Genomic DNA, 72,089 nt, shown 5'->3' on the forward strand with positions numbered 1-72,089 from the left:
AGGGAACTCTCTGGATTCTCATATAAGGGCACTAATCCCATTCGTTAGGGCTCCATCCTGATGACCTAATCACCCCCCCCCCAAAGGCCTCAACTCCTAATACCATCACCTAATACCTAATAATAAAGAGTTAGGATTTAACATATGGATTTGGTCTATAGTCTGGACAGCTCTTTTAAAACAGTGATCCCAAAACCTTTTGGCACCAGGGACTGGTTTCATGGAAGACAGTTTTTTTGTTTTTTGTTTTTTTTACAGATGGGGAAAGGGGATGATTTCAGGATGATTCAAGCACATTACATTTATTATGCATTTTATTTCTAAGCAAATGCCATCACTGATCAGACAGGAAGTACAAGTTCATGGCCCAGAAGTTGGGGACCCCTGTTTGAAAAGTTAGTCTTGCTCAAAATAATCATTTTTTGCTTTGAGTTACAAAGGCAAGTAAAAGTGTAATTTTGTTAGAAAGCAGAGATAGTTAAATAATTTCAGTGTTAATGAAATAGTCACTAGAGTAGGGGTTAGAGGGCTGCCTTAAACTAAGACAAACATTCCTGGCTGGAGAGACTATTGGGGATAAAATCATTAATAGTGTCTTCAGATGGAGTAGTTATAGACAAGGAAAATAACAAATAGAAAAAAAGTCCAGAAAACGTCTGCTCTTCTCCTTGAGATTCCTGGGGAAACATGCTTTAGGGCTTGAAAGGAGTGCAGACATTACCAATGATAGTCATTGACAACATATTTATGGCACTTTGCAGTTTCAAGGAATATTTGCTACTAAACCCTTACAAAAAATGAAAATAGGACTTAGTGTCAAACAAAAAATTGCCTGAAGTTAGCACTCAACCCAGATCTTCTGATTCCAGGTGCATAGCCATTTCCTCTATAACTCAGACCCTATCATGGCTTGTGTGATGAAATAACAATTTTAAAAAAGAAAACCAAATCCTACACTCATTCATTCAGTTGATCTTTCAAAACATATTTAGGGAGTGACTGTTATACATTCAGTTAAGGTTGAGCAGCTTATTAAAAATCTGTTCTAGAGGATCTCTTCATGAAAGCAAGTTGCATTATTGATCAGTATTGATCACTCACTGGCAAAGTCATTGACTTGAAAAGATCCGGAATAAATTAAAAATGCAGAATTCTGTAGAAAGTGATTGATAACAGGCAAAATTAAAATAGAAAAAAAGTATTATTATTTTTTGTTTCTTTAAATGCTGATAAATCTTTGTATTTGTTTATATCTAATGGTAAATGGTTCAACCATTCACAGATATATTTGTATATATACTTTGTTGTTGCTTAGTCATTAAGTCAGGTCTGACTCTTTGCAACCCCATGGGCTGTAGCCCACCAAGCTTCTCTGTCCGTGGAATTTCCCAGACAAGAATACTGGAGTGGGTTACCATTTCCTTCTTCAGGGGATCTTCTGACCCAGGGATCGAACCTGTACTTCCTGCATTAGCCAGCAGATTCTTTACTGGGAAGCCTATATCTATATATATTAACATATGATATATATATATCTATATATAGCTATACATATCTATATATAGTATATATATACTATATATATATAAAATTTATAATATACACATATACATATGTCCATTATATATGTGTGTATATATATATATGTTTCTGTGTGTGTATAAGAAAGCCTTCCTCAGTGATCACTGCAAAGAAATAGAGGAGAACAATAGAATGGGAAAGACTAGAGATCTCATCAAGAAAATTAGAGATACCAAAGGAACATTTCATGAAAAGATGGGTGCAATAAAGGACAGAAATGTTATGGACCTAACAGAAGCAGAAGATACTAAGAAGAGATGGCAAGAATACACAGAAAAACTGTCAAAAAAGATCTTCATGACTCAAATAACCACGATGGTGTGATCACTCACCTACAGCCAGACATCCTGGAATGTGAAGTCAAGTGGGCCTTAGGAAGCATCACTACAAACAAAGCTAGTGGAGGTGATGGAATTCCAGTTGAGTTATTTCAAATCCTAAAAGATGATGCTGTGAAAGTGCTGCATTCAATATGCCAGCAAATTTGGAAAACTCAGCAGTGGCCACAGGACTGGGAAAGGTCTGTTTTCATTGCAGTCCCTAAGAAAGCCAATGCCAAAGAATGCTCAAACTACCACACAATTGCAGTCATCTCACATGCTAGTAAAGTAATGCTCAAAATTCTCCAAGCCAGGCTTCAGCAGTACGTGAACCATGAACTTCCAGATATTCAAGCTGGTTTTATAAAAGGCAGAGGAACCAGAGATCAAATTGCCAACATCTGCTGGATCATCAAAAAAGCAAGAGAGTTCCAGAAAACAACAACAACAACAAAAAAAAGACACATCTATTTCTACTTTATTGACTATGCCAAAACCTTTGACTGTGTGGATTACAACAAACTGTGGAAAATTCTGAAAGAAATGGGAATACCAGACCACCTGACCTGCCTCCTGAGAAACACAACAGTTAGAACTGGACATGGAAAAATAGATTGGTTCTAAATCAGGAAAGGAGTATGTCAAGGCTGCATATTGTCACCCTGCTTATTTAACTTATATGCAGAGTACATCATACAAAATACCAGGCTGGATGAAGCACAAGCTGGAAACAAGATTGCTGGGAGAAATATCAATAACCTCAGATATGCGAATGACACCACCCTTATGGCAGAAAGTGAAGAAGAACTAAAAAGCCTCTTGATGAAAGTGAAAGAGGAGTGTGCAAAAGTTGGCTTAAAGCTCAACATTCTGAAAACTAAGATCATGGCATCCAGTCCCATCACTTCATGGCAAATAGATGGGGAAACCATGGAAAACAGTGGTTGACTGTATTCTTTTGGGCTCCAAAATCACTGCAGATGGTGACTGCAGCCATGAAATTAAAAGACATTTGTTTCTTGAAAGAAAAGCTATGACCAACCTAGACAGCGTATTAAAAAGCAGAGACATTACTTTGTCAACAAAGGTCTGTCTGGTCAAAGCTATGTTTTTACCAGTAGTCATGTATGGATGTGAGAGTTGGATTATAAAGAAAGCTGAACACCAAAGAATTGATGCTTTTGAACTGTGGTGTTGGAGAAGACTCTTGAGAGTCCCTTGGACTGCAAGGAGACCCAACCAGTCCATCTTAAAGGAGATCAGTCCTGGGTGTTCATTGGAAGGACCAATGCTGAAGCTGAAACTCCAATAATTTGGCCACCTAATGCAAAGAACTGACTTACTCGAAAAGACCCTGATTCTGGGGAAGATTGAAGGCGAGAGGAGAAGGGGATGACAGAGGATGAGATGGTTGTATGGCATCACTGACTTGATGGACATGAGTTTGAGTAAGCTCCGGGAGTTGGTGATCTACAGGGAAGCCTGGCATACTGCAGTCCTTGGGGTCACATGGAGTCAGACACTACTGAACGACTGAACTGATATATATGAAGTATCATTTGAAGTCAAAACTGAATTTAAACTTTCACCATATCATTGGGAAAGACAGTCTATGTGGTCTGAGCAAATGTCAGTCAATAAATATTTGGGGAGGGAGACCAATAGAGAAAATAAATTGGACTGTGGATGTTTATTCCAAAGCCTTGATGCTCTGTCAGAAACCTAAGATGGGATGCTGGGAGGGGGTGGGAGGTTGGACTCATTGTTCATTTCCACAGGCTTCTTTTCAACCTGATTATTCTTTCCCATCCAAGGAGTAATATTTTATTTGACAAAAGGGTCACTGCTTATTAGAAGATTTGAAAACAACAATTTCAGGGGATATCCTGAGAAATCAAATCCAAGTGTCAGAAGCGTCACCACTGAAAACTAACAAAAGTCTCCCTGACTTGTGTATATGAATAATCACCCTGCATGCACCAGGCCCAAGGCAAGTTTTATTTTAGGAGCCCTTTGCATCCTCTTTTCTCTTCCTGCCTATTCTTTTCTGGATATAGAATATTTCACAAATATGTCCTTCATTGTCACATGGGTCTCACAAGATGTTATTTTTGTTCTGTAAAGTATTACAAACCTGTTCTCACATCTTAAAGTATTTAAGCAATTAAATGCCTCCTAAATCCATACTCTCAGCAGTGTCAGGCTTCCCAGTGTAGCTATCCTATGATTCTGCAAGGATTTGGAGAAGATATTTTATTCCACTTTCCACTCTACTTTCTGTCTACCCCCAGTGCAGGTTTTCTTTCTGCCCAAGATACTCTATTCTGTTATCTAAATAACCCCAGGAAAACCACAGTCTATATATTTTGTCTTCTATACTTTTCTTCCCTTCCCTTTGAAACTTTCTTGTTTCTGCCTTCCCTTCCCAATTCCAATTGGCCAATATGGGTACTTCATGATCTTGGTCCTCCTCTTCTAGAAAAATGCATTCTGGCAGCCCACACCTCATTACGTTACCCCAACCAATATTTTCAGCTCTCTCTGGACAATGCCCTACATCATCCTTCTCCCACACTCCCATGCAGGATTGAAACTGTTACCCATTCTTTTATTTATTCAGTAGTTCCTGGTTGCCTAAAGATGGGCAAGCCAAGAAAAGAGAACAAATAATGGGCAAAAAGAGACATGGTCTCTGTCCCCAAGGAGAATTGAGTACAGTGGGGAACATGTTCAGATAAACTGACCATGACAATATGATAGGTTTTGATAGAGTAAAACCAAGGAGTCATACAGTTCTAGAGCAGAGGTTCTTTAATTTACATGATACATTGAGGAAGACTCCCTCTGAGGGACAAAAAGAGATACAGTGTGAAGAGAAGAAATAGAATGATAAGGGAAGAGAAAGTGTTTCAGGAAGAAGGAACAGTACTATGAAGACATACAGGGGAGAGAAAACATGTTATTGAAAGACTAACAGATGTTTGGTGTGTTTAGAGAGTAATAAGTGATGAGACTTGAGGAAGTAACCAGATGCAGGGGAATGATGTCAACTATTTTAAGAGTTTGCACATTATCTGTACAAAGGGGGCTACTGAACAATTTTTTAAAGGAGAGTGACAGAGTGATTTAAATATTTTATAATAAGATTACATTGATTGCAATGTGGTAGATGGTAAGGACAGGGCACATATACAGAGTCACATGTGTATACATAATTTTTTTTTTTAGCACTGAAACATGTTGCCTTTGAGTTACAAGTCCTTAAAGTCTCTTCACTTTGATCTATAGTAATTATTATTTGTATTTCTAGTGAAGAATAGGTCAACCATACAGACTTAATTTCCCTGAGTAGTAGAGCTCTCTTGTTCCTCACTTTTCTTCTCACTCCTCTCAACCTTTCCTGATCAAAATGTGGTCCAAGGACCAAGAGTTAATATCTCCTGGGAAGTGTTTAGAAATGTGAATAGCAGTTCCCAGCCCACACCTACTGCATCCCAGTCTGCATATGCACATTCCCAAGTTCACTCATATGTGTATTCAAGTCTTAAAAGCCTGTTCTAGAAATCTACCAAAGACTCTCAACCCTTAATTCTATCTCTGTCTTAGGGACTAATGTAAATTTATTAGTGAGATTAAACATAGGCATATGAATAAACATTAAACAATATTCTCCACCGTATCTTCAAATGCAAGTAATGCCCCCAAATTTATTTCCACAGCAGTCTTGTTTTCAAGGTGGATTGGCTACAGGTTTGTAAGTTGTTGAGGTGGGATTTTTCCCTAAAATTACATCTAGCATCTTTTCCACTTGTGTCTTCCAGTATTTCAACTGAGTGTCAGATTAACCTGCACTTCAGTAGCCTTGCAAAACCAAAATTTAAGCCTGTGGGCTGTTGCTTCTAATATACTTAATGAGCCTTCTTTTAATCATCCTATTTTGAAATATTTTTCTATGCACCTATTTCATTTGTAAATTTCCATTAAAAAGTACAGTTTCTGAAACACCCACAAAGCCTAATCACTTTCATTTGCATATTTTATAAAACAGTTTGTGAGAGAGAAGCAAATGATGAATGAACAAATGACTATCACTAGTTTGTTTAAAATAGGAAGTTTGGGGCTACTGTATTGAGTGGGAAGAGAGTCAACCCAATGTACTATATGTCTAACTTCTATCCTTTAGTCTGGCTCAGAGCAAACAGGTACCAGTGATGGTGACCTCTAAGGTACTTGAAATTCTCAATCACTGAAAATTCTTCAAGAGTGTTAAGAGTTCTGTAACCACTGGCATAGTGGAAATAAACATTGACCTAAAAACGAGAAGATCTGGGTTCGGATCTTGGCTACATTAGTAATTAGCTGTGACTTTACACAAATTATGCCTAATGGGGCCTAAATGTCCTCATCTATAAAATGGAAGCCATAGACCAGACAAACTCAGAATATTTTAAGATTCCACATGCATTCCATTTATCTGAAAATTGTGATCCATATGTGCTGCATAGTGATGGAAACATTCGGGAAAGCATAATGTTCAATTAACCAGCGCACCGCCTCTTCCCAGACATCCTGAATTAGTGGAAATGTACACTCCTGCACGCAAGCTGCCTCTCTGAATCACTCCTCTAAGTGGCAATTTTTGCCAAGTCTAACCAGCAGTCCTTTTGACTTGTTGCTGTTTATTTTTTCCTCTAAGCTAACTAAAATATTATAACTTTCCTGAAGCTTCTGCCAAATGCTTTCCTCCCAGTCATAAAAATCAGGAAGAAAACATCTCTTAAAATCAGTCATTGACCCTATCAGCAACGTTTCCACAATACCATCCTCATGTGAGCACTCGCTAATTCTTTCTCCTTTCATAGTAGTCCTGAAAATAAAGGAAACTCAATAGTCTAGCTGCCTTGTCCTCCTCTCCTCAGAGATGCTTCTTTCTTCTCTTTAAAGGCTTATTCTCATGGCTCTCCACCCCTCAACCACATCAGAAAGACCCAAGTGGTACTGTTGTATCAGAGCCTCCTTCAGTCTTTTCCTTCCTGTCAATTGTATTTCTTAAATATTTTTCTTCTCATTTAAAATAACTCCACATTAATTTTTGTGTATGGTGTTAGCAAGTGTTCTAGTTTCATTCTTTTACAAGTGGTTGACCAGTTTTCCCAGCACCACTTGTTAAAGAGGTTGTCTTTTTTCCATTGTATATTCTTGCCTCCTTTGTCGAAGATAAGCTGTCCATAGGTATGTGGATTTATCTCTGGGCTTTCTATTTTGTTCCATTGATCTATATTTCTGTCTTTGTGCCAATACCATACTGTCTTGATGACTGTGGCTTTGTAGTAGAGCCTGAAGTCAGGCAGGTTGATTCCCCAGTTCCATTCTTCTTTCTCAAGATTGCTTTGGCTATTCGAGGTTTTTTGTATTTCCATACAAATTGTGAAATTATTTGTTCTAGTTCTGTGAAGAATACATTTGGTAGCTTGATAGGGATTGCATTGAATCTATAGATTGCTTTGGGTAGTATACTCATTTTCACAATATTGATTCTTCCAATCCATGAACACAGTATATTTCTCCATCTATTTGTGTCCTCTTTGATTTCTTTCATCAGTGTTTTATAGTTTTCTATGTATAGGTCTTTTGTTTCTTTAGGTAGATATACTCCTAAGTATTTTATTCTTTTTGTTGCAATGGTGAATGGTATTGTTTCCTTAATTTCTCTTTCTGTTTTCTCATTGTTAGTGTATAGGAATGCAAGGGATTTCTGTGTGTTAATTTTATATCCTGCAACTTTACTATATTCATTGATTAGCTCTAGTAATTTTCTGGTAGAGTCTTTAAGGTTTTCTATGTAGAGGATCATGTCATCTGCAAACAGTGAGAGTTTCACTTCTTCTTTTCCTATCTGGATTCCTTTTCTTTCTTTTTCTGCTCTGATTGCTGTGGCCAAAACTTGTGGAAGTGGTGAGAGTGGGCACCCTTGTCTTGTTCCTGACTTTAGAGGAAATGCTTTCAATTTTCACCATTGAGGATAATGCTTGCTCTGGGTTTGTCATATATAGCTTTTATTATGTTGAGGTATGTTCCTTCTATTCCTGCTTTCTGGTGAGTTTTTATCATAAATGGATGTTGAATATCTAGATGTAAGACCAGATACTATAAAACTCCTAGAGGAGAACATAGGCAAAACACACTCCAACATAAATCACAGCAAGATCCTCTATGACCCACCTCCCAGAATATTGGAAATAAAAGCAAAAATAAACAAATGGGGCCTAATGAAACTTAAAATCTTTTGCACAACAAAGGAAACTATAAGCAAGGTGAGAAGACAGCCTTCAGATTGGGAGAAAATAATAGCAAATGAAGAAACAGGCAAAGGGTTTATCTCAAAAATATACAAGCAACTCCTGCAGCTCAATTCCAGAAAAATAAATGACCCAATCAAAAAATGGCCAAAGATCTAAACAGACATTTCTCCAAAGAAGACGTACAGATGGCTAACAAACACATGAAAAGATGCTCAACATCACTCATTATCAGAGAAATGCAAATCAAAACCTCAATGAGGTACCATTACACACCAGTCAGAATGACTGCTACCCAAAAGTCTATAAGCAATAAATGCTGGAGAGGGTGTGGAGAAAAGGGAACCCTCTTACACACTGTTGGTGGGAATGCAAACTAGTACAGCCACTATGGAGACCAGTGTGGAGATTCCTTAAAAAACTGAAACTAGAACTGCCATATGACCCAGCAATCCCACTCCTGGGCATATACACCGAGGAAACCAGATCTGAAAGAGACACACATACCCCAGTGTTCATCACAGCACTGTTTATAATAGCCAGGACATGGAAGCAACCTAGATGCCCATCAGCAGACAAATGGATGAGGAAGCTGTAGTACATATACACAGTGGAACATTACTCAGCCATTAAAAAGAATTCATTTGAATCAGTTCTAATGAGATGGATGAAACTGGAGCCCGTTATACAGAGTGAATTAAGCCAGAAAGAAAAATACCAATACAGTATACTAACGCATATATATGGAATTTAGAAAGATTGGAACGATAACCCTATATGCAAGACAGAAAAAGAGACACAGATGTATAGAATAGACTTTTGGATTCCATGGGAGAAGGCGAGGGTGGGATGATCTGAGAGAATAGTATTGAAGCATGTATATTATCAAGTGTGAAACAGATTGCCTGTCCAGGTTGGATGCATGAGACAAATGCTTGGGGCTGATGCACTGGGATGACCCAGAGGGTTGGGATGGGGAGGGAGGTGGGAGGGGAGTTCAGGATGGGGAACACATGTAAATCCATGGCTGATTCATGTCAATGTATGGCAAAAACAACTACAATATTGTAAAGTAATTAGCCTCCAACTAATAAAAATAAAGGGAAAAAAATGAAAATAAAAAATAAAATAACTCCACTTTAAGTAGTATAATGAAGACACTTCCAAAGCCAAATTTGTTTTCAGACTTGAAGTTGAGTAATTTAACACTACGTTTAAGTAGTAAGAGCCCAATGTGACTGATTCCTTTGCCCAATCTGTAAACAACTGTGACTTTTCTTTCTACAGCCAGTGGTTGTCCAACCCCAAGAACTACAACTAAACTTATCATCAGTGCACACTTACACCAGGTGCTTTACATAAATCATCTCATTTTGTCCTCATAATACTATAAGAGTTTATTTTTATTCTAATTGTGTAAGTAAGGAAATCGAGGTTGGAGAAAGTACACCATCTGCCCAGAGGTATCTAAAGAAACTACACTATTTGCCCTCTCAACTGATGAGAGGCTGAGCGGGGGTTTGGATCTGAGTAATTCTGACTCCCAGGGCTTCCCAGGTGGCTCCTTGGTAAAGTATGCTGGAGACCCAAGAGACACAGGTTAGATCCCTGGGTCTGGGAGATCCCCTGGAGAAGGTAATGGCAACCCACTCCAGCATTCCTAGCTGGGAAAACCCATGGGTGGAGAAGCCGGGCAGGTTACAGTCCAGGGGAATCATAAAGTATCGGACACAACTGAAGGCACCCACATGATGCCTATGCATACCTATTCTGACTCCCAGCCCCTAGTCTTTCATCATATCAGGTGTTGCAGCTTTGATCCTAACATGGATTGAAGCATGTGATGAAGCACTAAATGATGATCCAACTGCATATCCATCTCTAAGGGGAGGGCCCAAGAAGGAGACTTGGTGTTTTCGGTTGAATCTGATGTCCCTAATTGCCCTTTGAAGGTTTCTCTTTTCATCTGTTCCCAAGTCCTCTGCCCATCTATGTGCTTTAGGAATTGAGTACATTTATCACCTCACCCATCTTCTAGATCAGTGTTTCCAAATTTTGATGTGCTTAAGTATCATCTGGTCACCTGGAGATTGAATAGCTCAAGGTAGAACTCGATAATCTGCATTTTACAAGCATTCCACTCCACCAGTGGAGAAACATAATGAAAAACACAAGGATATCCATCTTATCTTCTCTATCTTGAGTAAAGGGTGGTTTTCTCTATTTTCCAGGTCTGGATAATGAACCACAGGTGAGTGTTTATACCTTTTCCTTGCTAATAAAGTGTGCCCTAAACAAGGACATGCTATGATAAAGATATAAATTAGGATTACTGGTGAGATCCACTACTTTCTCTGCCTGTATCTAGCTCTGGAATCTGTAGGTCATCCCCTATGACCCAGAACTATTCATTTTTCCTGTGGGCTTTTCTGAAAGTAATAGAGTCACATCCCTTTCTGGTCTCAGAGGACTTCTCCTAGATTTCAATACATTATCCTGCCAATATTAAATAGGTATTTTACTTTCCCCATTCTGAAGATTTCTTTAACTGAAGTGGAATACCTTTGAATCCTATCACCAACATTTGTTATCTGTATGACTTGGGCAAATTATTTATTCTCTAATAGTTTCCTTTTCCCTCATGTGTAAGGGGACAGTGATGGATTGTAGAGCTTATGTTATGAAGATGCTGTGAAGACTAAAGAGTCAATGCTCTTATGTGGTCCTTTCACATCATAGTAGAAGTGAAAGGGTCCCTTTAAAGTTGTGCAGTATACAAGCTGTGCAGCTGTATGAAGGGACCCTAAAGCTAACTAACACTTGTAAAGAACTTAGCACAGTTTCTGGCCTTGCCGTCTCCATATGGCACCTATTGTTTAATATTGATTCTTACCTTTGAGTATCTTTATCTGATTTGTTCTTATATTCTTGAGATATTTTCAGTTGCCATTTGTTAAAGTTAATTTTCTTGACTCCTTAATTTGGGGTCCAGGATAACTGGGCTGGTTATGAGAATGGCCCTAGGCTTTCCCTTTCTCTCATCACAGTCTGCTTGCAAGCAATGATACATCTTTGTAAGATGGCTAGTTAAGATTAAGGGTGCAGTCCATAACTATGAAACTCTTTTTTTCCTGTGTGAAATACTAACTAGCCTGCCCAGAGATTGAACCAACCACCTTGACCTCATTAGAACTGAACTCCAAGCAGCAGAACATTTTGCTTTCATTATTCTAATAATGTGATGATGACTATAAAGATACAGCAAGAATAGCACTGAATCTAGAAATTTCATTATCCCCATTAGTGATGCAAATTAGAAGTATGCATAAGAGAGGGTGAATTGGAGTGCTTACATGGAAATCACAGATCTGACAAATATGTTTAAGGATGAAGATGTAGTAAGTGGATGTGGTGTAGAAAAGAAGGAGAGAAAAGGAGGGGAAAGAGAAAGAGAACAAATTCTGCTTTGTTTAGGCAGAAGAGTCAGCTATACTAAGAGATAATTAATATCAGGGGTGGAAAGACAAAGAGATACACCACATAATTTAAGTCCTTACTCTTACACTTTAATATCCTTTAAATAAAACCAAAGCAAGCTATTTGGGAATGCTTTGGCAAGGAAAGAAGAAATATTTCATCTATTTAGTATTGTGCCAACTTTATTTTGATCCTTTTGCACTAAAATATTATCAGAAAAATTTGCACAGGTAATTAGAAAGAGTATATACATATATATGTATATATTATATATATATGTAAAATATGTATGTGTATGTGAATTCAACTTATGTAAGAAAGGCACAGATTAGGGTAGAAAACTGGAAGCATAAAATAGAACAAAGAGCCATACCCCCGTGAAGCTTACATTCTGAAGAGAGAAAAGTGTAGTCACTCAGTTGTGTCCAACTTGTGTGATGCCATGGCTTAGTCTCCTCTGTCCATGGGATTCACCAGGCAAGAATACTGGAGTGGATTGCCATTCACTCCTCCAGGGGATCTTCCCGACCTAAGGTTCAAACCTGCATCTCTTAGGCCAGTTCTTTACCACTAGCAGCACCTGAGAAGCCCTCTGAAGAGAGAGGTTAGACATAAAAGAACTACATGAGGAAGCAAATGCATAAATTAATGAAACTTAGGACAGAGATCAAGAATGTAAATGTTAAACAGGGGTAAACTTTTCTTAGGAAGTCACTATTGGAGATATTTTCCCCAGTTTTGGGGCACCTAGCAAGGGCTGGTTTTAGGACTATGGGGTAGAAGATATCTCTACTGCCAGTTATTTTAAGGAATTATAGGCTCAAAACACAAAACAACGTACCTATACAGCCACCCACTCTGTCCACAGCCTCTCAGTGCACCAGGCAAGGTCTGATCACCCTTTCCATACCTCCTGTCTAAGAACCTGTTGACCTGTCTCTCGCCAGGGCTGACCCAGATGGTACTGTTAGCACTGTTTACACATGGTGATGGACAGAACACACAGCCCCAGAGGTCACTCACACCCACGGATGCCCCCCCCCCACCTCACTACCAGTCTCCCCACTACTCACCCCGAGGGTTGGATCTGCCTGTGTGGTTTCATATTTTACAGTTGCAAATTCAAGACTCACCCACAACCTTGACCTCTTATGCCTCAGTCCTCTCAACTCCTGTGACTCCATTCCTTCTCCACTTCAGTTGCCTAGCAACATTGCATCAGACTCATTTTCCATCAAGTCTCACAATTACTTTAACATCTCTTACTTTCTCACTCCTTTTCAGTCTGCTCCGAATCTCCCCATAGCCTCTACTCCCTTGACCATTTTCCCGTGGTCACAGTATGACATCTTTGTCTACAGTGATTTGTCCAAAGAGTCCAAATTCAAAGAAATTGAAGTACTGGGGAAGGGAGGAGGATGAGAATAAGAGCAACTTTATATCAAATGAGTCCCTGAATTCAGCTGTGCCTAAAGGGCTAGTCAAAAACTTTTAGTTACCTGAACCAATAAATTCCATTTTTGTGTAAGTGACTTTGTTTTTGGATTTTGTCATTTGCAACTGAAAGAGTTCTAAATAAAACAATACAGTTATTTGCATATATATATTATCATCCTCTATACAATCATAAACTCTTTGAGAGAAAAGACTGTATTATTCATTTTTTATCCTCCAGAAAGCTTAGCACATTGTATGCATCCAAAAATATTTATTGAATGAATAAATCAATTTATAAGAAAGCTTAAATTTAGATTGATGCAGTCTCAAGACTTCTCTAAAGTGAACTGGATCATGAACAGCATCACATGGCTGAAATTTTTTAAAAATTCCCTACCTCCCAATGGGAATATGTAGCTTTCCTCCAGTCTTCCACCCTTCCACCATTGTTCTTTTATCTGCATCCCCATTCGGCTTTTACCCACAGGAGAGACTAAAGGCACTTGGATGACTGTGTCCCTGTTGTGAGCAATGATAATCCCAGGCACTGGATATGATACAACTGAAAGGAAAAAAAAAAAACAACTTGCCTCTTTGGTTTTTATTTTTTCTTGATCCAGATTCAAGCTTTTCTTTGTAGAGAAAGTGCTGAGACCATTTAAAACCACATCCAGATAAACTGTAGCAAGAGCAAGATATTGGGTAGGGGTTATGTTTTTCAATTTCTCTGTCTGTCCCTCTCTGTCTCACTCACACACACACACACACACTCCACAGATTCTCAGGGCATATCCACAAAAAAAGCTCACTCTAGCTCACTCTGACTCACATAGTTACAGTTCTCTCTCTCTATACCTACGACGGCAGGTACACACAGAGACAAATCTTTCCATTTAGGAAAAGGTCCCCTTGTGCACATCTGGAGTCAGAAAAGTCGGAAGGACCAAGAACTCTTCCCTGAAGCAGATGGAATGTGGGTGGAGGCAAACAGAATGATATATTTAAACATTCAGCAGGAAGGAAATCTTAGACAGTTAAAGCAGCATTCTTATTAATTACCAATTTTAGAGGCACTCTAGCATACAACCCCTTTCTCCTGTCTTATTACTTATCAAAAATACAAGAGGTTTCGGATGGGGGCTGGGAGGGGTGGCACAGAAGTCATCTATTTTTCTCTGGGTGTACATGTGTGTTTTAATTATCCCCCTTGAGATACTTCTTTGCATGGTTGTGCCTTCAATCTGTTGCTTGCAGTGGTGTTTTTGTCAGCGGAGTTTATATTATCAGTAGTTGCCAGTTTTGTTTTTTGAGGGAGTAGGGACAATTAGGGTGGCCCCACCCTGTCCATACCATTTACCATTTGGAAAAGGCTAAACTGCTTACCATTTAAAGGAGCCTAAAGTACATGAGCCTGTTCTAAACCCTGCTTCCTGGGGTGAGGGAATCATGCTGCTGAGGCTAGAGCAGGAATAGATTGCTGGGCTTCTCTGTGAAGTTTGTGTGCCCTTTGGATATTCATAGATTTCATTTTTGAAAAGATAACCAGGTTACTGCCAAGACAGCTCCAACAATAACAATAACTAAGTCAGTTGAATGGCAGCATGCACTTTAGCAAGCAGTCAACTACTTACATCAGTAATATAAGTAGCAATCCTTTCTGTAGTAACAAATGCTAAATATTCAACATTCCACATCTGCCTGTGGAGATGGAGATCTTTTAAAGATGTTGATACATAGAAATTCCCCCAAACTCCTGCTGTGTTAAAAATGCAAATCATTCTTGATTCAAAACAAGGTGTGTTCTTAGAAAAGCAGTGCTTTCACTGGAACAGATTTCCTCAGTAATGTGATGGAAGCAGGAAAGAGTAAAATAATGTGCATTATTAAATGAAAATAATGTAAAAGCTTATTCAAACTTTGCTTCACTGATAATCACAGTGAAGCATGATTTGTGACTTGAGCTTTACAGTGTCACAAAGCTGCAAAGATGCAGCCAAGAACATAAACTCAAGTAATGGGAAGAGTCAGGATGTGGAGATAGTAGTCTATAATATTTAAATTTGAAATATGTACAGCACGTCATCTTTTCATTTTGCTTTTGATCCAGTAATACAAGAACCCTCTGGAAGAAAAAAGCTAGAAAATGACCATTCAACTGACTATCTATAGATTATCCTTCTTAAACTGTTGGAAGATTTCCTTCCAGTCTTTTCTCTGTACACTTTTATTTTCATAAGTGCATCAAAAACTTTAGACATGAAGTAAGTCCTTATTCTCTAATGATGTGACTCATACTCTTCCCACCATCTTGTTAAAGTTTTGGCTTTCAGTCCTGTTCAGCTAGATGTGTGTGTGTGTGTGTGTGTGTGTGTGAGTGTGTGCGCATGCGCATGCGTGTGTTTGTGTGTGCTAGTTCACTCAGTCGTGTCCGACTCTTTGTGACCCTATGGACTGTAACCTTTGAGCCTCCTCTCTCTGTCCATGGAATTTTCCAGGCAAGAATACTGGAGGGGGTTGACATTGCTTTCTCTAGTTCAACTAGATAGAGTCTGACAATAGGTCCTCTTATTCTCTACCCTGTTCCTCATCTTCATCACTAAACTGAAATGTAAAGGATAACTTGTGAATAATAACAGAGCCTAACCCTATCAAGACCAGGGAGACAAAAACTTTAAGGGAAGTGAAAAGAGCTCTCTCAGATCCCTGCTGGCGCATTCACTTAGTCATGTGAGTCCAAGCAGACATGACTAAAGACCACCTGGTACCCAGGCTGATCTAGATGGTAGCAAAGAATAAATGGAAAGCCCTGAACTGTCTTGGTGTTTATGCCATATGGTACCACTTTCCATCAAGCTGAAGTCTTCAAACCTTCCCTTTCATTTTCTTCTAGTCATGATCTGGTTTAGAGACACCCTCCTTAGTCCACTCAGGCTGCCATAACAAAATATTATATACTGGATGCTTAGAAAACATAAATTAGTCTTCTCACAGTTTTGGAGGCTAGAAGTCTACGTTAAAGTGGCAGTGATTTTGGTTCCTGATGAGGGCTTCCCAGATGGTGCTAGCAGTAAAGAACCTGCCTGCCAAAGTAGGAGACAAAAGAGATGCAGGCTCCATCCCTGGGTTGGAAGATCCCCTGGAGGAGGGCATGGCAATCCACTCCAGTATTCCTGCCTGGAAAATCTGATGGACAGAGGATCCTGGCGGGCTACAGACTCCTTTGGGGTCACAAAAGAGTTGGACATGACTGAGCAATGAAACAACAGTGACATATGTATGTTCAGTCCATAAAAATACCTCTCTCCCAATATTCTTCTACTTTCTTTTCAGAAGATGGATTTGGTAGAAGAATGTGACTGCACTGGGGAGGTGGGTAGGGAGATTTTAGTAAGAAAACAAGAATGCAACTAATTCCATAATTGATGGAGTAGGAATTACCAAAGAGTAAAGGTAAATGTAAGGATGTGAGAATTGGACTGTGAAGAAAGCTGAGCACCGAAGAATTGATGCTTTTGAACTGTGGTGTTGGATAAGACTCTTGAGAGTCCCTTGAACTGCAAGGAGATCCAACCAGTCCATCTTAAAGGAGATCAGTCCTGGGTGTTCATTGGAAGGACTGATGCTGAAACTGAAACTCCAATACTTTGGCCACCTCATGCGAAGAGTTGACTCATTGGAAAAGACCCTGATGCTGGGAGGGATTGGAGGCAGGAGGAGAAGGGGACAACAGAGGATGAGATGGTTGGACGGCATCACCAACTCAATGGACATGAGTTTGAGTAAACTCTGGGAGTTGGTGATGGACAGGGAGGGCTGGTGTGCTGCAATTCATGGGGTCGCAAAGAGTTGGACACGACTGAGCGACTGAACTGAACTGAACTGAACTGAAAGATAAATACTAAAGGATAATAACAAGGATAAATAATAAATTGAAGAAAGTCTACTTGGCCACTATATGGTGTGAACTGTGGAGTCAGTGAGATGAATGAATAGCACAGTCAGGTAACGACAAAGACAGAATTGACATGAAAAAAAATCAATTTCTAGTGATCTGGGCTTATCCAGCAATGGTCTGTGGCTTGGGTGTAAAATAGATGATGATAATATTAGGTGGGGCATATTTAATGATTAGACATTAGAGGCCAGCTATTGAAAAAAAAATCATTCTTGAGGTATTAACAATGGAAATTTTGTTTCAATGAACTTGAGGGTATGTATGAGATAATAATGGGATTAATTAGATAAATGGCCACATGAACAAAGAAAAGTTTATAATGACTAAAACTTCTCTTTTTGAGAAGGCAGTTTGGTATATAAAATTACATGACTTGAGTTTGATGGGGACTGTCAGGTGGAATTATGTGTATAGAGATGAGAAAAGATTAGTAGCAAGGGACCATTTCCAGCACCCCACAACTACATCTCACCTGTAATCTCTTCTTCCACTTACAGTTTCCTACAGCTGTGTCTGACTAGGCCACTTGAAATGCCAATGAGCATGAGGCATGCATATATTACTGGTGTGAAGAATTGTTCCAGACACAATAAAAATGCTCTCAGAAGGAAAGGGGAAAAAATATTTCTCTTAAGGGTACACAAGTGTTTTTCTCATGGGTAAATGAAGATCTTAGTGCCAAAACCAGATGTGACATTGGAAACTTTCCCAATTAAAATATGTAGATATAGCTGTGGAGTTGTATGAATGCATCTTATCATTAGGTTGTTAAAAGATAAAATTTTTGACATATTGAAGGATTAACAAAGCTTCTCTTTTGGTTTAAAATGGGGTCTGGTATGACAGTATGCCCTAAAAAATGAGAAGTCATGACTCTGGCAAGTCTGCTAGCTGTCCTCAATTTTTCTTCTCCCTTTCATCAGTATTAGCCCCCTTTACTTTCAGGTGGGCACGTGATTGTTCACAAGAGTCTGTTTCCCTGTAACGCTCACCCTTCTGACCCTGTTGCTAAGATCTAGTCAGTAAAAGATAAGCAGCAAAATTATAACAGTTTCTTGGAATGTCTCTTAAAAGAAAGCTTGTGCATGTCTTTTTTGTCCTTTCTTCTTAGTCTCTTCTTCTTTCCTCTGGACTAGAATGTGAGTGTGTTGAGTGACAGTGGTTATATTGGTCTATGATGTGACCTTGGGAATCCAGACCATTCACAACAGAGCAATAAAATAGAGCCTGGACACAGGAAGTTGGGGATCAAAGCTACCCTCACCCTAGTCTAGTGAAGTGAAAGTCACTCAGTCATGTCTGACTCTTTGCAACCCCATGGACCATACAGTCCATGGAATTCTCCAGGCCAGAATACCAGAGTGGGTAGCTGTTCCCTTCTCCAGGGAATCTTCCCAACCCAGGGATTGAACCCAGGTCTCCCGCACTGCAGGTGGATTCTTTACCATCTGAGCCACCAGCAAAGCCCAGGAACACTGGAGTGGGTAGTCTATCCCTTCTCCAGCAGATCTTCCTGACCTAGGAATCATACTGGGGTCTCCTGCATTGCAGGTGGATCCTTGACTAGCTGAGCTAACAGGAAAGCCCACCCTCCTAGCCTAACATACCTCCAAACTCCTGACATGGAAATAATTTCTACTCTGTTTACATCTTCTAGACTCTGAGTTGAGACTAATGTTAGTTGAAATACCAGGCTGCTGTCAAAAAGTCAAGCTATCACTCTTAACATCTGAAACTATAGAATAGAGAGAGTTGGGTTGAAAGATGTGCATCAGCAATGAACCAGAAACAGAAGACAATTGCTCACCTGAATCTGAATAGGAGAAACATCTTGCTCTTCTTGTTATATGTTTCCTGGATCAAAAATAAGATAGTTTGTATCAGATAATTAAGTGGAGCCTATAACGAAACAGGTGCTTGGTTTCAGGCAGCCAAATGCTCTTCATTTCTCCTACTACCTTATATTTGTCCACCTTTCTGCATCCAACTTGAGATTCTATCTTCCAAAAAAGAGTTGAGATGCAATGGAAGATAAGCTTGTTTTGTATTTGGGGAGGTGTAGTTGCAATAAGAAAAGAGCTAGGTTTTGAGATGATACAGAGGCAAAAAAAAAAAAGAGAGAGAGATCATGTCAACAGACACTGGGGATTCTCATTTTGCCATCTGTTCTTTGTGTTGATTAATCAGATACTTGAGATAAAACACGATGCTACTTTAGTCCAGCAGAGCTACATAGAACAAAAGATTAATGACATCAGGAATTAGACTATGCATTATAACACAGAGTTGTGCATTATAACTTTCTATCTATCAGTGAATCTAAAAAATATTTGGCCAGCCCCAAGTAAATGGAGAGTAAGGAGAGAGGCAATCTACACACCATATCTATTAATAACACTATATCTAAATCTATTTGGTCTCTCTCTGAGGTTGACTAGATAGAACTGCAAAGAGATTAGAGAAAAAAAAAAGACACAGCCTAGGAAATAACAGAAATTTGGGTGGCAGAGCAGACCTCTAATAACCATCATAGGTCACAGAGTCAACCTTAGAAAAGTCTTTGTTCTCTCCATAGTAGGAATGCTGAAGGCTATCCATAGCTGTCCACAGCAACCACAGGCCAATGAACAATGAACAGTGTCTGCAAAGTACCTAGTGGGGAGTAACATTTGGGGATGTGTTTATTGCCTCACAGGTATTTTTTCCTTGTGAAGAGAGTTCTAAATTTATTCTCAAAAATTCAATGACGTAACATGTAATGTCTAGATATCACCCTTAAATTACTTTAAAATATAAAGCAAGCTTATCAAGAGATGAAAGAGAATTAAAATGTCCATTACAGGTAAATACATGTAAAAGGATTGGTAGGAATCATTAAGACCTTTTAAAAACAGAACTATAAGTTGTGGTAAATAATTATAAAACTGAAGTCAAATATCTGAAATAATTATTGAATTAAAAGTTATGTTACATAAAATCATAATTTAATAAAGCATACTATTCTACATCTAAAACTTGAAGTTAGAGCAAGAGCAAGAAATATAGTGTAGTGAAAAAATGCTAAACTCCTAATTTTACATCCATGTCACTCAAGAACACTATTTAATTATTAACTTTTACAATTAGAGGAATGTAGAGTCCTGTAATGAAAGTATAAAACATCATGGAACTGATACTTACTTACTTCAGTATAGATATTATCTTTGGGGAATGTGGAACAGGGCTTTGGTGCCATTCCTAATGGTTTCTTTCTTTAACAGAGAGAAAAACCTGAAACAAGTAGAGCAAAATATTAACCCCTGCAAAATATGACTGCAACATTGGTGTCTGTTGTGGGTTACTTTCTGTTACTTCTGTTACTTTCTGCAGTTTCCAAATGTTTGTAATATTTTACATTTTTAAAATACGACTTTTAGAAGCTAAAAGATAGCTAAGTAGAATTAAGAGCAAAATATGTACCTGTATGTCAACCAAAAAGTAGAACAGCAAGGTATATATTATGCAAGAAAATATAGTACAGAAAAATACAGAAAATCTAGAAAGAATCAGAAAAATACTCAAAATGACAAAAATGAAACCATGGCTGCATTATAAAAATCACTATAGATTATTCCAGAAGTCTTAATCTTTCAGTCATGCCAACTCTTTATGACTCCATGGGCTGTAGCCCACTAGGCTCCTCAGTCCATGGAATTGTCGAGGCAAGAATACTGGAGGATGTAGTGATTCCCTTCTCCAAAGGATCTTCCTGACCCTGGGATCAAACCCAGGTCTCCTGCATTGTAGGCAGATTCTTACTGTTATTCTCATTATTTATTACTTCTCAAGGTCTGCCTATCACTATGCTATGTTATTCTACATTCTTTCAGTGTTTTATGCCACTTAATCCTCACGACAATCTTATGAATCAAGTATTATTATCTGAAAATCTCACAGATTGAGTTGATAAAAAATAATTTAGCCAAGAGATACATCTTCTTTAAAAGACAAAAAAAAAAAAAAATTAAAGACGTTTAGTGTTTTTGTCTTATCAGCCAGAAGAAGAAGAAAACAGCACTTAATGTTAATTAAATATTAACATTAGACAAAATATAAATAAAGACAAAAATCACAAAATGCTATATAGAGATAAATTTTATATTTTTAAAAGAGAGATTCCATAATGAGCATTTACAAAGTAAAAGCTTTTATGTGCAGAATACTCTAACAGTTAAATAATTGATGCAATTATTAGAAATGCAAGGAAAATTATATGTGAATTTAATATCTTGACATTTTTAGATCAAAGAGACAAAAAGAAAATAATGACATAGAAATATATTGCTCAACCTCAAATATAGGGATGAGCTTCTTGAGTTCTTTAAATCCTAAAGCTTTATGTAAATTGTGTGTGCATGATTGTGAACTTTACTGGAAATGTGGTACTACTATCATATCCTCAAAAAAGGTCCATGACTCACCAGTTTGTGTATATTTATATATCTATCTCTCAGTATCTATCTTTGTACCCCATAAAAAGAAGCTACAGTTTTATTTTAAAAAATTCAAGGAAATATTTAAAAATGTATACAAAGTCCTAGTGGAAAATACCTGGAATTATTCTTGAGATCGCTTATTTAATGTCTGGCTTTCTCACTGCAGTTCATATTCAGTGATAGTAGGAACCATGAATGGGCTTCCCAGGTGGCCTAGTGGTAAAGCACCTGCCTTCCAATGCAGGAGACCTAGAGATGCTCGTTTGTTCCCTGAGTTGGGAAGATTCATGAATATCATATAGTTTAATATAAAAGAATCTAGTCAGTTACTTTCCATTATTCTTTTTCATTCTATTCTATTATTTTCCCCATTTTTAGGAAATAGCAACACATCAAATGAAAAAATAATGATCATCCTGATAGATGCCAGAAGAGTAATTTGATTAAAATTTACATACATAATGATTTTTTAAATGTTAATGTACTAGGAGAAGGATGATGTTCTTTCAGCCTGATGAAGAATAAGCATCAGAAACCATCAGCCTGTTTCATATTTAAGAAGTATAACTATAGAAATGCTAGGAGTATAACCATAAAATCAAGAGCAAGGCAAGAATGCTATTTATTTGCATCTATTGAAAAGAAGTAACATTTGCTGTTGCTGATGTGTGTGTATACTTGGAAACAAGGGGAACTGAAACAAGACATATTTTTAAAATATAGTTAGAAATAAAATAACTCTAGATCAGGACAAAGTAAAAGTTTAATTTCGTATAACAGTTCTGCAATAATGCTGTTACAACAAGCTTTTTTTGTACTTTAGTACAAAGGTTCCAAGAAGAGACGTTAAGTTACCAGATACAAAATGAATAAACAAAAATAATAGGTTTCCTATAAACCTATCATAGATCATAAGAGGTAAAAGATCCAATTAAGAAAAACAAACAAAAAAATCTGTATTAAGGAAAATATAAGATGTGACTAAAAATGAAGAGAATTTCAGAATGTGTATTTCCTCCCATATTATTTTACAGGCTTTATATAGTTTTAAGTAAACAGGTAGTTACATAAGAATGACACCCTTTAAATATTTAATGCTCTTTGAGAAATGTATCCTAATAAAAATAATCAGAAGTTTTAGTAGAATATTTAGGGGAAAATTTATTTATTTTTTATTCATTTTTAAAGGTTAATAAACAAGCAAATTCCTCACAATAGCAATATAATTATATAAATTGTGGCACAATTGTGCAACAGAATTTAATGCAGAATCATGTTTATGAAGAACAGAAAATAAAGTGAGGAAGTGCTTAAGATATAATAGCAATTTAAAATAAAAAGCAGTGTATTAAACTTTATATTCTATTTTAGTTCTATCAATTTTTAAAAAATACTGGTTTCTAAGCATGTACATAAGTATGTGAAAAATAAGCAGAGGGAATTTCACTGAAATATGAGAGATGTATATCTAAGAAGTTAAATAATAATCTTATTTTCTGTATATATTCACAATTTCCCCCTTTTTTTGACAGTGAACATGCATTTTACAGTTGGGAAAAAAAATCAATGGATTCATATATTGTAGTATCTTTTATTTGTACCTTTGTCATGTGATCTTTTTTCTTTGTACCATGCTCAAATAGAGAGCTGTAATATATTTTTTTTAAAAGATATCTGGAAGCGAGACTGGAAATTAAAGATTTTTAAGTTGGGTTTAGAGGTGTTACTTGTAAGAGGGACAAATTGACATAGTCTTTTTATCAACAAAGAATAAGAACCAGAAACAGAAAGGAAGACTAGCTCCAGCAAAGGAAAAGAACAGTGTCTTATTTAAAAATCTGAAAAATTTAAAAGCATAATTGTCTCTATGAGTTCAAACGCTGATATTATACATTAAAGCAATTTAGGAATGTTTATACCAATATTCACTAGGCTTATAAACCAATTTAGTGTTGTCTTGTATTCAGATTGCATGGAAAATAAGTTTCCCATTTTTAAGAATATAAAAACTAGCAATAGATGGAGAATTTTATGCTTATGAGCATACACTGTGATTGTTTACCATGCCTTAACAATGATGAAATCACTGAAGGTTTCATACCAAGACCCAAAACCCTGGGGAAGCTATTAAGAATTCAGTATTAACAGTTCATGGAAGAAAATGCATTTCACTTACTAAAATGATTTTAAAACATTTTCTATAAAATGCAAATATTGCAGTGCTCAGAACTTGGACGTTTTAGAGAGGTTTTATTTGAATCTTTCTCCTTTCTTAAAATTTTTGATTGGAACATAATTGTTTTACAATATTGTGTTGGTTTCTGCTGTATAACAATGCAAATCAGCCGTAAATATGTATGTATGTGTGTGTGTGTGTGTGTGTGTGTGTGTGTGTAAAACAGTTATGGTGGTGCAATGGTAAAGAACCTGCCTACCAATGCAGGAGACACAGGAAATGTGAGTTTGATCCTTATGTCCATAAAATCTCCTGGAGAAGGTCATGGCAACCTACTCCAGTATTCTTGCCTGGAAAATCCCATGGACAGAGGAGTCTGGCAGGCTACCATCATAGAGTCACAAAGAGTCAGACACAACTGATGGGACTTTGCACGCACACATGCACCTAATGGTATGAAACAGACAGTGTTTTGGTCCAGACTCAAACATCTCTGATGTTCTATCTAGCCTCGTAGGTTCTTCAGTATCCTATCCTGTGCAGATACTGTAATGACCCCAGGCAAACAGTAGAACTTAGTATAACGCTGACTGAACCCAACTTTTGCCACAGTGCTCTAGAGTTTTCCGTTTGCACCTTCCGGGAAAACAAAACAACTCCCTCCCCAAAATGAGAAAGACAGAAAGTAACAACTGATAAAAAGCAAAACAAGCACTTTCATCTGGGAATAATTAATCTCTGCTTAGAAAAGACCAACAAACATTTCTTTGCTTCATTTGATTTTTATTCATTTCATAATGACAGTTAAGTGAGGCAAGTGCCAGGTCCTGAGATTGTTCTCGGTTGAGGTTCCAGGGAGCATTTCCTTTTTACAAACAGCTTGTTAGAGCGGAACAAAAATGAAGAGCTTCTCTTTCTGGAATGAGAGAAAAGCAACATTCAGACACAGACTAGTGATTTTTTTGTTGGTGTTTATTACCATCCTTCCAATTGTATTAGTTCTTAATTAAAGGTAAACGGACATCTTTCTTGAAAACATCACCCTCTTCTCTTTGGTTTTTAACTTTGTCCACCATATAGAATTTCTTAATTCTTACTTAGAGTAAACATAATGTTGAGCAAACTAGAAATCTCTATTGCATAGGGATTTACTGAGGGTTCAGGAAAAAAATAAGAAACAGGAAATGCATTAGGAAACATTTTGTGTTCTATGACTCTCAATTTGTCTGTGTGTCTGTCTGCTGTGAGTGTGTGGGTGTATTTGTATCTCCCTCTGTTCATCTCTGGCTCTTATTTATTTTCCTTTTCTCCTGAAGCTCTCCTTTCCCAACCCCTCCTTCCCCACAATGAAACTAGAATGGTAGATTTACACTGGATTTCACATTCACTGCTGGAAATACCACCCTGAGCCTGGCTTGGAATATGTCTGCTCTGGAAGGCTCACCCTTACAGGTGTATTAGACCCACACAGACGCTCTGTGACCTGACATCCTGGCCTGCATGATTCCCTGAGGAATCTCGTGTCTAGTTGCCGGGCTCAGTGTTCCAGACAGTTAGGTTCCCAGAACAGGCCAGGGACACGGGCATTGATTTCCGATGGTAGCATGCCAGTGCAGTCACCTCTCTGTCGTCCTGTGTCCTAGTCTGTCTCAGGGCCAGAAAGGAAAAAGAAAAACTTTTGGACTTGACAGTGGGGGGAAGAAATAGATATTTTTTTAAACCCCTAGAAGAGAAAATACATTATGTAGAATTTTATCACATCAAGGAAAACATGATTAAAGGAGCCTGGATGAATATTCCTCTGTGACTTGACAGCAGGGCGGGAGCACACTGCTAACAGAGATCTCGTTCAGAGACCACGCTCTGAAAGCATGTGAGGAGACTGGCTGGCCTAAACTATGGGAGTCTTTTTTTGTTTTTTTCTCTTGTTTCCTTTTTTTTTTTTTTAATATATATTTTGGTATCTTGGATACCCACTGTCCTACTGAAATGCATTTCTCCTGATCACAGAGATGCCAGGGGGTTTGTGTCACTCACGCCCGGTTCTTTGAGGTGACCTCTTTGGAGAGGCGAGGAGTCACATGATTGTACCCTCTGCACAGTCTCTGTGTCTACACAAGGAAAATGATGTTTAATGTGTTATTAGTTATTCCTCCATCTCCAATGTTTAAAGAACAACCCTCGCATCCTGTTCAGCCACATCATTTTCCCTGTCCCAGTGTTTCTTTTTCTCAAACTTTCTTCCAATCTCACCTTCTAGAAGCACTGTCCAATTGCTTTCTGTGTTAATAAAATCTTCTCTGTCTGCACTGTCTAATACTATATTTGGAAGTGCAGCTTAAGCCCCTGATGTTAGCAGAGAGTCCCAAAGCACAGACCTGTTCTAGAACAACTGTCAAGTAATGTGAAGGTATAAGTCTGTACACACACACTCATGCTTTTATTCCCTTCCTTTTAACTTTTCTAATCATTACAAATCATTCATCATCATCTGCCATCAAACCTCAGCCTCACTAGTCACCCATTAGAGTTGCAGAGGACTCCAGAAGGTAAAATGTGACATTATTTTTAACTTCACTCTACTGTTCTCCAAAGAGCTAACACACAGGTACTGGGAAGCACAATTACACTTCACATCAAAATGATGTGAATTTAGCAGGAGCAATCATCTCTGATGTGAATGTTTCATGAGGATTTTCAATAAATCTGAGATAACCACTCTTCCTATTCTTTAAACCAGTATTCCCAATGTGTAAAATGAACTATGGTCAATAACATTACCATTGGTGTTTGTATATAAGTCAGTCTATGCCTAATGAAAAGGGTTAAGATATTCTTAGGTTGTATTTGTATAACACTGAAAGAAATTCAATCCAAGTCTGATCAGTGAAATTAAACAGAAATTATTACCTTTGCTTTTAATGTAATTTATTTAATTGCAGATCCATATATCTTTGTTTAAATGGCTAGCAGAATTTTCTGAAAATTTAAAGTTGGCCCTCAGCAGCTTGTACAAGCCAGCTCTAGCACATCACTGCTGGCAAAATGAGACCATTCAAGACTTGATCTTTTCCTTATAGACTAATTGGAAAAATGATGCTTTTATATGTGAACCAATTATAGGATAATTTAAGATACTACATACTTAACTGTGGAAAAGGTGTGGATAAAGGAGACATATTGCAAGTATTTCAGATAAGGGAGGTCTCAGGAACATCAAAAAGCAAGAATGTCTTTTGTTTCATTGTTCTGTCTACCTGAAATTCCCAAGAATATACTCTAGGGAGCTCAGGCATAAATCCAGACAAATCAGATTTTTAGAGGGTAAAGTGAAATAAAGTTCTTCACTGTAGTGTCTTCTGAGAATTTCTAACCATGAGCTGTAACAAAGGATCAGAAAATTTTGGGGGGGAAGCTGAACTAAGAGTGACCAGATTCCACAGATCAGATTAATAATTCATAAAGTCTGGACTTGAGAATGATTTGCAAACTGAATGGATAGACTATTAGAACTAGTCAATGACTGCCCTTGGGAGACCTTGAGAAAAGTGATCAGGAAAAGTGGCACTTGGGTTTAATAAACTTCAGGCTATTCAGATATATCTTCTAACTAATGGATTGTGACATATGTACTCTGGGCTTTGACCAGCAGTGATACCTGGTGCTGTAATTGTCTTGCATATAGAGTGTCTGTTTCCAAAGAAAGTTGTTGCTGTATCGAGAGTAATTACAAAGCTGCCAGAAGGAAGAACAGTCACCCCACCACGCTCACCATGATTTATTGAGTGTATTTGTACTCTTGAACGGATCTGTCTTTTTCTTCCTGGAATGTTTTCACACTTCAATATGAATCTTTCTTTCCCTGAGCTCATCTCATTTGGGTCTGAAATATTGATCTGGTTGACAAAGGACAGGGTAGTATAAGTGTGTGTGTGTGTGTGTGTGTGTGTGTGTGTGTGTGTATTAGAAAGAGCAGGAGCAAGGGAACTTGTATGCATGTGCACGATATTCAAAGACATGATTCTTTCTTTCATATTATTTTGATGATCTAAGGTGATTTGGCACATAGACTATCCTTTCTCCTTGAAAATTCTGCTGATAGTTTCTGCCTTTAAGAAACAAACTTCAGTGTGAGATTGGAAAAGACCTTCAGTCTTTTCTGTGACATTTGTCCATGGAGTCTGCAATAAGAGATGATTTATGAAAGTCTGCCAATGTGAGAAAATCATAATGTTTGTGACAAATTCCTTTACTCCCATGGCGAATCAGCAGTTTTAGGAATGTAGCCTCCATCGAGTCCTAAATACCAAATGGCTTCTCTCATACAGATGCATCTTGCTAAAGTTGAGAAGAACCTTGGAAGATTTTAGTATTCCATCTCCCCCTTGGAGAAGTACTCAAAAGTTGCTTTGAGTTAACTTAAGCATTTTATCTTCCTGGGAAAATATCTTCACTTTTCTAAACTTGTAGTCACTGAAAAGCAGTAGAACATATCAAACTTCAATTTTGCATCTATCGCTGATGTTTTCTCTCTTTTCACCAATGGGAGCAGCAATACATCTATCACTTTTTATCAAAATTTTCAATTTTAGTCTTAGAAAATTAAGTTCCTTTAGTGGAAAGTAAATGCTTACACTTCAATTACTAACAGGCCATGTGGATCAAACTGTCAAAAATTTTATGCCAAACTCAAGGTTATAACTCAGGAAATTGGGTTCAGTGTACCTCTTCTGTCAGAAGGAGGTTGTTGACAAATTTTTCGTATTGCTCATAAGCACAGGGAAATAAAATCTATGGGGAAGAAAGGAAACCATGGTCTACACTCCAGATTCTTTCTTTTCAGAGGGCTAAAGAAAATAAACCACTATTTCAGAAAAGGTTAGTGGTATTCCTGTCCCCAGGACAAAAGGATTAACTAAGTGACCTCTCTTGGTCCTTCCTGCCCTCTGCAGTAACACACATTATGTGATTATGATTTCATTTTGGAATTCTTTTCCTTTTATGCAGCAACTTCTCCACCCTGTGTCAGGCTCAGCTCCACTCAAGTTGAACTGACCTTACTTCTAGCGCTGTAGCCTGTAGATTTAGTAGAGAAGGAAGCTCAATGTAGAGCTGGAAATCAGGAGATGTGCCTTTTTGATTCTGAAGCATGCTATGAGAAGGTGAGTATAGTTTCTGTAAAGGAAAAATTGTATTTGACTAATTTACTACTTTCTTTTGAGATAATTGATAAGGACAAGAACATTAGATATGTTGTAATTAAAATTTTCCGCAATAAGATTTTTTCCTCCCAGACATCAGAAGATTAAGAGAAAAATAACATTAGCTAAGAAACAGAAATTGAAGTGTAGAGGTAAATTTTCTTCTCTTTGGATGGAGATATGGTAACAGTGTTCTTCCTGGGGAAAATGTGCTGAGGTTAGTTTGACTAAATGCTTGAAAAGATGATTTAGAAGAAATCTTATAAAGGAAAAGTGCCAGGTTTGCAGAGACATGTCAAACCAATGAATAAACTTAACAACGAACTTATAAGGTCTTTTAAATATTTTTTTGAACACAAACCTGGTGCCAAGTGTTGAGGGAAATACAGATAAATAGCTTGTACTTTTGAGTGGCTAATATTCTACTGTATGATTAAAATATTACTTTTAAAACCAGAAGATTAAGCAGAGAGTATTACCTCTCTGGTAACCCCAAAGGAGTAAGTAAAATACCATTAAGTTTTAGAGTGCAAAGCATTTACTTCTGGCTTAAGAGTCAAATTTTCACGAAGGTGATGACATTTACACCTGACCTTTAGACCTCTAGCCTTTCTATTAATAAAAAGCTTTCAAGCACAAAGAACAACATGGCAAAGGTAGAGTCGGGGGAGGAATGGGCATAAATGATACACATGAGCAATAAGGAATTTAGGTTTTGTGGTTATTGCTGTTTTCTTGTTAGCACAGCTTATGCAAGCAGAAGTAGGGAAGGTGATCAGGGCCAAATTGTGAAGAGCTGTTACATGTCATGTTAGGGAATTTAGCCTTGATCCTGAAGACTAAGCATTCTCCATATGTTTGTTCCTTAGCACACATGGCAGATGATGCTATAACATGCAGGATGTAGTTATACCAAAAGCTTTATAAAAATGACTATAACTCTTCAAGAAATGATCATCATGTGAGTGAACAAAAATGATTTTTAAAAATAATAATAGTCATGAATTAAAAAAATTTAGCGTAAGTCATGCTCAAACACAAGTATTTTAATTATTAAATGATAGCAACTTTCTTTTAATACATATCAAAATAGATGATATGCTCTGGTGTGTTGAGGTAACTGGGTTGAGGTCCACTGCTACAGGCTGTGGAAATAGTCTGGTTTAAGAAAGAGAATGTCATGATTAGTATAGATTTTTGTTTTTGTTTCTTTCCAGCAATACATTGCAATTGTGCTGTGCTGTGCTTAGTCGCTCAGTATTGTTCTACTCTGCGACCTCATGTACTATAGCCTGCCAGGCTCCTCTGTCCATGGAATTCTCCAGGCCAGAATACTGGAGTGGGTTGCCATGCCCTCCTCCAGGGGATCTTCCCAACCCAGGGATTGAACCCAGGACTCCTGCATTGTAGGCATATTCTTTACTGTCTGAGTCACCAGGAACAGCCAAGAATATTGGAATGGGTAGCCTATCCCTTCTCCAGGGGATCTTCCCAACTCAGGAATCGAACCGGGATCTCCCACATCGCAGGCAGATTCTTTATCAGCCTAGCTACCAGGGAAGCCCATTGCAATGTTAAAAGGTAAATGAGTTTGTTTATGAGAGAAAACAGAGTGAAGAAACAATGAGATGCTATTTTAATATCTAGTTAAGTGATAATGATGACCTGAACTTCAGAAGTGCCAGTGAAAATGGAGTAGAGCCTAGACTTTTGAGTTATTACAGGACAATGCTTTTTGAGACCTAATTGGGTTAGATAAGAGAAGGGAGTTGTGGTGGGTGGTCAGTTGTGGTCAGGAGAACAGTCACAAATTAATTAAAGATTCAAGTGAGAATTTGAGTAGGAAGATGATGCCATTAAAAGAACTTATGAATTCAAGAGAAAGAATAAGTTTAGGGAGTAATAAAGTAAGCTTGGTTTAAAAAGCCAAGTTGGTTTTAAAAGTAAGTTTGGTTTAAAAAGTAAATTTGGTATAAAATGCATTTGTGGAACTTAATATACAGTTAGATATTCAATATGTAACTGAAATATAGCAATTCAGAAAGATATACAAGCCAAGTACTGGGATTTGGTCATCATCCATGATTGTTGATCATTGAGGCCATGAGACTGAATAAGATTACTCTCTTTTACTTCTTATGTTATTTTGTTTGATAATTAGTTTCTTGGGAGGTGATTTACATTTAAAGTTGCAGAGGGAGCAGTGGATTCACAAAAATTCCAGTCATAGAATTGGTAGAAAAAAATAAACAAGAATTCTAAAAAAGTCAGGGATGAGGTGAAGTAAAGCTAGGAGTGATCCATTATATCAAATGCTATGTGAAACATGAAGAAAATAAGAATGAGAAAATGTCTATTGAAATTGAAGAAAACAATCCTTAAAAAAAGTAGTTTGTATAGAAGCCAGATAGCAGTGGTTATTAATGAGCAGGTAGTTAGAAAGGGTAGGATGTTATTAAAAGAAATACAGTAGTGATTGGAAGTACAGAGAGAATGTTCCTCAACATATATCAGTGTGGAGAGATTTATTTTATGATTTGGGGTTTGAGAAAATTTAGAGTGATGATAATAGAAAGTCAATAATAGAAAAATGACAGTGCAGTGATTACAAAGGACATTCTTGAGTCTGAGACCATCAAGACAGGCCATGGAGGAGTAAGATTCACCACAAGGGATGAGAAGGGTTTTGGGTAGTGGTATTAGTTTAGATCCTCCGAGAAGCAGACAAATGGCTTTAGATGGGTAGGAGTTACTTTGTGGAAACATCTTTGAAGGAAAAAGGGAAAGAACCAGAATAGACAGGAAAAGCCTTTAAACCACTATGAAAGTCTGACATCTGTAAAAAATCTTAGACTGTAGTACAGTTCTAATATGTTTTGGCCAGACTGATGGTTCCTCTTTGGTCCGAAGTCACCCATCTGAGGAGTTCCAAATACCTCAGAAATAGACATGAGTTAGCATCAGCGCCGTGATCAACCTTCGGCAGAGAGCAGTCCAGGAAAGGGTGGCCTCAGTGTAAATGTGGTGTTTCGAGGACACAAGCTAGGACTATCGGTCAACTCTGCTCTGTGCAGCAGAAAATTGAAACAGCTTATTTTTGAAGGAGAAATATTGTATGATATCTCTTATGTGTGGAATCTAAAAAGAAATGATACAATGAACTTTCTTATGAAACAGAAACAGACTCACAGACTTCAAGAATGACCTTATGGTTGTCTGGGGGAAGAATGAGGGGAAGGGATAGTTAGGGAGTTTGGGGTGGACATATACACACTGATATATTTTAAATGAATAACCAACAAGGACCTACTGTATAACACACAGAACTCTGCTCAATGTTTTGTGCCACCCTGTCAAGAGGTGGGTTTGGGGAAGAATGGATACATGTGTATATACGCCTGAGCCCCTTCACTGTTCACCTGAAACTATCACAACATTGTTAATCAACTATACCCCAATATAAAATTTAATAAAAAGTTTTTTAAAAAAAGAAAAAAAAACCCTCATTTTCATGACTGCATGTTAGTACAAGTGAATGTGGTTAATTTCAGAAAAGGAAAAGAAAGTAGTATTGGTCAAGCCAGTGATTGGTTATGGTGGTAAATAGCAGGCAGTAAGCATCCTGACCACCTTGTCCTTCTGACCTTATGAGTTTGAGGGAAATGGAACAGATGCTACTGAAGAAGTTTTTATTAAATAGATGGTCATGGAGCATCACCATTCAGATAATCTAAGAGCTAGTCTTAGAATAGCAAAATATCTTTAAGGTATGCTGGAATGGAAACTACTACTTATGCCTCCAAGCATCAGAATTACAGTCAACTAAGGTAGGAAGTACCTGGTCCTTGTGATTCTCTAGAGACTACTGCTTCATTCTGCATTGCCTAATAATACTCTTTTAGTTCACATCCCAGCTTGGCCATTTGCTGTTTGGATCACATTCTATGTGTTACTAAGTTTTTCTGCTCTCCATCTTCATCTACAAAGTAGAAATACACTACCTAGTTCAGAGAGTTATTGTTCCATTTCTCTTCTTCCATTACAACTTTTCACCTGGGCTTTGGGTTCCTTTCTCCCTCAGTACTTGAACTACCAGCGCTTGAGCCATACCCAGCCCAGTCTTTCACCATTCTCCACTCTTCACCTGTACTGTTACCACTGCCCCCAGGTTTACCATCTCTCACTTCTCCACCAATATCAACTGTTCTTTATGTGCTTTTGTCAGCATATGAATCCTTCTTAGGCAAATTACTACAACAAAACAACCATGATGCTAAATTTCATTTATGCCAAACCTAAAGCACCTGTAGAGAGACTGTTTCGTGAAAAGGTTGAAGATAAAGGCATTTATCCCCAATAGATCAGGGATTTCACAATGCACAGTGGGAGTAGGAAAAAATGGCAATAGGCATGCATGGTTTAGACTAAGTAGTAAAGAACTAGAGTCTAAAAGAAAGACTAAAGTTCAGATTTTTCTATATCGTAATAAATTTCAGTAGTAAAAATTGAAGCAGAAAACTGGAATGTACTGGAAGAATATTTTCTTGAAGATATAATTGGTTAATTAAGTTATAAGAATTTCAGGAAAAGTAAAGTTTTCCATGAAAGTGAAGGTTGCTCAGTCGTGTCAGACTCTTTGCTACCCCATGGACTATACAGTCCATGGAATTCTCCAGGCCAGAATACTGGAGTGGGTAACCTTTCCCTTCTCCAGGGAAATCTTCCCAACCCAGGGATTGAACCCAGGTCTCTCACATTGCAGATGGGTTCTTTACCAGCTGAGCCACAAGGGAAGCCCTTAATTTCCATTAAATGTGGTGTTTATACTTTAAATTTCTCAAGTAGTTCATGTCTCTACATTTCAAGAAATATATGATTTAGCAAAGAGGTATAAATCAGAGAGAACTGTCTGTAAACCAATACAAATGATCAAGGAAACTGAGAAATATTCTTGAGCATAAATGAAGATATTTATTAGTCTTTAGTTTGGAAATACAAGACAGATTAAAATCATGCAAGAAGCTAAATATTTGTTTATTAAATCTGAAAGTGAAAAGTGAAAGTCATGTCCAACTCTTTGCAATTCCATGGACTACACAGTCTCCAGGCCAGAATGCTGGAGTGGGTAGCCAATCCCTTCTCCAGAGGATCTTCCCAACCCAGGGATCAAACCCAGGTCTCCCACATTGCAGGTGGATTCTTTACTAGTTGAGTCATAAGGGAAGCCCAATAATACTGGAGTGGGTAGCCTCTCTCTTCTCCAGTGGATCTTCCTGACCCAGGAATCAAACTGGGTCTCCTTCATTGCAGGCAGGTTCTTTACCATCTGAGCTATCAGGGAAGCATGTATTATTAAATCTAATCATACTAAAATTAAAAATTATTTTTAATATATTAATGTGTTTCTAATATAAATAAAAATGAGTCCTACCTAGGAAGAAGAAAAGTTATAGGAATAATCAGTCAGTGACATAATGCTTCCTAAAGGAAGGTGTAGAAAGGGGGAAGAAAATATTATTAAATATCAACCAAATTTCAGGTGCTGTGATTCTCAGTCTGCTTGTGTTCTCTCCTTTAATTCCATCAATAAACAGATGAGAGAGGTAGTAACAAATCCATTTTGTACCTGAGAGATTTATGGTCCAGACTGAGGTCAGCTAACTAGTAGTACATGGTGGCCATAGAATTGAAATCCAATTCCGAGTGATTTCAAAATAATATCATCATATGCTGCACTACTTACATTTAAAAAAAAAATTCTATTATCCCCAGCAATCCCACTTCTGGGCATACACACTGAGGAAACCAGATCTGAAAGAGACACATGCACGCCAATGTTCATCGCAGCACTGTTTATAATAGCCAGGACATGGAAGCAACCTAGATGCCCATCAGCAGATGAATGGATAAGGAAGCTGTGGTACATATACACCATGGAATATTACTCAGCCATTAAAAAGAATTCATTTGAACCAGTCCTAATGAGATGGATGAAACTGGAGCCCCTTATACAGAGTGAAGTAAGCCAGAAAGATAAAGAACATTACAGCATACTAACGCATATATATGGAATTTAGAAAGATGGTAATGATAACCCTATATGCAAAACAGAAAAAGAGACACAGAAATACAGAACAGACTATTGAACTATGTGGGAGAATGTGAGGGTGGGATATTTCAAAAGAACAGCATGTATACTATCTATGGTGAAACAGATCCCCAGCCCAGGTGGGATACATGAGACAAGTGCTCGGGCCTGGTGCACTGGGAAGACCCAGAGGAATCGGGTGGAGAGGGAGGTGGGAGGGGGGATCGGGATGGGGAATACATGTAAATCTATGGCTGATTCATATCAATGTATGACAAAACCCACCGAAATGTTGTGAAGTAATTAGCCTCCAACTAATAAAAAATTAAAAAAATAAAAATAAAAAAAAAATAAAAAAAATAAAAAAAAATTCTATTATCCAATGCTGTAACATTTTACAATAAGCTAAGTGTATTTGTGGTTTTGGTCTGTTTTGAAACCAAGGTGCTTAGTAGACCTGCTCACACATGCCTTTTAGTGTTCTTCTTAGAGATGAGTTGCAGTACTGAACGGACCATGGAACTCAGAAAGTATAGCATTTTCTCCCATATAAAATCTACTCTCTAGAACTGGGCTCTTTGAGCAGATTGGTACAAAAATCTTGCAATGTATACAATATTCACTCAGTAATTATTATTGATGCTAAAGATGATACAGAAGAAACTAAATTAGGCAGAATTACCTAGCATATCAGAGCAATTAACAAATCTTTGGAGGGCAATAGGGACAGATGACAAAGTATAGATACATATGCACACAGGCACACAAATACCATTTACTTCCCAACGAGACAAGTGTAATTTGATTCCAAGCACATCCTTAAAGTTATATTCTTCCAAATATTTCAAAACTATCCTTGACAAAATTGTTTATATTTCTTTACAGTTTAAGCACTTAACCAACTCTTCACTGCAAATAATTTCAAGAAAAGGGGGGAAAATGAAAAATTAGTAAAGATATTTTAAAAGCTATTCAATGAAGCTACTTTAGTGAAGACTTTCTCTGCCCACCTCTTGGTCAAGGCCAGTCTCTATAAGTCTTCTTAGCCCAGTTTGTAAACTGCTGCTGACTTCAGCAATGGAAATTCATTTTTTAAAAAATGACAGAAATTACTTTCCTACTGTAAAATGAATCAATACATTCTGAATTTTGACTTCTAAAAATGCTGCTTAGGGACATGTTATTTACTCTACAGAGGGCTACAGGCATTCTAGATGAAATAGATACTGTCTCATTTGAATCACTTCTGTTACTGAGCTTTACTGGTATAAAGAAAATAAGTGTGTTTTTTTTTTTAATTCATCGCTGGAGAAATATTTTTTTTATCACCACTCTAAAACTTTGCTGTGAATATACTTGTTACTAGGAAATATGCTGTAAGATGGAAGATTATTTAAAATTTTAAGGCTGTGCCACCATTTATGACATTTAATACATTTCTAGATCATATGGAATTTCACTTCTAATCTGTTCTTTCCTTGTGGTATTTTCTTTCTTTAAGTAATACTATTTAAAATCATTGATGGGATCTCTAATCAAACAATTCAGCTTTATCATAGTACAACTCTTGTGTTTCCTAGAATCACACAAATTATCTTGGGGTCCAGTATTGCTAGGATTTTACTAAAATGCAATTTACTTTCCTATTAAAAAAAATTGCCTGAAATAGGGTCAGAATATTTGTGCTGTAGTATATAATTTGATGGGTCTGTCTGTTTATAGAAATGTTACTGATTTCTCTGCAGGAGCTGGTAGTTTGAAATCAGTATTTGGTAATTAACTAAAAAATTCTGTGTCTTGAATTTGTCATTCTTGCTTCATCCAGAATTTCACTTTTTTTTTCATTTATTTTTATTAGTTGGAGGCTAATTACTTTACAATATTATAGTGGTTTTTGCCATACATTGACATGAATCAGCCATGGATTTACATGTATTCCCCATCTCGCTCCCCCCTCCCACCTCCCTCTCTACCCGATCCCTCTGGGTCTTCCCAGTGCACCAGGTCCGAGCACTTGTCTCATGCATCCAACCTGGGCTGGTGATCTGTTTCACCCTTGATAATATACATGTTTTGTTGCTGTTCTCTCTAAACATCCCACCCTCGCCTTCTCCCACAGAGTCCAAAAGTCTGTTCTGTACATCTGTGTCTCTTTTTCTGTTTTGCATATAGGGTTATCGTTACCATCTTTCTAAATTCCATATATATGTGTTAGTATGCTGTAATGGTCTTTATCTTTCTGGCTTCCTTCACTCTGTATAATGAGCTCCAGTTTCACCCATCTCATTAGAACTGATTCAAATGAATTCTTTTTAATGGCTGAGTAATATTCCATGGTGTATACGTACCACAGCTTTCTTATCCATTCGTCTGCTGATGGACATCTAGGTTGCTTCCATGTTCTGGCTATTATAAACAGTGCTGCAATGAACATCGGGGTGCGCGTGTCTCTTTCAGATCTGGTTTCCTCGCTGTGTATGCCCAGAAGTGGGATTGCTGGGTCATATGGCAGTTCTATTTCCACTTTTAATGGCTATAGTCCAGACCAGAGTTAGCTCAAGAAATTTGCTTTAGTTTGGTATTTCCTTCTGAGGTTTCCCCTGGCCCCAGATTAGCCTCTGCCTGTAAGTGTTCTCTTCTTCCAATCATCCTGTAAACTTTCTGGTCATGTCTGTTTTATTTCCAGCTGTAGCCCCAACACCTTTCTAGGTATTTAGCATATGTTCTCGGTCATATCCAACTCTTTGTGACTCCATGGACTCTAGCCCATGGGGTCATGGAATTTTCCAAGGAAGCATACTAGAGTGGGTTGACATTTCATTCTCCAGGCTGCCTTTCCACCCCAGAGATCAAAGCCGTGTCTCTTGCATCTCCTACATTGGCAGGCAGATTCTTTACCACTGTGCCACCTGGGAAGTGTTCTTTGGAGTACTATAATGAGTTGGGTGCCTCTTTCCCCATTATCCCCAGTTGCTGCATGGTATGGATTTCTCAGGTGCACCCAAGGACTAATCACTTTAAAACATTCTTATGTTTCAAATCAGTCCAAACCAGATGGTATCTGCCATTATATAAACTGCTTGGCCATGGCCTCCCAGAGCACAAAATAGGGTATCATCTTGAGTAGCTGTGACTCCCATGTGACTGGAAAGTCATTTACAGCAGTAGGATCATATATGTATTCTGGTATATTCAAAATATCCTATCCCTGCATTTATTCAAATATGACACCATTGTTTTGATGACTTGTGTAAGTTCTAGACATAGACCAACAAGATGTAACTTTCTAACTATGAATTCTTTTAAATAAATGTCCTTTTTGTGTGTGTGTTAACAGCCCTTGATTCCACTTAGTAAAAATAGGAACACAATCTATCAATAAGCTTGCAGTCATCCCTCCTCTTTTGTTCTTTTATTTAAACATAGAGCTTCACTGGTAGCTCAGATGGTAAAGAATCTGCCCACAAGGCGGGAGGCCTGGCTTCAATCCCTGGGTTGAGAAGATGCCCTGGAGGACGGCATAGCAATCCACTCCAGTATTCTTGCCTGGAGAATCCCCAAGGACAGAGGAGCCTGGTGGGCTATAGTCCAGGGGTCACAAAAAGTCAGACCTGACTGAGTGACTAAGCACACAGATACCTAGGTCTTAGGAAGTGACTAAAGAGCCCTCTCTTTGTTGGTATCAAAGCAAATGTATTTGTTTTCTATTACTGCTGTAACACGTTATCAATAACACAGAAACTTAAAACAATACAAATGTACTATCTTATAGTCTGCCCAAAATCTGACACAGGTCTCACCAGGCTGAAATCAGAATACTGGCAGGGCTGCATGTCTTCTGGAAGCTCTAGGGAGAATGCATGTCTTTGCCTTCCCTGGCTTATGACCCAATTCTTTCATCTTGAAAACCTGCAATAGTGGGTTGAATTCTCTTTATATGACATCATTCTGATCTCCTCTTCTGTAGTCAGCTGTCTTTCTTTTTCTCTGTTCTTTCACATCTAAAACCCCTATGATTCCATTAGGCACACCCAGAACAATCTCCCCAGCTCAAGATCTTTAACGTAATCACAAGCAAATTCCCTTTTGTCATGTAAAGTAGCCTGTACATCAGTTCTAGTGATTGGGTCATGGATGTCTTTGGGAGGCCATTATTTTGTCTCCAATTGCAAGTAAAAGTTCAGATAGAATTAGCAGCAATCACAAAGAACTCTTCTCTAAAGAATTCCTCTCTCTAATTGATCACCTGTTTTTCCCATCAATAGTAAGACATTGTGTTATGTGTATACAATCATTGTGTCTTTAAATACACTATCATATAACTGTTATTATCTAATTTCAGCACTGATTTTTCTTTACCCATCCATTTATGGAAGCACAAACTCAATCATACCAGTTGTTTAGTATTTTTCTTTTTCTTTTTTTTTACTAAGAAAGTTAATTACAAATGAGCATTGTCTCTTTAATCTCTTTGTTCTCAAGCTCAGAGTACCCTACTTGTTGAGTCTGGGATAACAGACTAGAATGAGCTAGGTAGACATACAGAAGGGTTTATAGGAATTGATGACGTAATTTATGATTTTCTCAAATATGAGCTGTTATTTGAATTATATTGCACTTTGTGCTTAATGTATAGTGGGGTCTGTGTATGAAATCTTATGTTCTTGTTTCAAATTGGATATGAAGCTTCTTGAAAGGAGAATCACTCAAGAATCAAATTTATCTAACTCATATTTGCATCATTAAAGTTTCCACTATGATCTGCTCTAATATATTCACGTTGTCCAGACCACTTGTCTTTTGCAGACTTTTGAGAGTGAACACTCTTGTGTGCTCATCCTCTGCATTGAGCAGGAGATACAATGCTCAGGTCAGACCAGTCCTCAGTCCACTCCATAAGTGTACCTTTTAAGGTGTCTCACCTGTTACCTGGGCAATGGCTTTATTCACCACCCATGTTAAAAAATGAACACTGGTAAAGTTCTCTCTTCTTGCAGGAAGTAGGGTTAGGGAGCAGTTCTAATGTACCTTCACTTTCAGTCCTGCCTTTCAAGGCCTCTGCTGCTAGGGGAAACTTGGAGATATGAATGTAGTGGAGCAGGAAGAGTAATGGTGGGTTGGACTTCTCTAAGCATTGATGGGAAGACTGTCATTGAGCTCTGCTATGCCAGAATGAGTGGTGTTGTTGCCATAGCCTTTAGCATCACAGAGAACAGAAAAAAAAAAGCAAAATATGTATCCTTCTCCCCCAGCCTGATGTTGATGAATCTGAAAGCAAACTAAAATAGGGAAATGTGAGTTGAGGCACTTTGTCAACATAGTTCTCACAAAGGAAGCCTGACTGTGAGTGATTGAGAGCAGAGAAAACACCCGGGAACCATGCTAAAATGCTGATTCTGATTCAGTAGGTCTAGGGTGGGATCTAAACTTCTACATTTCTAAGAAGCCACAGGTATTATTGATGCTTCTGGTTCTCACATCATACCAACACAGATTTAGAGCAAAGCTTACTCCATTTCATGGTGACAGTAAGACCTCCAGTATACAAGGAGATACCATAAACAGGGATACCTAAATTGTGCTTTCCTCTCAGTATTAGGTGGTAAGAAAGAACATGGATGGGTTTGCATGTGAGGAGTGTATTTGTGCTTTCCCCGTGACTATCTGGCAGCAGTGTGTCTTAATGGCTATAGCAAGGGATTCAGAGCAAGTCTCAGCAGAGCCCCTGACTCATTAGAGAAGCCCTGTGCAAGTCACTTTATCATCCTAATTTTTTTCTTTCTAAAATAAAGATTTGGATACTTGTTCCAGGCTTCCCTTGCACATACTGTGAGTATTAACAGGGGACTACTTTAAAGAAAGAGTGGATACAAATAGAAGACATTATTACTACTTGCTGTCATCTCTTTTCTATGTACCATCCAATTTCCCTTCTTACTACTTACACGTGATTTATCTCTAGCCCATGTTCTCTCCATTTTCTTGGGATTCTTCTCATGTGACCATGTGATGTATTATTCAAATGTCCCAGCTTCTTTTATTGCTAATTATATATTAACCAGGTTCTGACTTCATTCTTCTCTGCATTGAATCCTAGTCCAGGCATGACACTGACAAAGACGATTCCTGGAGCTCAGAGGAAATTTTGGCAAATGACAGTCTCTTTTAGGGCTGTTAGTCTTAATGGAATATTTGATAAGATGGTAATAACCCCTGAGATCCTTTTATAGCAAACCCAGGGGCAATATGTGTGTGTGTGTGTGTGTGTGTGTGTATAACAACAGTCTCAATGACTTTTATTTATTCATTTAAGTTCTCAGTGAGGTCAGTTCTTGAAGGCATTTCATAATGACGATTTCTTCAAACATGCTAAATAGGTATGATCCAAGTCGTCTTCCTCCTTCCAGTTATACCTATTGATGGGTATTAAAAAAATTCCCCATATATATCATTCAGTTGCCATTTAAAACTCATTTCCTCAGCTCTCACTTTAAAGAACTACTTACCATCCTGTAGGTTCTCTCCTCTGATAGTTTGCAGAATCAGCAATTTGGTTCCTCAAGCCCATATTGTCACCTATATGTCATCCATTATGTCCTCTGTTTTAATCTCCCTCCTCAAAGACTGCATTCCAGTATTCCATGGTTAGAATGTGAAAGTTTCCTATTGAGGGAAAAAAATGTGTATTGATCTTGTCAACTATATACAACATAATCCAATTCTTTCTCTACTTTGAATGTAAGGTCCCGTGCTTAACCATATGAGTGGGCAGGCAGTATAAACATTTTGAGGATAATAATAGTGATGTGTTAATGTTTGTTCACCCCTTTACTACTCCCCCCCCCCTGTACAGAGTGCTTAACATAGAAATTCTAATTTAATTCTTGCAACAATTGTATAAGGAAATAGTAATTAACAAAAGAAATGAATAAACAAAACAGAAACAGACTCAGAGGCAGGGAACAAACTAGTAAGTTGCTAGAGGGGTGAGAGTGGGGCTGGCAAAATAGGTGAAGGGGATTAAGAGGTACAAACTACCAGTTATAAAATAAACAAGTCATAGGACTACAATGTAGAACATAGGGAATATAGTCAATAATATTGTAATAACTTTGCATAGTAACAGATGGTTACTAGGCTTAGCATGACTGGCAATTCATAATATATATAAGGGGTTTCTCTGGTGGTTGAGTGGCAAATAATCCACCTGAAATGCAGGAGATGTGGGTTCAATCCCTGGGTTGGGAAGATCCTCTAGAGAAGGCCATGGCAACCCACTCTGCCTAGAGAATCCCATGGACAGAGGAGCCTAGAGGGCTATAGTCCATAGAGTCACAAAGAGTCGTACATGACTGAAACAACTGAGCATGCATGCATGCAAGGTATATAAATTTCAAATCACTATATTATACCTAAAACTAATACAATATTGTATGTCAAATGTACTTCAGCTTTTAAAAGGCGGGGGGAGACAACAACAGTTAATACACTCATTTTGCACATATTGTTGCTGAGGTTAGCTAAGTAATGCTGCTTAAGATCACCCAGAAATAAGCAAAAGAACCTCTAATCAAGCAGAAATCATTCTCATTTTAAAGTCTGCGATCTCTTCATCATTGTGCTAAATTGTTTTGTCAAAGGTTTACTAATTCTGGATCTGGACAGTGCCATTGACCAAACAGAAAATACATTTCCATCTCAGGTGCAATGCCCTTTAATGTTTAAAGTATCATTTTGAGGTCTTCACTGGAGCTGAGTTGTTCCAGTTTCCACCTCTATAACGTGTGGAGCTAACAGTAAACCTGTTTCATTACATCATTACCTTAATTAATGTGTTGATAATAATGGCTTGGAATTTATTTAACCACAATAATAACTTCATTTAATATAAATGACTTGATACATAGGCAGTACTGAGTTGCAGCATTCCTGATGCTGTTTCCAGAACATTTACTACATGGCTAATGGGAAATCACCTTTGTGATCCTTCAACACCTGTTAACGCCTTGGTTCACCTCTGAAGCCTGATCTTTTTATGTGAAGTTAGGCAGCCATGGTGAGATAAATAGGGACCCAGTGTATTATTAATTATTTTTAATAGCATTGTGATGGTTGCCTTGCTATTAAAAAGTTTTGCAGTACTGCAATAAGAGATTCATAAAGCACATCCTTCATAACCTTTATAAAGCGGTTTGAGGAACCAAAAGATCAGTGTAGAGTATGACATAGGCCAGGAAGATTTTTGATGTGTTGACACCAAGGGATACCCCTGTTCACTTCAAGACTCCACCTTTCTGGAACCAATATAATTTGGAGGGAGGTGAGAGAAATATGATTAGTCTCCCAACTTTATCACTCAACGTTATATGTCATGCTTAATCAGTAAAAATAAGAACTATTCAGATTTTAAAGAACTCAGTAAGAAAAATGAATGGGATATGTTTAAATATCCCTCAATAGAGCACATGTGTGGGCAGAAGGTGAGGGATCAAATCCACATATGACTTGTGTATAGTTAGAAAAAAATATCTTCCCCTTAAGTGAGGTGAACCAGCGGAAAGCAGTTGACAGATAAGGCTGGCAAATGAAGCAGAGACCCATGTGCCCCTTCCTGCCTGGTGGTGGGGCTGTAGTTGCGTGCGGTGCCTCATTTGGGCCTGTTTCCCGTCTTTCCCTGCAGTGATCAAGTCCTTACCAGTGGAGCATGAGTGGGAGTGATGAGTGTTAGATGTGAGTCTGAGCCATGGCCATGTGCTCCTCCATGCTATTTCTATTCTCTTCTCACAAGTGACAGCATGAAGGTGTCCTCAGCCTAATACAGCAGCTAGGTAAAGGAGGGTAGGATGTTAAGGACAAAATAACAAAATGAAGGCAACTTGAATCTTTGAATGATATCGGGGAACAAAGCTCTCTGCCAGCCTGTACCAATGACCTCTTTCTGTGAGTTCTGTGAGCAACAGACAAACCTTCTTAAACCACTGTTGAAGCTTTTGACTTATTTATTTATTAACAGTAACTTAGCCTTCACCTTAACTCATGCAACAAACTTGATAAAAATGACCCACACTATTCGTTGAAATGAATCAAATTTAATAGATGGTCACAGGCTAAGATCTTATGGGAAACAAATCTACTTAGGTCTCATGCAGATAACAAGAGACTTGAAGACAGCTAGGATGAAAGATGCCTGTCTGAATTCACATATTCCATAAGCTGCTTTCAAGGGATGAGGCACTGAAGTATTTATCAGAAAGTGCAATTAGCAATAAATGAAATCTATTCCTTTATAGAGATGAACAAAACCTGCTTTCTATGCATGAGTCATAGTCTCGTCTGATTAAATCAGGAAATATTTAACATGATTTTACTTCTGAAGTTATGAAGCTCAACACTTTTTTATTCAAATAATATTTAATGAGCAATTAAATATATATATATTAAGTTTTTGTCATTGCTATTAATTCCAGAAGTTATCTGTTGTATAGTCAATGAAATAACCTTACCAAGCTTAACTAGCCCAAATAACTTCTGGTAAAGAAAAACATCAGCATGGGATACAGATATCAAAGGTTCCAATTATTGTTGAAAACAGCATTTTTATGAAGTAGGATAAGAATACCTCTCATCTTCTATGCTCATCCTTACTGATAATAAGTGTTAGTAGAGAGCAGGTGTGGACATGTTAGAATCGGGTGTAAAAGCAGAACAAAACTACACAGGAAGTATAATTATATATATATTTTTTAAATCCTTTCCTTCTGGAGAAAGAGATTAACATTCTGTGCTTCCTTAAGTCCCAAATGGCAGTGACATGAGGCACTGGATTTGTTCTGCCAGTTATTGATGGCCACAATAAAAAATGTCAATATTCTACTGGTACATGGAAAAGAGGAAACCATTTCAAAAGTCAATGAATGCCAGGTTGAAAAGGGTAGGAATCTTAGGATGGTGATCTTTTCCAAGCCCTTTTCACAAATGCTATGCTAAGCTTAAATGGGCAAATTGAATGCATGAAACTATATAGGAGCATAACCCTGAAGAAGAAATGAAGCAGGGAGTTCAGTAAACATTGAAGGAACTTCATCAGTGTGAACAGTAGCTGATACTATTAAGAATCTCCCTTGAATGTGCTGAAGACATTGATTCCCTAGAGCCTCATCTATAGGTGCTAGATGCTGTATCATTAGAGAATTTTTAAAAGGTGATCAGAAATCCCTTTGGATAAGTGAATAATCCATAATACTCTTATTCGAAAATTTACTATCAGTCATTTTATAAGATCAACTTTCAAAAATAATTACTTTGGTAATAATTGTACTCTGTGTACAATATTATTATCCCAACAATGAATTTAAGCAGAGGATGCGATAGCTCCTCTGAATCAGCCTTCAAATTCTGAAATTCCAAAACTAAAGACCATAGCAACCATTATAATTTTGGTTTGTATATCCCCGTGTTAAGGCTATACCCAATGAAGTGTCCGTTGTATGTGTGTGCATGACTGGTCAGTCCCTCAGTCATGTCCGTCCAACTCTTTATGACCCCATGGATGATAGCCTTCCAGGCTCCTCTGTCCATTTTAAGTCTCTGAAAAGCAAAAAGGTTATCAAAGAAGAGACTTGGAGTCAGGGCAGAATACTGCGGGATTGTCTATTTAAATAGGTTTCAAAGACATATTTTAGAAGACAGAGTTCCCCCCTCACCTAGGCAAATACAGAAAAATGGACTCTATGTTGTGATCAGGACTCCTATTTACATACAATATAATCCAGTATACCTTTTTTAAGCTTAAAATAAATTATTAGAAGATAAAGATAGCTCAGAATCATTGAGAACCCTGAAGGAACAAATCCTAAGCTGAACACCCAAGAATGACTTCTAACATCTCACCATAGAACTGGGTCACCAAGTGAATTGCTGTCTTTGCAGTAATCTAGAATCTAGAAAGCTGCTGAATCAGAAAGCTACCCACCCAGTTAGGAAGCTGTTTTCCCAGTAGCCAGCACTAAAACCATTCCCCTGCTGTTTTGATCAGGAAGTGGTGAGATCAGGAAGCTGCCACTAAAATTATTGGCTCTAAAACCATGCTTTCTTTGCCAGGATCCTTACCAAAATTTAGACACTTAGGCCTTACCCCTTCGGTGTTTCTCAGCTCCTAATCAAAGTCTCACAAGTGTTCATGTGGTTGGTGATACAAGTAATGAGCAGTAGCTACAAAGGCGTTCATGGAGTATAGCTTTTATCTACCAGGGTAAAATGTACAGGTAGGTGTTCAGCACGCCACTTATATCATGTTCTATAAAGCTTTAGCATCAATCTTATTGCATTGATCAAGTTCCCACTGGCTTCTATCATAGGATTGGCAGGGAGGTCCTGGGAAGAAGGGATGTGGAAGAAGGTTGGGATTGAGTGCTCCAGGAATAAAATACTCAAGAACTCAAAAATATTCCCATTATTGGGAATACCTATTGAAAATTTCATACAGGAGCACATGTGTGGTCCTTCCTTTGTCTGGATGCTTTTAAAAACCATTGCCAGATGTTCAGTTTATTAAGCCTTAGCAGAGATGGTATTACTCACTTCACAGATTTGTATGAAATACACACTTTTAAAAAATTATGGGGAATGATATCATTTAGGGCCATAAGAACCATACATATTTTCACTCAAATGAATTCAGTTAACCCGTATCCCTTGAGCCCTGTGTTGGTTGTCATGCACTGTGGAAGCCGTAGAGAAAGAGATGTTGTGCCTTCTATGAAGAAGATCACAATCTTAATTGGATAGAGTCCAATTATAAAACTTTATATAAAATAGAAATAAAATAATATTCTTTTATGAATCCAGGTAAAACTGGAGATATCCTTCAGTACTAAGCTCATATTAAGGAGATATCCCCCACCCCTAGTGGAGTGAAGTGTTTTCATAACCACTGGTCTCCAACCTGTGATGTAAGAGACTATAATTTAGTCATGGCTCCAAACATGGCTTCAAACATGGCTAGAAGGGTATAGTTCACTATAGTTTTTCAAAATTGTTCCATAATACAGCACCTCAAACTTAATAGAATGTTAATCTCTTATGCCTGGTCATTAAAAGATTCCATTCTGGGAATGTAACTAAAGGGAAAACATGACATAATGAGTGCATATCTATATTGTCTGTTTAGCCTCCTGCAGTGTGTAAGCTGTTTTGCTTCAGTTGTTTTTAAGAGAGTTCATGAATCGTGTTCAGCCAAACATGCTGAATTGCCATCAGTTCTCAATTCATCTTTGGGGCATGTAATGCTCATTATCATATCTATCATGACTACTTTATCAGATTCATTTTTTTCCAGGACATTGCTGTCCTAACATATTGTCATTAGCATTTCAAGTGAATTTGCTTGCACATAGTAGTTGTTCAGTAAAAATATGTTTCAGTAATATTTTAAGGACAGTTATTGTTTCCTACTGAGTGTTATTCAGGGATGGTTTGACTCTAAGTGGTTGGCTGTGAGGGTCAGGAGTGACAGCTCACTTATGACTTTAAATGAAACCAATACAAAGAGTTTTTCAGCAATCATCAACAACGTGTGCCCTCATGCACCATCTTTCCTGTGCTATCCTTGAATACAATGCTCCATTTCTTTACTAGTCCACAGTGTGTGTGTCACAATATCTATTTGACTGCATTGTGACTATATTTATTATTTCTTTTTGACTCAACTAATTGTGTTAGCAGCTTTTTCCTTTTCCTTGCTCTGCAAAATGTCCCCTCAGATGGTGTTTAACAAAAGCACATATAACAAGAAACAAATTGTTTCTGGGAAGTGCTATTTACCTTATTTATTTTCTGCTTTGTTAGCGACGGAGAGGTTTCATTAGCAAGGAACAAATGAATAGCAAACACAGCTAATCTTACACGTGTACACATACACACACACACACACACACACACAAACTCACAATAGAGAACACAACCAAACCATCTTCTCATGAAGAAGAAAGGAATGAAAAGCACATTTGGGCTAATGGGGATTATTGTTGCATCACTATTTAAACAGATGATACTCTAAGTAATTGGTGGTCCCGTCACATAGTGGAGTTCTTTATTTTTCCTTATGAAGAAACAGAGCCAAGCTTGCAGTACTTCACAAATGTGATGAGATTGAGCCCTACAGCATTTTTATTGCCTCAGAAAGCCCATGCATTCCCATCAGAGGGGTATCTTGGATTTAGAACAGCAGATAAGTACAAGCAAAGCTGGGATTATAAAGATTAGTCTCTCCAAAATGTCCAAGAGAAAGACAGAAAATGCAGAAATACATGTGCAATGATAGGGCTCTTTGAGATAGACTGTTCAGTGTTGAAATGCTTATCTGCCACTCAATGATGAACTGAAATCCCAGAGACCATTTAGGTAGAAATGTAGTATATCTCATAGGTAGCGGAAAAGAGAGGAAGAAGGTGGTACCACACAACCGAAGAAAGAACAGACACAATTTCTAATTGAGGTTGTCTGGAGAGCTCCTCCCTCACTAGGGGTCACTCCAGTCAGAAGGTAGAACCTGTTACCCTAGTGGTATTTCTCCCATGCTTTTGAATGATGCTTCTTATGAAGTGAAGAAGTAATTTAAAATCTACCAGAAAATGCCAAACTAAGAAATTCAGTAAGTTGGTATACAGAAGAGATAATCAAATCAAAACTATTGACTCCTACTCAGATGATTCCTAATAGAAGTTGCAGTAAAGATTTGGATTCTTTACAAAAAGAAAGTGCTAAAAATTTTAAAAAATTCTTCAATAATGGAATGGGTTTTCTTATGAGGTGATGAACTCCATATCTCTATAAAGACAAAACAAAGTCTAGATGACTATTACATATCCATCCATTGATTTATTCAGTCATGCATTTATTTAACAAACATTTATCAGACTCCTGCTTTATTTGTCAGGGGATGGTTAGCTAGAAACATCCAAGATATATTCAACTAAAAAAAACAGAGAATTCAGAATTAAGGGCAAAAATTGCAACTGTAGGAGTTAATTGATAATATCTGAGGCAATTGTAAACATGTGTGTCTTAAATACCTGTGTTGTCTACTCTTCTACCATTTGCATGCAATCGATGCATTAGGGTAAAACTCTATACAATATTCTCAGTCTTCTCACTGGGGCTCCTTTTCTGTCTTTATCTTATTGTTCAGTAGTTACTTTTCCAGACAAATTGAGTCAGGAACATTGCTTTGGTGCTCTTGTTTGCATGGGAAGTTGTCAGGCCTGATCTGACCTGCCTTTCCATCAGGATTATAAAGGTGACGGATAGTCAATTTCAGGGATTCATGATCCATTTTACCACGGCGCTTCACCTTGCAGCTAAGTAATACAGCTGTGATAAAATCAGCCATAATCACTGCATCTTACTCAGCCCTGCCTTGGCTATAAATACTTGTTTCATAACAAAAAAAGCAAATGGAACAAAAGGGGAGATAGAAGAAAGATGGAGGCAGATTTGAAGGTTTATTCACAGTGACTAATGGGAAAATGTGTTTATAGTTTTTATCCTATTCATTTTTCTGTACAGCAAATGGCAATATACATCACATAATCAAAAAGTTTGCTTGTAGTTGATTCATCAACATCAATTACAAGCAGTTTTTAAAGTATTTATATGCACTTAGAATGATTATCCTTAGCACTGTACATATAGGACACAGATCCAGGCATGAAGACCTTAAAATTTAATATCAGTTCAGTTCAGTCGCTCAGTCATATCTGACTCTTTGCAACCCCATGGACTGCAGTACACCAGGCTTCCCTGTCCAGCACCAACTCCTTGAGCTTATTCAAACTCATGTCCATCGAGTCAGTGATGCCATCCAACCATCTCATCCTCTGTTGTCCCCTTCTCCTCCTGCTTTCAATCTTTCCCAGCATCAGGGTCTTTTCCAGTGAGTCAGTTTTTTGCATCAGGTGGCCAAAGTATTGGAGTTTCAGCTTCAGCATCAGTCCCTCCAGTGAATATTCAGGACTGATTTCCTTTAGGATTGACTGGTTGGATCTCCTTGCAGTCCAAGGGACTCTCAAGAGTCTTCTCCAACACCACAGCTCAAAAGCCTCAATTCTTCGATGCTCAGTTTTCTTTATAGTCCAAAATTTAATGCATATGGTATGCACATATAACAAATCTCTTTTGGGAGCAGGCATACAGAGAATGATATCAACACAAAATATGAGAAAGTTGAAGAGAGTGATAAAGAAATCTTGGGGTCAAAATTATTTAACTCATTTATTGCTGAAACACATACTGTTGTAAATGCAAAAGAAAAAGCAATAATGGAAGCAGAGAAAAGCAAGCCCTTAAAGAGCTCACATTTTAGAAAAGGAAAGCAGAAAACAAAACAGCAACAGAATAAACTCTATCATATATTAGGAGTAATGAGGGGGGAAGGAGCATACAGAGGGAAGATCATAGAAATAATCAGGTATGGGAAATTTTTCAGATATACTGGCTGACATTTTAGACCCCTTCCTGACAGTTGAGTAAAAGACTTGAAAGATAAGCTATTCAGATACTTGGGGGTTGAAATATCAGGTTCAAAAGAACTCAGGCAGGAGTGTGCCTGGTATGTGTGAAAACCAGGGAGGAGGCTAGTGTGGCTGTTGAAGGCTGATTAAGGGAGTGACAAAGCCAGAGAGATAACAGCAGTCTGGATGGAAAGGAACCCTAGAGCACTTAAAGGCTTGAGTTTCTTCTCTTTGTGAGACCATTGTAATCTTGAGCAGAAAAATGACAAGCTCCAACTTAAATCCTTAAATGATCACTTTGGTTGCTATGAGAAGAGTATACAGTAAAAGAACATGAAAGAAACAGAAAACAGGCTCTACTACTACAGAATTGCAGACTAGAGCAGATGCTGACCATGGTCAAGGTGGCATTGCGGTGGTGAGAAATAATCAGTGTGTGGAGCTCTCTTTAGGTTGATCGGACAGGATCTCATGGCAGAATGAGTGTGGTGTGTGAGTGAGAGAAACCAGGGAAGAGAGCACAATGTTTGACCTCAGGGGTAAGACAATGGATTTGCCATCAACTTGGATGGATGCAGAGGAGTAGGAGAAGTCTTGAAGACTAGGGATTCAATGTGTTTGCTTTCTTCACTATCCCAGTTCTGAAGGTGTGAAATTATCCCCAGTATTATTAACTCAATTATGGTGGTGTGAAAACAAAGGATTTGAAAGTTGAAGTCCTCCTCAAAATCATGCATTGAGTCAGATTTACCTAATTTCACATCTGAGCCTCTTAATCGAGAATAGAGTGAGTGAGTACTAAGTCTCTTCAGTCGTGTCCAGTTCTGTGCGACCCCATGGACTGTAGCCCTCCAGGCTCCTCTGTCCATGGGATTCTCCAGGCAAGAATACTGGGGTGGGTTGCCATGCCCTCCTCCAGGGTGTCTTCCTGACCCAGGAATCAAACCCTGCTCTCCTACATCTACTTGCAGTGCTAGGCAGGGTTTTGTTTTGTTTTGTTTTGTTTTGTTTTACCACTAGCGCCACCTAGGAAACCCAGTCAAGAATAGCTACATAATGATGTTCCTTTCCCTGAGATAACATTCTAGTTCTTCCAGGGAGTCTTTCCTATTTTCAATAAGAATTATGTCCGCACTTCAGCTTTATCCAAATCCTTTAGAACTATAATATAAAAGAGCTTCATATTGATATTGCATGATGTGGGTTGTTAAATGGGAAAGGGGAAAGGATTTTAACCCAGCGGGCAGAATTGGATTTGGAAATACTTACTAGCTGTGCAACTGTGGGGAACTTATTTAACTTCTTTGAGCCTCAGATTCTTTATCTGCAAAATGGGAATAATCAACTCAGTTCAGTTTCTCAGTCATGTTCGACTCTTTGCGACCCCATGAACCACAGCATGCCAGGTCTCCCTGTCCATCACCAACTCCCAGAGTTTACTCAAACTCATGTCCATTGAGTCACTGATGCTATCCAACCATATCATCCTCTGTTGCCCCCTCCTCCTGCCCTCAATCTTTACCAGTATCAGTGTCTTTTCAAATGAGTCAGCTCTTCACATCAGATGGCCAAAGTATTGGAGTTTTAGCCTCAAAATCAGTCCTACCAATGAACACCCAGGACTGAGCTCCTTTAGGATGGGCTCATTGGATCTCCTTGCAGTCCAAGGGACTCTCAAGAGTCTTTTCCAACACCACAGTTCAAAAGCATCAATTCTTCTGCACTCAGCTTTCTTTATAGTCCAACTCTCACATCCATACATGACCACTGGAAAAACCATAGCCTTGACTAGATGGACCTTTGTTGACAAAGTAATGTCTCTGCTTTTTAATATGCTGTCTAGGTTGGTCCTAACTTTCCTTCCAAGGAGTAAGTGTCTTTTAATTTCATGGCTGCAGTCACCATCTGCAGTGATTTTGAAGCCCAGAAAAATAAAGTCTGTCACTGTTTCCACTGTATCCCCATCTATTTGCCATGAAGTGATGGAACTGGATGCCATGATCTTAGTTTTCTGAATGTTGAGGAATAATAATACCTACTTAAATGGCATTTAACCACAGGATGATGTGAGGATTAAATAAGAGCACATATGTGGCTAGTATAGTGCCTAGAACAGGGTAGCCACAGTATAAACCGCCAGTGCTGCTGTTGTTACCTCTTTATTATTATGTGAGCTGCCTTCTACCTGTTCAGCTTTCTCACCAAGCACTGCACCCCACCTGCTTACACTTCATCTGTTTGTGAAGCTGGATTTGCCTGCTTCCTCTGTCCTTTAGAAGTCTGCCGCCCCTCCCCGCTATTTCCAGATCTCAGTCTTCATGCTACTCACGCTTTTGTTTCCCATTATGCCTCCTATTATGGCATCTTTCATCTTGTATGGAATTCTAAGTGAGTTATAAATCCTTGTAACAAAACCATGAGGCAGATTGACTTGGTTATAGAACACATTACAGGGAGAAGCAAGGTCTTCATCATCATTTTCTTCAATATTGAGTATTTACTGAATTTATATTATATATATATTAGGCACTCAGAAAACATCACATGGAGCACCAACATTACCATTGCCCTCTAGAAGCATCTATTTTAAACATGAGTCTCCTAAGTCTCACATCATTGAGTTGAGTGTCCCCTTCTGTGCCACTCCACCTATATACCCAATAAAATAGCTTCATAAAAACAACAACAACAACAAAACCAACTTAAACTGGGTAAATAATTTCCAGGAAATTTATTTTATAACTGTTTATTTATCCCCAGTTCATGCTGAATTATTTTTATTAGACAGAATATATAGGAAATTAATGAAACTGTTGCTGAGTTGTGAAATGAGACTTCCTACATTACAATTTCCTTTCTTCTTTCAGCCTTCCCCAGGCTACTGGATTGCATTTTTCTGTCCTTTGCTACATTTGAGGGTTAACAATCAACTCCCCTAGGCGTCTCTCCATTCCATACACTCCCACTATGCCTTTTTTTTTTCATAAACTCTCTTAGAGTCTATTTGTTTTGAAATGTATCATTGCCCTCTGCCATCTTCCACTCCATTTCCCTCAGGTTTCCATTTCATGTTCCAGTTTGTTTTATTTGGATATTCTCTGTGGGTTCCTATTCCTTTCCAATGCAATTTTCCCACTGGGTTATGCCATTTCCCATTCTCCTTCCCTGTGGCTCTTTCAGTATTCAGTGTCCAAATCATATGACATAACGTGCTGTAAAGATCTTTGTAAAGTATAATAGGTTAACCAAATGTTATTTGCTATTTCACTGCTTTATCTTGTAGAGGAGCAAGATGAGAGAAAGGAAATAAGGGGTAAAATGAATAGATACACTTTTGGGAAAGGGAAATAAAAGGATTACTGATGCATTCAATGACTTGATAGGGGCAAATGCAAAATTTCCAAATAAGTTGTTATTACAAAGAGTGAATGAACATTTCTAAGATGACTGGTATAGATTTTTAGAATGATTTCAGGAATATGTGTGCATGAACTTAAAAGTAGCTGGTGGGCACCAAAATGGTCGACTCATGATAATAGATATAAAAAATATATATAAATCTAAAGCAATAGTAAACATGATGAGTCTTTAAATATCCACTATTGAAACAGGAGGAACTTGAAAGTAATTGTAAGTCAATAGTATAAACCCAATATTTTTCTATAGCTAAGAGAGACATATGAATGGGCATCATTGGAAAAGTTATAACAAACCAAACAGAAATGCCTCTATGCACATTTTATTACCAAAATACAAAACACGCATTATTGACCTACAGAGATTTAGTGGTTCTAAATTTAACAGAGGGCTTCCCTGGTGGCTCAGACAGTAAAGCATCTGCTTGCAAGGCAGGAGAACCGGCTTTGATCCCTGGGTCAGGAAGATACCCTGGAGAATGAAGTGGCAACCCACTCTAGTACTCTTGCCTGGAAGATTCCATGGATTGAGAAGCTGGGAGGGTACAGTCCGTGGGGTCACTAAGAGTCGGACAAAACTTAGCAACTTCATTTTCACGTTCTTTCAAATTTAACAGAAAAGTGAAGCAACAAGCTAAATGAAAATAGATATTGTTTTTTTCAGTTTAGAAAAGCAAATACTGAGATGGATTGTAATATAAGCAAATGAGATCAATAGTGTATATTTCTTAGAAAGTGTGTTCTGTGAAGCACTAGTTATACCAGTGGTTAATAACTAATTTGTGAAGATAAGAATTGAGCATTATGAGACTTACTACAAGACTTCTCTGTAAGTTCTATTTTCCAGTATTTATTATAAAGCTGCAAAAAAGCACGTACTTAGTTTCACAAACTTATTTGACCATGAAATCCTATTCTTATGGGTAGGTCATCTTACAAAACTATAATTCAACTGAAAGTCTTCAGGAAGTTTTTTCCTATGTTAGGGATACTACTTCAGATAGGAAGAGTAAACATCTAGATTCACTAACATGGCAAAGTGGTAAAAACACAACAAAAAAAATAGCAAGTTTAAGCATGCATTTTAAACTTTTATTTATTTTTTAATTGGAGGGTAATTGCTTTACAATATTATATTGGTTTCTGCCATACATCAACATGAATCAGTCATAGGTCCCACCTATGTAGGTTGTCGTAGAGCACCAGGTCTGATCTCCCTTAATCATCCCACTGACTATCTATTTTACCTAAGGTAGTGGAAACAGTGGCTGACTTTATTTTGGGGAGGCTCCAAAATCACTGCAGATGGTGACTGCAGCCATGAAATTAAAAGACGCTTACTCCTTGGAAGGAAAGTTAGGACCAACCTAGACAGCATATTAAAAAGCAGAGACATTACTTTGTCAACAAATGCCTGTCTAGTCAAAGCTATGGTTTTTCCGGTAGTCATGTATGGATGTGAGAGTTGGACTATAAAGAAAGCTGAGTGCTGAAGAATTGATGCTTTTGAACTGTGGTGTTGGAAAAGACTCTTGAGAGTCCCTTGGACTGCAAGGAGATCCAATGAGCCCATCCTAAAGGAGCTCAGTCCTGGGCGTTCATTGGAAGGACTGATGTTGAAGCTGAAACTCCAATACTTTGACCACCTCATGCGAAGAGCTGACTCATTTGAAAAGACTGTGATGCTGGGAAAGATTGAGGGCAGGAGGAGAAGGGGACGACAGAGGATGAGATGGTTGGATGGCATCACCGACTCAGTGGACATGAGTTTGAGTAAACTCCGGGAGTTGGTGATGGACAGGGAGGCCTGGCATGCTGCGATTCACTGGCTCGCAAAGAGTCGGACACGACTGAGCGACTGAACTGGACTGAATGTGTGTGTGTCAGTGCTACTCTATCTGTCCCACCTCTGCTTCCCCCACTGTGTCTACACGTCTGTCCACTATGTGTGTGTCTCCACTGCTGCTCGGCAAATAGGTTCGTCAGTACCATCTTTCTAGATTCCATATATATAAATTAATATATGATATTTGTCTTGCTTTTGCTGACTTACTTCATTCTGTATAATGGGTTCTAGGTTCTTCTGCCTCATTAGAACTGATTTAAATGTGTTCCTTTTTATGGCTGAGTAATATTCCATTCTGTATCTGTACCACAACTTCTTTATCCATTCTCTGTTGATGGATATCTAGGTTGCTTCCCTATCCTAACTATTGTGAATAGTGCCGCAATGAACACTGGGGTACATGTATCATTTTGAATTTGTTTTTCAATTATGGTTTCCTCAGGATTCAAGGATGCTTTTATTAAATATTGATATGATCTAACCATTAGGAAATAGAAACTGCTAAGGTATATTTTAACCTTTCTTAGAAACTTCAAGAAGATTAATTGACCTTTCAAATTTGGCAACTCAGGAAGACTAGTAAAATGAGTTTATTGTGGCCCATTGTGTAAATATTTATTTTATACTGTTTGTACTTAAATGAAGGATCTGAAGCTGGGCCTCTCAAACTGGAGACTTGCAGAATTTAAGGTTAAATATTACACAGTTTTGGGGGTTTTCTTCCCCCTTTGATAGCAATTTAAAATGTTCTTCTTGATATAAGAGCAAAATCAAAGTCAAATATATCCTGGAAGAGAATGCAAACTTTACAGTAATTTTAAAAATAAAATATCATTATGTTACAGAAAACTTAGTTTTGGTGGATTGTGGACCAAGATTCCTAGGGGAACAGTGCATTTCTCTTATGTCATAGGTGTTCTGTGGTGCTAAAATTTGAGATGCAGTGGCCTAGAGTAATAAAATAATACCTGCGAATGTTAAAAGCAATTTTAATATAGTTTGAATAAAAAGTATAGAGAACTGGATTTGGGTTCCCTGCATCATAAATCAAACTCCCACTGGCTGTTTTACATGTGGTAATGTGTATGTTTCAATGCTATTCTCTCAAATCCTACCACCCTCACCTTCTCCCACTGAGTCCAAAAGTCTGTTCTTTATGTCCGTGTTTCCTTTCCTGCCCTGCACATAGGATCATGGTTACATTCTTTATAGATTCCATATATATCTGTTAATATGCAATATTTGTCTTTCTCTTTCTGACCTACTTCACTCTGTATAAGGCGGGGAGGGCTTGGGAGGGAAGGGACACATGTAAGCCTGTGGCTGATTCACGTTGATGTATGGCAAGAAATATCACAGCATTGTAATTATCCTCCAATTAAAATAAATATATATTTTTTAAGTATGGAGAAACTTTAGTAAATTTCCAAGATATATCTCTGACTTACTAGCAAGATCCATGTGTGAACATTGAGGGAAATATACTACCCGTGGACTCTAGTAGAAAACTGTTTCTTCAGTGAACTTGAACTGAACTGCATTGATTCACACGATCATGGGATCTGTTCTAAATATGAGAAAAGGGAACGTGATGTTCTGCCTGATATTATCATGTCTCCAGTGTGAATTTAATTCAGATTTAATGCAATTACTTTGTGTTGATTAAATCTCAAACTGTTATTAAAAAACTGAGTTATTGAGGTTTACCATTTATATAACAAGTTTGGCCTTCTACATTGCACCATAAACCTTAATCATTATGTTGGCAATAATCGCTTTGTGGTTATTTCACATAAATAATTGCTTCAGCTACTAAAATGAGATGATGCAGCATTACATTGTCCCCACCACTTGTAGGATAACTTTGCTATTTCTGCTTGAATTATTTAACTCTCAGCTTGCAGTCCTTTGTTTTCATCTCATGAGTATTAAATAAAATAATGTTATGGCTCTGGCCATAGAATTTCTAACTCTTTACCCACCTTAAACTAGGCTGTATTGTGTGTGTGTGTGTGTGTGTGTAGGTTTGTGCATGCTCAGCTACATTTTTAAAGACTACCATTTGGTTCCTAAGAATCTCTTCTTTATTATTGTTGTTTAGTCACTAAGTCATGTCTGACTCTTCTGCAATCCCAGGAACTATAGCCCACCTTACTTCTCTGTCCAAGGGATCTCCCAGGCAAGAATACTGGAGTGGGGTGCCATTTCCTTCTCCAAGGGATTTTCCTGACCCAGAGATCAAACCCACGTCTCCTGCAATGGCAAACAAATTCTTTACCATAGAGCCACCAAGGAAGCCCCTTCCCTCATAGGATAGGAATTTATCCACACACTTGGATCGTTTAATGGTTAAGAATTTGGAAGTTCTTTTCTTTGTCATCTTGATTATAAACCATCCACTTTACTTTCCATGATTTACAAAGAATTAAGAAAAATAAACATCCTGTATGTTACTTTTCCTTCTTCCTTTTTTTTTTTTTAAGGAGAATGCACACTTAGATAACAAGCATCTGTGGGAATTCTAAAGGAATTGTGCTTCGTCTTAACTATGGCAAATTGGAAGAAAAATTGAGAATATGGACCCTTGACCTCATGGAATTTATCATCTAGGTTGTAGGCACCAGCACTCTTATCTTATGAATCACAGTTTAAAATTAAAAGGAAATGATGCCTATTTTTACTCATCTCATCCTAGGTCATAAATCATAATCCTAACCTTTGAAAACATTTGACTTACGATTAATTTAACATTTATATATAACTCTCAACCCTTTTGGATCTTAGGTCATATTTTGAGCCTAAGTCCCTTCACTTGGCTCCTTCTTGTCTCTTAGAAAATAGAGACTCTTCAGGGATGCAGAGGGGCCATAGATGCTTAGGATTTCTGTTTGTGCTACTGTTACATTTTGGCATGATGAACCATTTTGACTTGTGCCTCTGCTCCTCACTGATTTATGTGGTTTTGGAAACCAGTTGAGCCTTGGTTTGTCATATGCAAAATGTAAATAATAATGCCTGCTTTGTAGAGTTGATGAAGAGATTTGAGATAATACATGTAAGCCACCAAGCATAGAGGCTGGCACATTGGTCTTGCTCAGTAAGTGACAGCTGTGTTATCCATTATTGATGATGGATTTACCATATAGGCAGCCAATGGGGATACAATGATTCTTGCACATGAATACCTTGTCAGGATACACTTCAGCTGCCCATTTGTCTTAGATTGTTGAATTAGAAACTATCAAAGAGTGACACGCATGCTACCCATGTACCCACTGCAGGTGTTTTCAGCCACAGGGAGTCCAAACATAGCCTTCTCACTTTTCCCCAAACTGTGTTCCAGGCAGCTACTACTAACCAATGCTACTGACATGAAACAATAAATCTTACTTGCTCTTTAATATCTAAACAGTGGAGTTAATAGATAGTACACAGTGTGCTTAAGAAATTAGGAGCAATGCAAACGTATTCTGGTTACAGATACAGAAAAGTAGATGCAGGAACTGCCTCGGGAATGGTGAAACAGTAACTGGAGGAAGCTGAAGCTCAGAATATGAGTGGGCAGAGGTTTGACACATTGGATAGTATATGAATTTCCACTCTGGATGTTGTACAAATGCCAGCCACAGCTAAATCATTTCAAAGGGCAGTGATATACATAGCAATTTGTCTGTCACCCATTTGCTTCTGTTTGGCAACCTATCTCATAGCACGCACGTGCACACACACACACACACACACACACACAGAAGGAAAAAGAAAGAAATTGATTAATTTCCCCAAAGATGGTGTTCAGATGGAATTGACATTGATTTAAAGTATGGGTCTGTGTCTCTAATTCCTATTCTAGCTCAGCCAGACCCTGGGTTGTGCTCTGGGCATGGCTGTCTCTCAGAGCTAGACTGAGTTAAGGTGAGATAACCCTCCTACATGAGGCCTGGGGAGATTTATAGCATCCTTTTAGGTTTGATAAAGTCACACTCTTTTCTCTAAGATGAAGTCTTCTTGTCATCACAATGAATGCAAAATAAATTCTAAGCCCAAACTCATAACCATTTAAAAGATGCTGCTGGAGATCAAACGAGCAATGTTGAACAGAGAAGTAGAATGCTCTCACCTCTGCAGAGGTCTCTAAGCCTCTCAGTTCATTTCAGTTCAGTTCAGTCACTCAGTCCTGTCCAACTCTTTGCTACCCCATGGGCTACAGCACGCCAGACCTCTCTGTCCATCACCAACTCCCAGAGTTTACTCAAACTCATGTCCATTGAGTCAGTGATGCCATCCAACCATCTCAGCTTCTGTCATCCCCTTCTCCTCTCACCTTCAATCTTTCCCAGCATCAGGGTCTTTTCCAGTGAGTCAGTTCTTTGCATGAGGTGGCCAAAGTATTGGAGTTTCAGCTTCAACATCAGTCCTTCCAATGAACACTCAGGACTGATCTCCTTTAGGATGGACTGGTTGGGTCTCCTTGCAGTCCAAGGGACTCTGAAAAGTCTTCTCCAGCACCACAGTTCAAAAGCATCAATTCTTCAGCACTCAGCTTTCTTTATAGTCCAACTCTCACATCCATACATGACTACTGGAAAAACCATAGCTTTGACTAGACAGACCTTTGTTGACAAAGTGATGTCTCTGCTTTTTAATATGCTGTCTAGATTGGTCATGACTTTTCTTCCAAGGAGTAAGCGTCTTTTAATTTCATGACTGCAGTCACCATCTGCAGTAATTTTGGAGCTCCCAAAAACAAAATCTGTAACTGTTTCCACTGTTTCCCCATCTATTTGCCATGAAGTAATGGGACTGGATGCCATGATCTTAGTTTTCTGAACGTTGAGTTTTAAGCCAGCTTTTTCACTCTCCTCTTCCACTTTCATCAAGAGGCTCTTTAGTTCTTTGCTTTCTGCCATAACAGTAGTGTCATCTGCATATCTGAGGTTATTGATGTTTCTCCCAGCAATCTTGATTCCATCTTGTGCCTCATCCAGCCCAGCATTTCTTATGATGTACTATGCATAGAAGTTAAATAAGCAGAGTGACAATATACAGCCTTGACATACTCCTTTCCCTATTTGGAACCAGTCTGTTGTTCATGCCCAGCTCTTCCTGACCTGCATACAGATTTCTGTTGCAGGCAACATACTGTTGCTTCCTGACCTGCATGCAGATTTCTCAGGAGGCAGGTCAGGTGGTCTGGTATTCCCATCTCTTTCAGAATTTTCCACAGTTTGTTGTGATTCACACAGTCAAAGGCTTTGTCAGAGTCAATAAATCAGAAATAGATGTTTTTCTGGAACTCTCTTGCTTTTTCGATAATTCAGCGGATGTTGGCAATTTGATTTCTGGCTTCTCTGCCTTTTCTAAATCCAGCTTGAACATCTGGAAATTCACAGTTCACGTACTGTTGAAGCCTGACTTGGAGATTTTTGAGTATTTACTAGCGTGTGAGGTGACTGTGATTGTGCAGTAGTTTGAGCATTCTTGGGCACTGCCTTTCTTTGGGATTGTAATGAAAACTGACCTTTTCCAGTCCTGTGGTCACTGCTGAGTTTTCCAAATTTGCTCACATGTTGAGTGCAGTACTTTCACGGCATCATCTTTTAGGATTTGAAATAGCTCAACTGGAATTCAATCACCTCTACTAGCTTTGTTGGTAGTGATGCTTCCTAAGGCCCACTTGACTTCTCATTCCAGGATGTCTGGATCTAGTTGAGTGATCATACCATCATGATTATCTAGGTCATGAAGATCTTTTTTGTTTAGTTCTGTGTATTCTTGCCACCTCTTCTTAATATCTTCTGCTTCTGTTAGGTCCATACCATTTCTATCCTTTATTGAGCCCATCTTTGCATGAAATAGTCCCTTTGTATCTCTAATTTTCTTGAAGAGAACTCTAGTCTTTCCCATTCTATTGTCTTCCTCTATTTCTTTGCATTGACCACTAAGGAAGGCTTTCTTATCTCTCCTTGCTATTCTTTGGAACTCTGCATTCAAATGGGTATATATCTTTCCTTTCTCCTTTGCTTTTTGCTTCTCTTCTTTTCACAGTTATTTGTAAGACCTCCTCAGACAGCCATTTTGCTTTTTTGAATTTCTTTTTCTTGGGGATGGTCTTGATCCCTGCCTCCTGTACAATGTCATGAACCTCTGTATATAGTTCATCAGGCATTCTGTCTATCAGATCTAATTCCTTGAATCTATTTCTCACTTCCACTGTATAATCATAAGGAATTTGATTTAGGTCATACCTGAATTGTCTAGTGGTTTTCCCTACTTCAATTTAAGTCTGAATTTGGCATAAGGATTCACGATCTGAGCCACAGTCCACTCCCAGTCTTGTTTTTGCTGACTGTATAGAACTTCTTCATCTTTGGTTGCAAAGGATATAATTAGTCTTATTTAGGTGTTGACCATCTGGTGATGTCCATGTGTAGAGTTTTCTCTTGTGTTGTTGTAACAGGGTGTTTGCTATGACCAGTGCATTCTCTTGGCAAAACTCTATTAGCCTCTCAGACTCTAAGCCTCTCAGACTCAGTCAAATATCCATTCCCCTGCAATTGGTCACATAGCAAAGGATAAGGTTGATAAGCAAGCCAAGTAGAACATCAAAACAATACGTTTCTTTACCGGCTGCTCAGTGAGCTTTTATTAATACTATGAGATTTGCAAGCTAGGCTGGCTATATATGATCTTCCTCAATTTTGTAATAGTTCAGGCGGTTGTATAACATCAGTCTTAACATGCCTACGACTCCAGACTTTGGTGGCAAAAGAACCTAAGGGGGCTTGGTCTAATCTGGTTGTCAAGACTTAAGGAAGCTGCAGTGTGACTGAGCCAGTGGCCAGACTGGCTCAGATTCTGGCCACTGTTAAAAAAAAAAAAAAAAAAATCCTGGAAGCTCCCCTGAGGGCTGGGTGGTTTTTGTTTTGGATGAAGTGGGAGGCATACAATACATCTAATAGATCTAAATTGTATATAGGAAAGCAATGGTAGATATAGCTCTGATTAACCTTAAAAAGTTATGACTTTTATAGTTGCCTAGGCATTTAAAGCAAAAATATTTCATTTCCTCCTGATTTTTTTTTTTTTTTTTTTAATTTCCAGCTTAGGCCAGTTTAAGGGGATAATGGGATCAGCCACATATGCAAGTGAGCTTTAACTTTTAAAATTGTTTGATAAGAAAGAACTATGTTGTTTAAGACTTAGACCGGACCTATGTGTGCTAAGACTGGTGTCGGGGTAGTGATAAACGAGACTGGTCAAAATTGTGCTGCATCTCCCTCAAGATAAATATTAAAGAGAACAAAAGTATTTTGCTTAGAGAAGACTCAGAGTGGATACCTATTTAGAAACAGTTAAAATTCTACCAAACGAGAAAGTATACACATTACATGGAAGAATTATTGTCCAAAGGAGATGACTTTTAGAAAACAAATTTTGTCTTAAGAGCAGAGACGAATATTCTAATAAGTCGAACTAAGAATAAGATGATGCTTGCTGTTTTAGAAGATAGTGCACTTGTTTTCAGTGGAAGTGATCAAGCAGAGACTACATAATCACCCATCAGAAACATTCCAAATGGTCACTGTTTCTTAATGACCTGAGAAAATATAAACACAATAAACACAATTATATCAAATTGAACATACATACATACATACAATAACATACAATTATATCAAAAGTAATTGGCCGTCCTGTTTCAAACTCCAAAAACAGGATAATGTGAAAGAGGCTTAAATCTGATACTGCGTATCTTGGAGTAGATAGAGAACTTGCTGCTGGTGATTTGAAACTGGAGAATTAAAGTTGGGCTAAAGGTACAAGCAGAAAGAAGGAGTTAAAGGAAAGCCTCTTGGCTGTTTTTCAGAATTGGTGGTGAGTGATGGGACATCCCTGCCAGTCAGTGGGGAGTTGCTGTCAGTTGGCCTAGCAAAGGTTTTTGGAGTAGAATGGTCCAAAAAGAAAAGGAATCCTAAAGTTTCTCTCTGTGTTCTGGGGGAGAGAAAGAGAGAATGTGTATGTGTGTGTGTGTGAAAGTAACTTCTAAAAATAGAGAGGAAAAGGGAATAGCTAAGAAAGGTAATTCAAAACTAAGAACGAAGAGGATCAATAGTAGAAATGGAGGCCAAAAATATAAGAAAATGAATCTGAGAAATGAATAGGATACACAGGAAAAAGAGAAGTATTAAGGAAGCCAACTCTGCCTGGACTCAATTGACAGAAGGAAAATATCAGTCTGTGAATGGAGTCAGAAATGCCATCTCTTCCAGCTCATTTGAGAAATGGTTATGCTGGGACTCAGTTGCAAGTGTTTACTCAGCAAGTTCACACTAGCTTTATTTATCAGTCCTGATTTGGACCAAATTAGGAAGGAAGATGCTGGATGTTGCCCCTCCCTTTCCTCTTTTGGAGGAAAACCCAAGCTCAGGAACAGTCTCCATCAAGAGCCCTCATCCAGGGTCAGCCCTCTCTAACACCTCCACTAGGGGTCCCACTGTCCTGATCCCTGCAAACCACGCTTTCCTTCAGATGATGTACCCTCCTGCATACTGTTCTTGACTTGTGTTCCACCACTGAAGATTACCAGGTAAATATCTCATTCTTCCTAAACAGACATTTAATTTTTTTTATTGAAATATATTTGACATACATTATGTTACTTTCAGATGTACTACATAATAATTTGACATCACACAGGCATTTTATCTTCCAAATGCTTCTATGATAAATTATGCATGTTCTGTGCTAATGAGATCAGGTTACATACATCTTCAGGTTGTTTCTTTCCCAACCTGATAGTGTGCAATTCGACAGAAATTTTTCTTATAAATACATGCTATCTTTTGTTGTCCAAGCCAAAGTAACTGCCCTAATCATGGACATCAGATACAGTCAAAATGAAGTTTGGTCAGGTTTGGGAGAGAGGAGTATGAGTCTTTATCACAATAGGATCTAATAAATTGTTATTTCTTTTCCTAAATACACTTCTGTTACTGTTACTCACTTCTGTGAGTAATATAATCTATCCAAGTATTAGAATATGCATCTGAGTGGTTTTTTTTTTTTCCCAACAACAGAGAATTACAAAAAGGCTATTAAAGGTCTAACACTTTGAGTTTTCAGGTCTCCTCTGTGTCGTATACATCCTGGTGCATGGCTTAATTTTAAAATGGGAGAAAAAGAAAAATTATTGCTAGCATTATGGTGTTGAGTAAGGTTTATAATAGCAATAATCCCCCATGAAAACAGTTGTTATCATAGTTAATGCCCATTTTGTCACAGCGTTAACCTTCCCTGGCTCTGCCTCGGGCCATTAAATGGCCAACCATTTGTTAAGCACCCCAGAGCAAGCAATTTCAGGGGGAATATTGCTAAGCTCATTTGCTAAGGAAAGCACCTGAGAAGACAGTGATAAACTCTACACCATCCATGTACACACACACATCCTTCTACATACTTTCTCTAAGTCCTTCCTTTAAGAATATTCTGCCTTGTAATTCCTTCCAGGCTACTCTGAACAGTTCTGCAGCCCCTCAGACACCTGCTTTGCTCATTCCCTGCCTTTTTCCTCCTGGCTCTCTTAGTATCAGTGTTTAAAGCATTTTATAGTTTTAACTCTGGCCCTCAAGAAGAGACCATGCCTTTAAAATGCTCAAAGGGGGATTTCCCTGGCAGTCCAGTGGTTAAGACTCCACATATTGAATGAGGGGGTGTGGCTTCAATCCATGGCCAGGGAACTAAGGTTTCACATGCTGTGTGCTGCAGCTGAAAAAAATTTTTTTAAGTGCTCAAAGGTCATAAGTAAAAATAATAATAATAATAATAATGTTGCTTGAAAGTAAGAGGAAAACAGGAAAAGGAAGGGATAAAATATCTCTAATACCAAGGGATATCTGTCCCTTAAGTAGACACAAGTTTTGTTAACTTTTTAGTTATTTGATGCCTTCAATGCTTTGCATATATTATCTCTTTTCATTGTAATACCATCTTGACGAGGTTAGCATGATTAGTAGTCCCAACTGGCTGGTAAAGAAACAAAATTTGAACCCAGGCTATTGTCTTCAGCTTCAGGCATTTCAGTACCATGGTACAACTTACTTATCTCCATTTCAAAACAAAACAGGCAAGATTTATAAAAACACTGATTCCTATATTGTTTGCATCATGTTTGCCCTTTGATACCAAATCAGACAATGATTATTGGTTACTAATAATTGTTAATATCAACCATTTGTTACTGTCCAGGGAGACTCTGTCAAATAAATATTTTTCAAGTAAGAACTGGTCTCAAAGTCACAACAAAGCAGAATTCCATAGCCTAAGTACTGGTCAAGGATATTATAATTGATTTTATTAAAATTTGCTAATCCTCTTATGTTAGAAATGACTTTATACTATGTCACTGTGGTTCTTCAATTGTTCCAGAATTATAAATCTCTAATGTTGAACTGAGTTTACCTAATTACTTAAAGATAGTTGCACCTATCAACTACTTTCCACAAGGGAAGAGCTATTTCAACCCAATCTCATTTAAGTGAAGAATAATGCAGATGTGTTACGTGAGTTTTGACATAATTAGTCCTTTCATTAATAAAATAATTGAACCTCCATAATCAAAGGTAGAACTTCTTGCTTAAAGCTTAGTTTGAAGAATCAAATGGGCATAACAGTAGGAGGTACGAAGATTGGTTCAGAAGAGACAGGAAAGATTTTAATGAGGAGAGATCTTTCCTTATTAAACTTCTAATTTGGTAAGGCTATATTCTATTTTTAATTTTTACTTCCCATCATCATTCTTACCACAGTTAACATTGTTAACTGCTAATATCAGATGAGTACCATACATAATACATGCAAGGCCATCTCAGAGGACCAGCAGAAGAACTGGAGATTGTTTGATGGGATTATGGTTAGTCCTTGATTTCTTGTATTGACAAAGAGAAGCCTGAGAGCAAATTCTGTAAATTCAGAGATAAGCCTAGACTCTCCATTTAGCATTGCCCTCAACTGTCTTAGCAACCCAGTATTTTCAGACTAGAAGAGTTCAATTAGGATGGAAAAGCAATGGAAACAGTGTACTCAATTTTCCCCCGAATACCTAAAATTTACACAAGAAGTGGTTTAAAGTTATAAGCAAATCTCAAACTCACTCTTTTCCAAGCACTTGAAATGCAGGAATATTTTGGTGAAAGAAATAGAAAGCTGTTTCATGAACATATACTTATTAATTATCTACATAAATAGCTCTTTTTATCACTTGTTGTCTGGGCTTTTTCTCACTTGGTGACTGGCAGAAAGCCATGGAAATCTTGGTGTTGCTCAGATTAAATAGTTTCCTGTCTCTGCATTCTTTGGTATTCTGTAGTAATGAGGGGCTAGAAAGCAACAAAACCACAGATAGGTGTTCAGTGTCATGATAAGTAAAATGGGACACCAGATTTCTGCACATTTAGTAACATAAATATATACTATTAGCCTGTTTGACAAGTATGATGATGTAATTTGTTCATTCACACTAACTTTTAGTGAATATGTCAAGATGAGTTGCAAGTTGTCTGCAACTAATACAATCTAATGATAAGGTATAAAAACTTGCAAGCAAATTTTTCATAAATTAGAAGATTTAAAATAATCCTTATAATAACACCATACTCACTTTATGTTATGATGCTTTTTCTTGAGTGGGAAAGTAATAGTAATGCCTAATGTCCAAAATTACATAGAATTCTGCAATGTTAATTTTGGGTGAAATGTCTTCATTGTGGTAGTACAAATATGAAGTGGCAAAGTCTGAGTGAAAACTAAACTCTGAGCCTGTGTATGCATTCAAGAGAGACAGACATTACCAGAGCCATCACATGCTGAAATGAAGGTAATCAGCTGGCTCAAGGAGAGATCACTAAACCTCCCTGAAATCTCAGAGGCTTGTGGCCTGTGAAAGAGACAGAGTCTGAGGGTAAGTATAATACCTGCGGGGTGTCAGGGCCCCAGCTGAACGCAGACAGGCCCCAGAGCCACAGATGAATGGGTTTGTGTGACAGAGGCTGCCCTTTCTACAGGAAGGGAGCCTGTCAGGGGCTGCAGTCTGCCTTCCTGTGCTGGGAGTCAGCTGAGGGGGCTGCAGTGAAAACCCACTTTGTCTTGAATGCATGGGCACCTCGCTCATCCTTTGGTGACCTCTGCATTGCCTGCAGCCTTTCCACGCAGCCTTCTTCTAGCATGTTGGGCTTCAGATGTAAAATTTAATACAAGCCTAAAATAACAACAGCTATTTCTCATCTCTTTTGTCTTTCTCCTTCTTATTAAGTTCTCAGTTGTTTAGAGTAAAACTAGTAGCATGGCCGTGGGAGACTAGAGACCTTGAACAACAATGCTAGTGGATTCCAGCCCTGTTTCCCCCCTCAATAGTAGCATAGCTACATGGACAGCATCCTTCTCTTCTTGCAGCTCATTTATTCACACATGCACATGTGTATGTGTTTGTCTATATGCATATATGTGTGTGTATACATGTAATGTCTGTGTGATTTATTTTGTACTTTGATAGACTTAATCATTTCATTTTATAGGTATCCCAAATAAAAATAAGGACACTGTAATTTGAAGCCAGGTCTGTATGACTCCAAAGGCTTTCCTTCAAGATACTTCCGTGTCAGAGAGGGAAAAAAAAGACACCTCCCTAGCCCCCCCACCAACCTCCCTCCAACCCACCTTTAGGTATTAGATCTCAGTGTTTAGGAAAATAGTAGTGCTCTGAACTTTAAAAAAAAAAAAAAAAAAGCCCACCTGTGTATGAATAGGCAAAGTTTCGGCTTGGGATTGTAAAGCCCTAGAGCCCTGCCTGCTCTGTATCACTTGCCTCTACCCCACTTGGCTCCACCCAGGGTCAGTTGGATGCTGGAAGCAGGGACTGGTCTACCCACCTGATAGAAGATTTATTGTTTAGTCATAAAAATCTATATCCTTGTCAAAAGATTATTATCCATTTTTCATTATGCATCTGATCTTTCTAGGTCATGGATGTAGGAAAGAGGCAATGTGCACTTCTCATTTCCATATGTATAAAAAAGCCTTCCAACCTGGAAGCCCTCAGATATACACTCTTTATGAGAAATGAATCAGTCATCTTAGATACTGTTAGTCTGAGTCCATAAATGCTGAGTTTGTAAACTCTAATTTCCCTGCTTAAAAACAAAACAACAACAACAAAAAAAACACTATTTAAAAACCACCACTGGCTGGTAAATGTTTGACAGGCCAAAAGAAAAATGAAGCCCTGTGTATTCATTTTGTTTTTTTAAAGTCAGAAGTGCTATAAAGCATTAGCATCAAGGCTATATCAACATGTTAAAGAGCTTTTCCAAAGGAGGTCTTTATGAAGGTGCATTAGCATGTACCAATTAAGATTCTCCATATACTATGCAATCGTTAGGGGAGAAAAGGTCTGTCTAGTCAAGGCTATGGTTTTTCCAGTAGTCATGTATGGATGTGGGAGTTGGACTATAAAGAAAACTGAGCACAGAAGAAATGATGCTTTTAAACTGTGGTGTTGGAGAAGACTCTTAAGAGTCCCTTGGACTGCAAGGAGATCCAACCAGTCCATCCTAAAGGAGCTCAGTCCTGGGTGTTCATTGGAAGGACTAATGTTTAAGCTGAAACTCCATTACTTTGGTCACCTGATACGAAGAGTTGACTCATTTGAAAAGACCCTGATGCTGGGTTGGATGGTTGCATGGTATCACCGACTCAAGGGACATGAGTTTGGGTAAACTCCGGGAGTTGGTGATGGACGGGGGGGGCCTGGCATGCTGCGGTTCATGGGGTTGCAAAGAGTTGGACACGACTGAGCAACTGAACTGAACTGAACTGAAACAAATAAAGGCAAGCATTTATAGAAAGTTCAAAGGCTAATTAAATACACGTCTTCATCTGGGTATTAGCTGGTAGCAATACATTTAGCAAGGCTCCCTTGCTTATTGCTCTCTCTGTTGGGGGTGGGTTTTGTCTTTGATTTCAGTACTACCAAATTTTGGATAAGGCATGTGTCACCTAAAGCAGTTCATTAGAAAGTGGTTTTCCTCAACTTATGGACAGTCTGTGTCCATTTTAATTTTTAGATATTTTTCACTATCCTGTAAATTATTCTTTAGTAGATCAATAATATAGTATTTGATGACTCAGCAACTCCCCCATAAATATAGACAAAGAAAGCCCAATATCTAGTATACCTAGGTCTTTGTGTTTTACAGGTGAGGAAGCAGGATATGTGGGAGAACTTAGGAAGCCTGTCCTCATTGCACAGTATGGATGGAGCTGGGGAATGATCTCTTGCCCCCTAACATTATGTGCTCCTGCATTCTGGCTATGATTATTTGCATGGCTGAATACCTTTCCAGTCAGAACCTTTGAATTTACATCATTCTGTCATCAGTATCCTCCTCCACACCACACCCAAAAACAAAAAAAGCCTGAGAAAATAAATGTAAATCTATTCAACAAAAACTCTTTCTTCACTAATATGCTAATTAAGATAGAACTATTTGAAAGTGAAGATCAATATACAAAGATAACAGACATATAGTCAGAGACGCTTCTCAGAAGGCAGAATTTGAGAACTTGTTTTACGATGGTTCAGCTTTTTTCTCTCCAGGAGACCATACCCTCCCCATTGTATAAGCTTTTCCATTAATGTAGCCGTGAAAACAAAGCTCTGCTCCTTTCTCCCAGATTAGACTTTCTATGTGAGACTTGTTAGTGGTACCACTAATACTCATTTCCCATTATATTTTCAGTTAAATATAAATATATTGATAACATTTACAGTTCAAGGCAGGGGTGCTTTGCATGAAGAACACTTTCTATATGGAAAAAAAAAAAATTACAGGAAAGGATAAAAAAATGTATCTATCACCAACATGGAACTGACCTTAAAAATCCATCTGCAAGTTTGCTCCTAATTCTTGTTTCTACAATTGAAGTTACAAATAAGGCTGTGTTTTGGTTGAGATTATACAAACAATACAAATAAATAAGGAATGATTACTGGGCCGGAGAATTTTTTAAGAATCTCCGTTCTTTTTTTTAAAAAAGCTCAGCTCAGCCATTTCTTTTTCTTCCAGGCACTGTGACTAATCTCCAGGGATGAACAAGTTCCTCCTCTTTTGTTCTCTCACAGTACCCTATGCTTGCCTCTGTGTTTGCACTCAGCAGACAATATTGACATTTGGTATTAATGTACACTAAACTTACACTAAACTCTCAGATTTTTTGATGACAGAAATCAATTATATTCATCTGTACATCCACGACACCTAGTTCAATGCCTGCAATGAAATTAATTCTTAGGAAAAGTTGTTGAATTAGAACCATTTTAAAAAGCCAACTCTTACTGTGCACTTATATGTAATTTGATATATCCAAACAATATTGACTGATAACTTTCAGGAATATGGTGAAGTACAGCATTAAGTCTATTAGAGGTTAAAAGTTGGCAAGCTTCAGGTGAAAGGTATTAATTCATTTTGTGCAAAATAAGCACTTTGAATGCTGTGACTTTACTTTCAGCAGTTTTATAAGGAATAACATAATGACTGAGCATCAGTGAGGTGCCTCCCTAAAGCCAGGAAGATGATAAATGATAATAGATCTATACCAAGTCATCCTGTAGGTTGTCAAGAATCAGGAAAAATCATTTGCCTTCTGGTTTTTTTAGAATGCTTACCATCTGATGCCAAGAATAGCATGTCATCAGGACTGGTTAATTAAGGGTGAAACTACTGAGATGAACCTACAATTAAGCAAGAAAATAGTCTCAGATCTCTGATTTTCTTGTACATGTTCATTACTCATCTCTGCCTTTCTGTAGGTCTTTACATGCTATTGAGGAGGTAGGTTGTTCAAAATAAATACTTGCTCATAGGTTAAGGATCAAGTTGGTTATTATAGACAGAAAGCTACTACATGAAGTTTTCCTACCCACTGTTCTCATTTATTCATCTTAATTTCTAGACTTGCCCCTGGGGCATATGCATGATCAAGCTCCCTTGGGTTCTCAGGTGGCCCTAGCTTGCCTGCCAAGCTGCTCATCATACACTCTGCATGAAACCACACAATGTCTGAACGTGAAAGTTCCAGAGCTGAGATGAAATCTAGGAAAAGGCATGGGTTTGCAGTAAGTTAGCTTTGAAAATTCTGATTTCTCTGTGAATTGTGACTTTTGTGATGAAGTGTTCTCTAGAATTCTTCTCTTTACCATTTCAGAAATAGTGAAATCTATAGAAAACACTGGGCTGGGAATTAGGAGCTCAGA

This window comes from Cervus elaphus, chromosome 19, assembly GCF_910594005.1.
Source record: "Cervus elaphus chromosome 19, mCerEla1.1, whole genome shotgun sequence".
NCBI lineage: Eukaryota > Metazoa > Chordata > Mammalia > Artiodactyla > Cervidae > Cervus > Cervus elaphus.